Source organism: Cyprinus carpio, chromosome A7 (assembly GCF_018340385.1).
Source record: "Cyprinus carpio isolate SPL01 chromosome A7, ASM1834038v1, whole genome shotgun sequence".
NCBI lineage: Eukaryota > Metazoa > Chordata > Actinopteri > Cypriniformes > Cyprinidae > Cyprinus > Cyprinus carpio.
Genome location: NC_056578.1, coordinates 10,883,356 through 10,955,444, shown reverse-complemented (window position 1 = coordinate 10,955,444; position 72,089 = coordinate 10,883,356). Strand labels below are relative to the sequence as shown.

Genomic DNA, 72,089 nt, shown 5'->3' with positions numbered 1-72,089 from the left:
CTGGTCAGAGCGCCCGGCACGATCTCTTCTCACGCTCTCCCTCACTTTCCCCAAAATACTGCAGGAAGCAGAAGGGTCACACTTGAGGGGTCGAGGAGGAGGGCGGTGAGGTCAACAGTGTGTATGCTTACAGATGCATGTGTGTGTATTTAGTAGACGTGGAAGAGAGAGAGGGCTTCATTTTCTCACTGCATATTATTTTTAGTGCTTCCGCTTCCAGACTACAAATCAAAAACAACAACACACTTCTACGTTCCCGCTGACAGATCAAACGTTCAAATGAATATAACCAGATTAATACATCACAAACACATTTAAAACATCAAAATACTAAATAAATGCAGAACTATAGTGCCAGTATATCAATCCACCCAGATACGATAATAGACCATGCAATGTTTACGTATATGTCAAATTAGCATTATTGATAGTGCAATACATTACACAAGAGGATGCAAGTCTCACAGAATATGCACAGCAGTCATATAAGGAAGACATTTGAAATAAAACTGATGTTAGTAACTCCATTAAAGCTTGAATTATAGTTTCCTGTACCATCAAAGGCCCCAGTATCTACTGAGAAGAACAATATTGTGGCCCTTGTGCAAAATGTTCATATAGGTTTTTTAGGCTTGGTTAGTCCTCCTTAAAGGGACAGTTCACCCAAAAATGAAAAATTCTGTACTGTTTGGTCACCAACATTCTTCAAATTATATTCTTTTATGTTCCACGATAAAGAAAAAAGTCATACAGGCTTGGAACAACAAAACAGAGTAAATGACAGAATTTTCTTTTTTTGGGTGGACTATCCCTTTAAGAATCTTTCATGAACATGCCATACAAGATTGAAGAGACATTTGTGGTCCTTGTGGGGGGAAAAAAAAAGTCTATATATATATGTGTGTGTTTATTTAGCTCATTAGTCAGTGATTTTTTTTTTAGCATCAAAAGCCTGAGAAAGAAACGGCCTGCCTCTATATTTGGACATGTTGTTCCTGACATAATCACGCTGAGTCTGAAATATATCTACTGATATATAGACATAAAACACTTTGGGAAACCAAGCTAAAGGATCACAGAATCAAGCATGGGCTGTAAGTTCAGGCAAGAGGTTATAGCCAGAGCTACAGCCCCCCTCAGAAAAAAAAAAAATCCACATGGCATCGCATGTTGTAGGGACATTGCAATGCTCTGACACTAGCAAGAATTCAAGGAATTGTTTGTTTATGGTGGAGCTGGGGAGAAATAAATAAGAAGATATGGCATTAATACCCTGGAGGAAACCTGTATGTGTGTGTGTATGTGTGGACAGGGGGGAAGGGAGGGAGCACTGCTCTGACTTTATCACGCTGGTTCTGCGTGCTTTTCACACCAGCTCCGACTGAATGGAATAAAGTGATCTCCACACCACAAGGATACCATACCATAGATACAGAGAGTTTAGACTTTTTTTCTTTGAAAACAATATTAATAAAGGCTGAATCGAAATTCTCATGCTTTAACATATATACTGAATTAGATTTTCCTTAAGTATGTTCTATTCATATGCAGGTTTGTACAATAAATACATGATGACTTTGACAGCATGGTTGTGTGCCATGCAGAACTTAATTGAAAGGCCTTTTTATTTTGCAACTCATTTAGAATTTGAATATAAGGAAGTGAAATTGATTGAAATACAAAGAAAGTAAATTAATAATTAATTTTCAACTAAAAAGCCAAGTTTGTCAGGACAAATTTCCCAGAATGTATTATCTGTGATGATTTTTTTTTTTTTTTTTTGTAATTCCTTTCAACATCCTGTCCGGTGAGACCAATTTCAAATTCAAATTTTCACAAATAATAACCACAAAAAATAATTTGCTGTTGCTAAACAAGTAAACTACCATTCAAAAGGGTACTGATCCCTTTTGAATGGTAGTAACAATATTTTAAAATAATAATAATAATACTTTTATTCAGCAAGGACACATTCAACTGATCAAAAGTTAAGACTTTTACACTGATAGCAATAAAAAAAAAATGCTCCTGCAAAGAATTCTGAAAAAAAGTGTAAGCAGCACAACCATATTCAACACTGATAATAAGAAGCAATGGAGTAATGGCTACTAAAAAAAGCAAAAAAAAAAAAAAAAAAAAAAAAAAAAAAAACAGCTTTGATATATATTAAATATAAATGTTAATTTAAACGTTAATAATATTTCACATTATTACTGATTTTAATGTATTTTTAATCAAATAAATGCAAAAGGTGTTTTTTTTTTAAACATTTTTAAAAAATCTTACCAGCCCCAAAATTTTGGACAGCAGTGTACAATTTAACCCCCACTTGAAAGCTCTATCAATATTATTTCAAACAATAATAATCAACCTATATAAATAGATCTATAATACATTAAAAGCACTGAAAAACATTGTCAAAACAACATTTTACCTTCACAGTTCTAAAAGTTGTCAGGCCTAATCCAAAGCAACCAATATTTGCTCACTTCTTCTATGGTATTTAAAAGCAGCAGATTTCTTAAACCTCTTAGAAATATCTCAAGATCAATCTTAAACTTGGATGTTTTGCTCCAAATGCAGTTATGATTTGTGGACGAGGAAATATGATTTGACTGAGTCAGAAAAGACTGCTATTTGCTTTGATAGGCCATCACTTGTATGGGTTAATAAAGGTCAAACTAACCTGGCCGTGACCAGAAAACCCCCAACTGACAGTCAGAAGATTTCATTTGTGGAGATTAGATGTGATTAACCTCATGCAACTAAAACCCTGAGATATTTTCATTACCTGTCTGTTCTCTGATGATAAATGTATTGTGGCGGTAGTAGAAGCAACACAATCCTGTTAAAGATCCTCTTTGAGATGGAACAGTAAGTTTTGATCCCTGACTCATAGATTTATGGTCAAACAAATGAAAAAAAAAAAAAAGAAGTGTTGCTTTTCAGACCTGAGATGCTAACATCCTCTATAAAATATATTTATATGCCTTCAAGAAGCTGTGCATATACATTCATCCTCAAGTCACAAAGCTTTAATGAATGTTGTGAACCACTGGCACTAAAACAAGCGAATCATGGCGAATGATCTACTCTGATTACCCACTTGTAATGGCTGAAATACCTTCACTTGAGTAATTACCCTGCTGTGAAAGAGTGCCAGTGAGAGCTTCCTAATAAATGCAGATGTACCCACTGATGTTGGTTAAATGGTCCATGATGCAACACACAGCTGCAAAGGCTACAACTGACCTCCCCCTTATGATGGTGTACAGATAATCACAAGTCACACAAAAAATGAGTTTTCTCATAGATTATGCAGTGAGGTCTGACAGACTAGAGAGAATTGATTATTTATAGGTGCAATACTGAATTATTCATATATACGTGCCAATCTGCTTGAACAGTGAAGATCTCAAGGATGGAATGAAACAGAGTGGGTTCAACATGGACAGTAAACTTATGAATGTAACTTTTATCAAACAGATGGGGCTTAAACTGCATTACCACAGAAAAAACAATTACACTGAAGTGTCACTTGTTCAATAGCATCCTAGAAGTATTCACTTAAGTCATTGCAAAGCTATGTACAGTATGTTTAGACTCTGAACAACCATGGTGTGCATGGCAGAGTTGCAAGAAGAATTTGCCCATCTGCAGTTTGCTAAAGATCATACAAGCCAGAGGGCTATTGGAGAAATGTTTTGAGGACAGATGAGACCAAAATAGAACTGGAAAATGGAAAATACTGCATTCCAGCATAAGAACCTCATCCCATCTGTGAAACATGGTGATGGTTTGGGCCTGTTTTGCTGCATCTGGGCCAAGAACATCATGCCATCATTGACTGAACAATGAATTCTGAATTATACCAGCAAATTCGAAAGGAAAATGTCAGGACATCTGTCAGAGAACTGAGTGTCAATAGAAAGTGGGTCATGCAGCAAGACAAAGACCCCAAGCAATAGTTTTCTTTTTTCTTTTTTACCAAATAATGGTCTTCCAAAATCTTCTAAATAATGGTAATCTTCTATTGTCCTCATTTGTAAGATGCTTTGAATAAAAGCATCTGCGAAATGACTAAATGCATATGGAAATATAAATATATATATATATGAAACTTAATTTTTAAACAACCACATAGTCAGAAGTGCCAGTCTCCAGAAGTTTTAGAAACACATATATTTTAGTATACTGTATAACCTGTTATGCTAATGAGTAATTGGCAGAAGTAAGAAAAAAACATATATATTAACATTAATTTTAATAACATTTCACAATATTACTATTTTGTCTGTGATTCTCATCAAATAAATGCAGCCTTGCATAAGAGATTTTAAAAGTATTTAAAACATTTTTTACTGAGCCCAAACTTTTGAACAGTAGTGTACATCTGTAAAATCACTGCCCTTTTGAACATACTTTTGTGAGACCATAAGCGATTTAAACTTTAGCCATGTGAAAGGTTGTTTTATTTGGATGGAAAGCATTGGGAGATGAGTATCCCAAAGGCCATTAAAACACTTAAAACAAGGAATTATTATACTGTAAGACAAACAAGCAAGCAAAGCAACAGCAATTCAGGAATGTTAATGAACTCCTCTAGAATAGACAAGGACAATAAATTCTGGCCTTGGAGGAGAGAGATGAGGGTGAATGAGGAAACTTATGAAGAGGAGCAACATCAGTCAACACATTCCTGAATCCACAGGTGACCTCTGGTGGACGGGGCAGGTGAGTAATGAGGTTACTTGTCTACATATGCGGGAATCAAATTCAAAAGCTACTTACACAAACAGAGGCCTTAATGAGCTCACTAATGGAGGCAGGGTAGACAGAAGTATCAGCGGGGCTATCGGATCTTACACAAATACACAAACTTTGGGGTTCCAAAGGATAATAAGAGGTGCATGCTGGGAAGCCCAACTGTGTATCTGTCAAACTGAAGGGACAGAGGTCATCATCATCAGGACTGGATGCTTCTAGCACAAAAGAGGAACTGTGCTATTTTGACCCAAATACAAAGGCCAACATAATGAACACTGACTAGAGAGCAACTTCTGAATGACATGGAGTAAAACATTTCCAATAAAATCCACTCTTTCAAGGATCCCTCAACAAGGTCGACATGAGGAAATATTCATTACTAGAGCAAACAAAAGTAAATGTAAAGCAAATGTGTAGTAGTAATAGATCTCTCAGATATTTTCTTTCCACTGATTAGAGATATGCAGTGGCTTTATCTAAAATAATAATCTGAATATTTAGGCACTACTTAATTGTAGTTATATAGATATTTAACATATCCACTCCATAAATATGAAATTGTTATTATTTTAAAAGAAACATAAATACATTGTAGCTTATTAAAATAATCTATTGTGGTGTCTTCTGCAGTCTTATTTTAGTATCACTCATACTGTTATAGTTTTTAAATATATATTTTTTTTAAATATTTTTGACATTTTATTGTTGTTGTTTTTTATTTTATTTCAGTTTTAGTTAGTTTTTTAGTTTTCTGTTTTAGTAATTATCTTAGTACATATATTTAAATGAATGAAAATAAGAATATAATATAGCTTAAATAAAACACATTGCTATATATATTTAATTTATTTCAGTTCAAGTTTATTTCAACAAGCAAAAAGTTTTTATGGTTTTAGTTTTTAAACCCTGGTTTTCTGATCTCAGACCATATTTGTTTGGAAAATGGATGTAATATATGTATACAAAGCGGCATGTCAGATTTATATATTTGTTTGAAAAATAGGAATTCATTTATATGGACATGGTTTATGAAAACCCGTCCCATATTTCAAAAGAGAAAGAAGCCAGAGTCTTACAGAACAATACAATGTTCATTAATAATTCAAATGAAAGAAATCTATGCACTTAATTCAAGCTAAGAAATATATTTTGGTGGAATACTGTTTAAAATAACTGCACCCTGGCTATAGACAGTAAAATAGCACCTCATAGATAAAGCAAGTCTGAAATCATTTAATAGAAGAACAAACACTGCGTTTCAAAGATCTCACTCCAAATAAAACAGTCAGTGTAATACTGAGACCCAATGAAGATGTTAAAGTACATCTGTTTCTTGCTTTAAGTGCATTACAAATAAAAGCAACACAATTAAAAACAGTGGAATGAATATGATCTTCTTGGGAAACCATCTCAATGCCTCATCTCACTTGCAATGTGACTGATTCTCGTCTTTATGTGCTTTGTTTTGGATACTTGAGACCTTGCTTTGCGGTTTAAAGCCCATTTTGATTTCACAAAATGATGTTTGTTTAAAGGATCTATAGGATTTCTAGAATCATGGTGACTAATCTTGTTCTGCACAGTTCTAGTAAACAGACAATGAAGCGTTTTATTTCAGTAAAGACTTTTGTTGATGAGTCACATTGATTCATGTAAATTTTAAAGTCTTTTTAAAGTAGTAGCTATAGGTTAGATGGAAACTAATATTTCACTGCCAGTCAAAAGTCAGGACACATCTACACCTTAATTGTTACTATTATCAAGTAATAGTAAAGCCAAACCTATAAGTTAACAAACTGAATCATGGCTACTGTTCCTTCACTATCCACTCCAACTTGTATAAAAAAAAAAAAAAACATAAAACTAAAAAACTTCAACATTTATTACGCACATACTGTACATATAACAAATAAATACAAATTGAGAAATGTTTCTTGAGCAGCAATTCAGAATCTTAGAATGATTTCTGAAAGGTCATGTGACGCTGAAGACTGGAATAATGACGGTTTTACAATATTACTTTTTGATCATATAAATGCAACCTTGGTGAGAATAAGAGAATTCTTTAAAAAAAAAACATTAAAAAAAACTTTCCAACCCCAAACTTTTTAACGGTAGTGTAAATACACAAACACACACAAACATACAGTTTAGGATATTTTACTTACATATGTTATTATACTTACTAACATTATTATTCAAAAAATAAATATGTCACTTGTAACTAGTGAATTGCTCTTTGACTAGTACAGTATATCCACGATTTCAAGAGTGTCATGTTCTCTAGCTAACCCACTGAGAGTGACTCAAAGTAAAACATGGTGGTTTAAAGCGGTTTAAATCAAATAAATTACAGTGGGCCTTGAGTGCTGGGAGTGCCTGAGATGTCTCTTTGACACTTTTAGCGTCTGCGTGTGAGTCCGCTGTGGTATCGATAGAGAGAGAAAGACTGGCTGACGAATACATGAGGAAGAAAGTGGGAGTGCAAGAGATAAAGCAGGTGTGTAAGAGTGACTGCTGATGAGGGACAGCTTCCCACGTCCCAACAATCCTCTCCAGTGAAGCTCCAATCAGAAGCATTGCTATGATAATCTTCTCCAGATGTTGACCTGTGAAGACCTTGCTGCAGGCATCTCGAGCTGCCGTCATAGACTACCAACACATTTACAATCACCAGGCGTCATTTTTAGCAAGTAGGAAGTCTAGATTTCTGTGATTCAGAATGTCAAGTAGTCAAAGGGGACGGTGAAATGACAGAAAGAGTTTTATTAACTTTCTTGTTATTAAAGTTGCATATCTGTATAGAAGAATGAAGTAGCTCTATATGAAGAAAGGAAGTAGCATATCACAGAACTGACAAATGTTTTCATTTTAAACTGCAGATTAAAGCTACAAACTGTAACTTCTGCACCCCTACTATTAACAAATATTAAAAAAAAAATAATAATAATAATTTGCATATAAGTTTCCCTCCATCTTCCATGGACTGATGATATATTTCCACCATTATTAATATCTTAAAACTAGCAAAGTTTTTATTAAAAAGCAATAACGGCAAACTTTTAGAATGTTTTCTGAAGGATCATGTGACTCTGAAGACTAGAGTATCTGCTGCTGAAAATTAATCTTCGCAATCACAGGAATAAATTACATGCCAAAATATAGTGAAATTGAATATTTATATTATATATTTTTGATGTTGTTGTCCCCGCTTTTCCGAATCTTAAATCAACATGGTTTTTCTGGAAAATTACAAATGGGGCAATATTCTATGAGAATTCACAGGAGTGTTTCATTAATACAAAACATTTTTGAGCAGAAGCACAGGATGTTCCCTCTGTGTTTAAAGAATTAATTTATACCATGTCTTCAAGGCATATGCAGCACAAAAAAAAATATTTTAGATCTGACAATTACTATGATTTATAATTGTTACAATAAACAATTATTGTCCAGTGTTGCCTCACCCACTATTGTGTGTACTCTTGAACAAGATCTAAATCTTAAAGATGTGACGTACATGTTTATAACAATAATGAAAATGTTGTATGAGATATGATTCCTTGTCATATGTTATTTGTGTTGTTATTGAGGACAGATGCTGCATTGATATTTAGGATATTACATTTAATATATCAGACTCAGTCACTATCCTTTCTCAGGGCAATTTAAAATGCCAGCCAACACTTGTTTCCAGATTTCTATACTAGGCACACTAGTCATTATGACTTGAGGGAACACGCCACCCCACCCTCCACCCCTCTGTCTGACAGATAATCTATTTGGGGGGATTGTTTTGGTTGGCCTTGTTGCAAAGAACAAGAAATTGTAGCCAGCTGTGTAAACTGACAAGTTTAAGACCCAGTGAAAGACTGAATATTGTGCACTGAAAGTAAAAAAGTGTTTACTTATGGGTTGCAAAACAAAAGACGCTTTTAAATTCACCAATAAATCATTTTTTGCCATTGTTTGCTTTATTTTACTATATACTGACAAGCTTCTCTGCAAATTACAACAGCTGCAGTTAATGTCTAAACACCATTCAGTTCTTCACTTTTACAATATTTCTATGACAGGAGCATGTCCATTCATCTCAAAGGCATGCTGCTCAGCTGTCATATGTAATGCTGGAAGTACACAACCCAGAGGCTGCCATCTTTGATTCATGGCATGCAGAATTAATCGGTCTATACTAGAATTCCTTACAGCAGACAGGGGAAAAACATATAAAACTGTTCAAACGTTTGGGGTCAGTAAGATTTTATTTTTTTTATTTTTTTTAGTTAGCAAGGTCACATTGAATTGATCAAAAGTGATGGTAAAGACTTTTACATTATTACATGATTACTTTTACATTATAAAGATTTCTATTTTTAAATAAATGCTGCTCATTTGAACTTTTAGAATGATTTCTGAAGGATCATGTGACACTGAAGATTATAGTAATTGCTGCTTAAAATTAATCTCCGCAGTCACAGGAATAAATTACATGCTAAAATATATTGAAATTTAAAATATTTACTATAGATCACAATAATATTTCACAATATATTACTCTTTTCACAAATATATGGCGCCTTGGTGAGCACAGAAATAAACATTTGATGCCCTAGGTAACTAATCATGAATAACATTATACAGAATTTTTTAAATCCATGTTAATGTTAACTTCTACATATACATGTGTACAATGTACATTTATGTTTTTTTCAACCAATGTTAATGTATAGAACAGTTTTGTAAATTGTTACCAAATGTTTTTTTTTTTTTTTTCAGTTCAATATATGGCTACTTCTAAAAGGCTCTGGGGGGTTATTAAAGGTCTTCAGAAGCGAAGTGATGCATTTGTGCAAGAAAAATATCCAAATTAATTTTTTAGTGAAGGTTTTAGTGAAGGTGGTACGTTATTTTCAAACACAATAGAGCGTTAACCACTAAGTGCCACTGAACAGATACTTTATGTGCCACTCACTCTACATTTTAGTGTCACAAAACATGCATGAAGCAACATAATATCATTTTGCAGAAATACTGTATCACCACTGGCAAATTTTTCCAATGAGCCTGGGCTGGGAAGAAAGCTTCAGCATGGGCACAGAAAATTCTATTATGACCATAACAACTGAGAAGGTGAGTTAGATAATGAAAATACCGGAGAGGCATTTCTTCCAGTCTCAATAGATTATTCCAGACGACCTTACGAGAAAGGATGACAAGAGCTATGAGGTACAAAAACTGACATATTTTCATGAGCAAAGATAATGACAGAGACAGAGACAGAGAGAGGAAGACAAGGAAATCTGTGCTTTACTATTCATTACAAATGGCACTGAGACTTTCTTTACCAAAGTGAAATAAATATAAATAGGAATGGGCAAGAAATAAACGACAGGATAGACTGTGGGAAGGGGGTTTGTTTCTGCTGTGTGTACATTTCAAAAGTTGCCTGAATGCTATATTTGGTTCCTGACCCAGTTTCCTCAGACTAATTATTTTAAAGTAGACTGACAAACAAAAGAAGAGCACAATCTATCTATGCATAATTTCAGAACCAGTGACGTGGTAGATTAATAATTCAATTTGCTTACACTTCATATTACAGTTTTCATGTTATACTGGATTACTGTATTAACAGCAACATCTACTTTTATTCAATTTTGGTTAAAATAGCATACAAAAAGCCATCACCATGACACCAGTGGTGTGTGTTCCTGTAGCTTAAGGAGTACAGCTTGCTGCTAGCCACATCATACCAAGGGTTCAATTCCCATTGAATGCATGACCTGATAAAATGCTCACCTTGAATGCAAAAGTGAATGCAAGTAAGTCAGTTAAGATAAAAGCATCTGACAAAAACATAAAATGTACAAAAAAAAAAAAAAAGGAACAGCTGGCTTGGTAAACATCCCCAAAAATTATAATGTGTACTAACATACTGTTCTACAAAATAAATGCATAATATGCTCCTACTGTTATTCAGTATTTCTTACAAGAATAAATATAAAGTGTGACCTTAATTTTATCTTTTTAGTTCAACTCTTTTTTAAGAATGTAAGAGGCCACATTACTGCTACATTGTTTCTGAAAACAATAATATTTAGAAGAACACTGAATTATGAAACAGAAGCCAAAGTGGATTCTAAAAATACATTTTAACAATGAGCATTGTTATGTGGGACACCACTACAGCTTCTGATTAAATCTGTATATCATCTCCACTGAAAAAGCTTGCTTTTTCATAGTAAAAAAAAAGCATTTTTCGTTGTTTCATGGTACAGTGATGGCAAAACACCAAAAGTCCATCATACAACGCAAAATGAGCAAAAGGGAACACTGCAGCACTTATTCTCTGTTTTCCCCAGCCACGTAGCACAGATTTCAAAAAATGGTTTCTACTGCATAGGCAGCAAAGCTTTATTAAAAGCCCATCTTGTCTGTGGTGAATTCCCCCTTTAAAAATACTTACACAGCAAACAGATAATATTGAGGAATTGTTCTTAGATTATCAGATGATTATGCCAATCACACAAGCTCTGTGAAAACAGAGGAGACTTGTTGGTATGGCTGCACAAATGAGCATCATCCCCCATCATGACAAAGCTGTTTTCTGCACATGTGAGTTAACGGATACAAAAAGACAGCACATATGCTAAACTTATTACCTGTCCTTTCACAGGAAGTGCCACATGTTATAGTCATAACTCGTGATCGCTCTCATGAGCAGGGTGATGGTCCCTATTGAGCCATTATGTTCATAAATAACCTTCTGCTCTTTAGGCCAAGATAGTGTAGTCATGAGATCCACCAAGAGCTAAACCTTGACCCTATATGGTTCAAACAAACAGAGCAATGTTTTGAAATTGACAGTATTTTCTAGCTAACTTGTTTCTAAAAAAGCACTAGTGCACAGATAATCATTAATAATAAGTCTCCTTGTGGCTGCATAAGTGTCAGACTGATTCAGAATCATTTGCATCCACTTTTCGCACCTGATTGCTAACTGAACGATGAGAGGCAGCTGTAATGTGCAATTCAGTCTCAGTCTCAGGAGCAATTGATCGCATATGCATTTATGACTATTTCAGCAGTTGGACTTCACTTTTTTATTGTAACATGTTACACGTCAAGTTTCCTCAGTTCTAATCACAGAGGTTTTCGAAACACCCCGCTTGCACATTCACATATAGTCTGTGAAGACTGCAAGACGCACAATTAGGCTGGCCGCAAGTGGGCATAGCAATTATGTTGATAACAATTACTCTGAGTGACTGGGGTTCTTTATGCCCTGAACGTGCACAAGTGGTTGATTTGTGTCGGCATATCAGGGCCCAGACTAACTCAGCGGAGGCCACAGTGTTTGCTGATCAGCTACAATAAGCGCAAACTTGCATTCATGATGGAGCCCTATGACATATTTAAAACAAGATGAATTGCGATTATGGTCGCTGCTCTCTTGAATTACCATGATAACTGAAGGCACGCATCTTAAGTTTAATTCTACAGCTGGCACAACCGAACAAGAGCTTTGACATCCACAAAGTGTGAATTATTTGGGGCATGCAAATAGATCTAGATAACTTGAAAGGAAAGGAGAGGCCATTGCAAAGAAAGCCATGCCACAAGGATACGTTTTCTACGTATATTTACGCTTTGCTTTGAAAGAAAACAGCGCATCAGCGCAGTGTGGCTGACACAGAAGAGCATAAGCCACCTGCGTACAGCTCAGATTTGCCAAAATGCCACTACGGTGATGTGGGGAGAGACAGAGGAGAGGAATTGTTGAATAAAGCCGTTATTTTTGTTTTCCTCATGTACAAAAAGTATTCTCGTCACTTTATAATGTTACGGTTCAATCACTGATGGCAGATGGACTATTCTGATGATGCTTTTCATACTTTTCTGGACCTTGACAGTGTTATTTATTTGGCAGTCTATGGGAAAGTCTCAAGCCTCCCAGTTTTCATCCAAAATATCTTAAATTGTGTTCCGAAGACAAACGAAGCTTTTATGGGTTTGGAACGACATGGGGGTAAGTCAAAAATAACAAAATTTACAAACAAATATGTCCTTTAATAGATTTCATCTAATGAAAGACAATGCACGCAAAACAAGGACAAGAACAATTTAAAAAACTAGAACACACATTATAAAGCTTATTAGCTTGGCTTATGAATATTAATCAGCATTTTCTTTTGATTTTGGGGTGAAATATGACTCTTTGAGCGACATTTCTATGAAACATAAGAAATGCTATTCCACATGATTTGATTAAATGACCATTTGAAATGCACAGCATAATGCGTATGGACTAAAATGCCAATTAATCAGATATTTAACACTGTCACTGATATTCACTGAAGCTTTCTCCGTGCTTTTGGCCTGTTGCACAGTCTTGCTATGAGTTCCCAGTGGGTACTCAGAGGTATTGTGTAACTGTCTTTTTAAAGGAGGATTTTGTCAGTATGACTTCTGCGTTTGTGTTCTCAGCGTCTCTGGAGGACGATGGAATTAGACCTTCCACATTCAGTCTTCCCGATTTACCCTTCACCCCACAGTGTCCCCGGCCTCAGACAGCAATAACAATAGGAAACATGAAAAGTGGTTCCGAGTGACATGAGAACGAACAGGGCCAAAGATCTTTACTGAATTAGAGCAAACATACAGGTTGATTTCAGAATATAGCACTTAAGTCAAAGCTAAGCACGTTGCTTGTGTTATCTGTTCCAGTATGCTCATGCTGTACCCTTTGGAGTGCTAGGTCCATAACCTAGCTCCAGAAGAACATAACTTCGCCACAACTGAACAATACGCAAGGGTGAGGGATTGAGTGTGTTCTTAGTTGATAAAGACAAGAAATACCATGTAGTGCATGATACACAGCATTGTCCAAACGTCAGTCAATATCGAAAAGATGAGATTTCAGGTTTAAATTAGATTCTGAAATAAACTGAATTTTAAAATTTTTTAAGATTTGTTTATTTGAAGGTGTCTTTGTTGCAGGGTAATTACAAAAGTAATGAGTTATATTAATTAACAACATATACTTAATATAGGGTTTAGTTTGGTTTAGGGTTTGATGCTTGTAATTACACATAATTTAAAGAAAATAGAAAATGATGACAGCACCCTTTCAAAAGTTACTAATATTTACCATTTAGGTAATAATGTGCACACTAGGTAGTAATATGCACCCTTTAGATGTAAAGAGGACACAAAGTTATACCTTTTGAAAGGGTACTGCCATACAGCTTTTTGTTTTCTTTTCCTGAGAAATGCTAAGACATTCTGAAACTACAATACTTTACAATAAGGTCTCATTCGCTGACATTAGTTAACTACATTATTTAACATGAACTTTCAAAGAACAGTACTTATACAGCATTTATTAATCTTGATTTTAACATTTGGTAATACATTTTTAAAATTAAAAGTTATATCTGCTAACATTATTTAATACACTGCATTGTTTGGTGAAATGAACATTAAGGGTGCTTTTACATTCGGTTTGATTACTTGTAATTTTTTTTTATTTAACCTTTATTTAACCAGGAAAGTCCCATTGAGGTTAAAAACCTCTTTTTCGGTTTGATTACTTGTAATGTAAAGCTTCAGAAGAACATGGGAGTAAATTTCTGCTGAAAGTGAGTGGAAATCAGTCACGCTTGACAGGAAAGTGAGTGAGGAAACACGGAAATATGACCAATGACCAATTCATATATCAGCAGTTTACTTCTGTGATTTAGTATGATCACGTTCACATCAGAAACTAACCCTATATCGGAGTTTGCATGAACCGTACCCCAGACCACCCTTTTAGGCCGACTCATGTACGGTTTGCAGGTACGCATACAAGTTCAGAAAACAGTGTTCACATCCAAATAAACCGAATTTCTGACATCAATATAGACATAAAAACAGTTTTCACCTATGCCATCTCCAGCTTAAGCAACTAACACAGAAATTACCACCTGTTTTCTGTATTATGTAAATGCATATATTTTTTATTTATACAGCAGTATATACAATAATGCACAAATCTGTACATAAATCTTGTGTTTCAGATGCATACCACATTATTATTATTTATTTTTTTGTTTTTTCCTTAGTCTTGTTTGCACACACTTGGTGAATAATTACTGTAAAAATACACAGTTTATTGCTCATTATAAGTTCATGTTACCCAGAGCATTAACTAATGCTAACACATGTGACTTTATTGAATATTGCATTATATAGTGTTATCAATTCATGTAAATTTTTCAATTCAATCTTTCACTCTCATTGTTATGCTGATCATTTATAATGATAAAAATTATTAACGCAAAATTTTCTCAAGTGGACTCTGCACTACGGACATTTATAGCTGAAGAAATAATTAAATAAGCCAAAATAACATACATAACATAGAAACATACGGGGGTCAGGTGGTGTAGTAGTTTGTGAATAATACATAATCCAGTTCAGCATGTGGGATGGTTTACACCTCAACTGGCAGAAGAGTGACAGTTATGTACGAAATACAGACATGACTTCACGAGAGCTAGACAGCGGTAAAGACATAACAGAGCGACGGTACACACAATGCTGCTGTCATTATTTTTCTCTGTGGGAAAAAAAACACTGCCTAGAGATAATATCTCATATGCTACTGTAACTGCAAAGCATAAAACATCAATGGCTGTAAACTCTTCCATCATTGTGTCTTCAGACAGGCAGCAAATACCGTGAAATGCAGTGCTTCAGTTCCTGGAGATAAACTGTCTTCACAGACTGAATCTATTAAGATCTTTGGAAATGTGCACTCAGCAAGAGCACCTTCATTACTGACAGCGCTGTCTCTTCCACCCCTTTGATATCACGACCATCTGTTTTCATACGAGACTAGACTAGCACAAGAGGTATATTGCTTTTTTTTTTTTGATAAAATAAATTGTGAATCAACAACACACAATAGGAAGCCATATTTTGGGAAAGTTAGAAGACAACTGAAAATAAATGAAAACAAAATATCTGAATGTCATGGCATTAGATACAAAATATCAAAAGCGGCTTCTGCAAACAAATGATAAATGACCTTTTCTCAGAATTAACTTCACTTTTCTGAGCCATATTACAATTACCTTTAAAGTTCACCCCAAAATGAAAATTTGCTTAAAATGTACTCAACCTCAGGTCATTCAAGATGTAGGCGAGTTTGTTTCTTCAGAACAGACTTTGACAAACTTAACATTACATCACTTGCTCACCAATGGATGCTTGGCAGTGAATGGGATTATTGTGTTTTTATCAGCTATTTGGACTCTCATTTTGACAGCACCCATTCACTGCAGAGGGTCCATCGGTGAGAAATTGACATAAAGCTAAATTTCTCCAGATCTGCTCAGTTGAAGAAACAAACTCATCTTCATTTTGGATGAACTGAGGGTGAGTCCATTTTCATTAAATTTTAATTGTTGGGCGCACTATTCCTTTAACCAACTGGTCTTAACGTGAATCTATCTATTTTTATCATTTAAATCATCTCTTTCTTTAACAAAAATCAGCAAAACATAATAAAAATAACATGTTATACAAAAACTAAATACAAACTAAAAAAATATATACAATAAAAAAAAAAAAGAATTTAGTGTCATATCTATTGCCATTACATTATTGTGACTTCAGTGTTCACTGTATGGCAGGGTTCTGTGTGTCAAATAAACTATCCATATATTATTTTCTTCCACTGTAAAATCATCACTTATAAACATACTGGTAAAGACTTTCACATAACTGTCCTTTCATGCACAGGCAAACCTAAGTGTTCTTCTGCAAAAATGCATAAAAAAAACAACTCCTGAAGTTTATATACCAGACACACTTGTGATTTTAGCAATGGTAATGTCCTTCACAGCTGAGCGGATCCTCTCAGACCTTCCTTTACCCTAGAGACACGTTTGCTGGAAGGTCACCGCAGGACAACGCTTCAGACTTCATTGCCTACTTCTTCAACCACTGCATGAGCCGTTCAATCAATAAGGTATAATTAGTAAGTTTCAATGTCAATCTGCATGAAACCTTGCATTTAGCCTCTGCTTCCCTTTGGAATGCATTTATACAGTTCTAATAAACAGAGTACAAATTAGAGACTGAGACAGAGAAAGCAAGAAAATGTCAAATATGAACAGATGGTGTATAGCCTCTTCCTGCTGTGTATAAACCTGGTGAAAGACATTTGGAGCTGCATTCCTTTTTGGAATAGTTTTACTGTTAAAGTGATCAAGAGGTTTCTAAGAGGGCTACAACCCAATTCTGGTTTCCCATCAGATTAATTTTCTAAAAAAAATAAAACAAATAATAATAAAAAAATAAGTCATCCCTCTCTGTATCTTATTAATTTCCCAATATATACCAATGAAAGAACTGAAGAAATGTGACAAGTATTCCTGTCATATACTCAGTTTTTTTTATATAACAAGAGCCAGGTGTGATATTTACATACATGAATTTACATGCATTCTCTTGTGTGATGAATACAAGAGAATATGAATATGCCTGTGCAATTATCAGCAACATATTCATTGCTGCCAAACTGCTGAATAATGCATCTGACAATATGACCACTTACAGTATTTTGCCGCATATTAGTTGTGTTTTAATCTGAAACGTGCTACAATTTCCAAAGGGACTTACATACTGCAACTAACATCAAGCACAAAACACAGGCAAAGAAATGCAGCACATCTCAGATATCTAGAGTCCGCACTTTGGTGACATAATGCTAAATTTAGAAGTCCATTGTGAAGGCCACATCAGCGCAAGCTCAGCACAAGAACATCAAGTACACAATTTGGGATTATTCCATAGACTTATGTAAGGCTCTTTTGACTTGACCCCGTAATCAACCACCTAGCAACATTGTTCAATCACTACTATTTTATGCCCCAAAAATCTACCTGAAAAAAGACAAACAAATGAAAACTTGCAACATAAACCTGTCTAAGCCAGAAAACCCTGATGTTTGTTCATCTATCCAAATGAATCATTACCGGTTCCTTCCCTGCAGTGCACCTGCAGAGCTACCCAACAGGTCGATTTTAATAACAAACATTGCGTTCTTCAGTTCATTTGCTTGCATTGATACTTCGTGTCAACAATGTGCTCTCACTGGGTTAAATCAAGCATGGAAAAAGCAAAAACAGCTTTACTTATTAAGATAAGCACTCATATTCATTTGGATTTAATAAAGGTTTTACTGAGAGAAGCTTTTATGAGAATTCATGCAATAGAAAGTGTTTTACTTTTAGTTGTGCAGTTTTCACAGCTTTCCATTCAAAAGCTGTGGCCAAGCTTTTGAGAAAGACAGATGCTCTAAAGAGACTGAAAACAGACTGACAAAGAGAAAGCAAAGCACAGAACAGATACATAACTGAAGCAAAAGAAAAGACCTCCTGATATATTTTCAATGTCATTAAAAAAAATTATTACTGCTCAAAAGTTTTGGGTCAGTAGTACTTTTTTTTTTTTTTAATTAATACTTTCATTAAACTGATCAAAAGTGACAGTAAAGACATTAATGATGTTACAAAAGATTTCTATTTCAAATAAATGTGGTTCTTCTAAATTTTCTATTCACCAAAATAAAATAAAAATATTTATATTTATAAAAAATCCAGACAAAATGCATCAGGATTTCTTTCAACTATTAAGCAGCACAACTGTTTCCAACACTTCTTTAAAAAGAAATGCATATTAAGCAGCAAATCATCATATTAGAATGATTTCTGAAGGATTGTGTGACACTGAAGACTGTAAATGGCTTCTGAAAATTCAGCTTTGCATCACAGGAGTAAATTACAAATTAAAATATATTACAGTAGAAACTTTTTATTTTAATAATAATTTTTTTTCTGAATTTTTCAACACAAATGTAGTCTTGGTGAGCATAAGAGACATCTTTAAAAAAAAAAAAAAACCTCTTACCAACCCCATTTTCAGATGCTAAGTAGACCTGTGTGAAGCAAATGAATCATCACAGATGAGGCGATGTGATTTGGTGTTAACAGTTATCTATACACCCACTTGTGAAGAATGCATAGACGATTCTATGAATCCAACTTCCAAAACATCACACATTCACATTCAAACAAATCTAAAAGAGGGGGAGAACAGATACACGTCTTGACATCCATCCTGTGGCTGAACAAGAGACCACAATGGCACTGTCACTCTCCAAGTATTCTTGGCCCAGTTTTGTCAATGCTCAAAAAATGTCATAAGATGAGCTGTCACTTGTACTGAAATGAATAAATATTAGGGTGGAACAGAAAAGAATTTTATAAAAGACTAAATGTAAAATCATTATTATAACACATCTCCCTAGTGGCCAAACACATAACAGAATTTAGAACAAAAGGGGGAAAAAAAATCAATTGAGCTTAAATTACATTTTGAAGAAACAAATTCAATTTCTACATATCAAGCCTGTTTCCACATTAAAGTATATATATATATATATATATATATATATATATATATATATATATATATATATATATATATATATGAGCCTCCATAATAATAATATCACTCAGAGCTGACAATGTCAAAAAAAACATTCTGGCATCCTAGTTAACATGCAAAGATAAATATAAAACATTCAGGGTTGATTTTCCATGAAAAGGGTGAACATACTGGTGCTTTTAAAACACTGCATCTCGACCAACCTGTGGCTCGACCAACCAGTGGAAGATTAAGGCAGGATTACCTGGAAAACCATTCTCCTTGGTAGTGCAGAAATTACACACTTCACCTTTTGAGAGATACAGAAATAAAGATATAAAAAGAGAACATAACTCCAAGTGAGGTGTTTAAAAAAATCTTTAATTTATTTACAAATGGCAGAGTTTTGCAGAGTGGATTGAAAGACCCCCAGAAAGATTGTCACAAAACATTTGTCCATCAGTGAATTACAGAAAATTGCATTGCGTGTTAGTCAAAAACAACTAGCATGCACATTATTCTCTGAGTCACCAAAATAGATTTGATTATAAAATATAGCTCTCAGTATAAACATCAGGCTTGTTTGTAATCACCAACCAGTCTATTCAATTCATCTGTGTAGAGATTCTCAAAGACTTGACATTTCTTTAGGTGATGTTTCAATGAGCTAAAACATCGCTCAGCTACTTTTCACATTTGCAAAAATAGATTTAAACGTCTATTTCTCCTCCTTACTGTTAATATGACGTTCAAAGCATCTGAAACGCAAGTCTGCCCCTGCGGCAAATGTTTTGCTTGCAACCAACCAGATTAAAGAAAGAATACTGTGAACTCAAACAGGGGATGAAAGACACTTCTAATGGAGAAAAAAAAATAGAAACTCTCTTGTAAAATAAATGAATGCAGTAACTTTACAAATTAAGGACTAAAAAAACAGTCTCCTTCTAAAAGTTACACCAGTCAATCATCAATCACAGCGCTGACAGGAAGCCTGTCCTCGCCAGAGCACCTGTGCATTCAGCTTTCCCTAAACAATCACAATTCAACACACCATTCAATCTGAAAACCCATAGTGCAGTTTAACCACTAAAATGCGTCTCTCCTCAATTATCAAACAATGAGTGAATTTCCACAGATGTGAAAAAGTTTACCTTCTTCAACTTTGCGTATCAGGGCATAATCACAGGATTAAATATGCAAAGCAATACAGATCAATTACTTAATAAACACATAGGAAGGTGACTGCTTTTAATTCATGAAAACAACAACAAAATGAGAAACACACAACATTGGTCCTCTGGCGCCCTCTGTTGACCGCAACCACAAAGCAGCTAAACTAAAGCAGCATTCCGTGAAGCCAGTCACAGTTAAACAGTGCTTACATACAGCATCCTCCTTGTGTAAACATGTCAATACAGTCATATACACTGTGGCACACTTCAAACACACTTATTTCAGCGCTAGAGACTAGTAAACCAGATCACTGCAGTGGTAATTCCTACCATAACTTTGGCTGTTCAAGTGATGTTATAGATATCACTGTTTTCTTTGTAGCGAGCCAAATAAGAAAGTATTTTGGGAATGAATAAAAGAAAAACCCAAAACGAACTTCTTACGTGGCACTAGATGGAAATCCCTGATTTGATTCTGTTTGTGAGACTATTGCTTAAAAGGTTTACTTTGCATGGTCTCTCACAGCACAGAAAAGCCTACAAATGACCCTATGATACACACTTAATGAATGTGATGGCAAACCATGCCAATATATTAATCAACAAATTACAAGCAATAAAGTAGATGACAGTTCTATATACTATCTCTATATACTCTGCTTTCACAATTAATGACAACTGAAACCACATACAACTACATAACATTACATTTTCTGCACCAAGCAGCCTCTATTCTGGGTAGTAAGCCCCATTTGCTAACTTAAAGGTATAGTTCACACAAAAATGAAAAATAGTTTACTCACACTAATTTTTTTTCTTTGTCCTTCTTTCTTAGTAATACAAAAAGACGTTATGCAAATGTCCCGATTAGCTAAATTGAAATATCTGCGTATTCAAATCACACAAATGAGGGAAATATAGCATATACGTCATATGGACTATTTTAAGTTTTCGAATTTAGCCTATGTTCACCATTCACTTATTTTATGGAAAAGAGCAGCATGAACATTCTGCTTAATATCTCCTTTTGTTGTTTTCGGAAAAAAATTACATGAGGATAAGTACAGAAGTCAGATATTTAATTTTTGGGTGAACTATTTCTATAAGCAGTTATGCAAGTTGTGTTTAGTGTGTTTCTATATCAATCATCATTAGAACATCCATATGTCACCAGTGTAGCAGCATGCAGATAAGTGGTACGAGTTTTCACTAACACTCCATGGTGAAGGATCCCGCATAAAACTTGACTACGCCATTTTTATATATAAAAGGTTTATAAAAAGCTTAACTTTTAGATTTACAATGTAAAACATATCAGTTTATCTAAGTGTAATTCTCTGATATAGGTAGTTTCAATGTTGTTGCAGGAGGTTTATGACTACAAGACAGTAGTCATAAAAAGAAAGTGTTGGAATTTCCACCATTACTAAAGCAGAAGCGTAGAATTTACCTCAGTATCCTCCATTGCTACCATTCTAACTTAACAAGAAAAGAAATTCCTATGCCGATGTAAAAAAAGAATGTCTTCAGCTCTGCTTTAACTTTGAATGAAATACCATAGGTCAAACTCTATCACGGATATCCACTATAAAATATAGACTGTAATTGGTATTTTCTCTTTTTTTTTTTAATTAACAAATGGCCAAGGCAGGGTTGATCAATGCTTTAAAAAGACCTCATAATTGAAATGTTGTGCATGACCTACACAAAAAGCTGTGTGCTCAGGGCAATTCAACTTCTTACACATACTCACTACATTTTGTTACTCTAATAGGTCTAGGTCTTTTGCTCCAAAAGCGTACCTAAAGACATTTATTTAAATTTTTAAACAATAAGATCAAGAGTAAAACAAAATATGTATGTAATATCTGTAAAAACGAATGTTGTCTTCAAGTAAGGGCACCAGATCGAACAAGGTACGTTGTATATGAGCAAGATTATAATATCACAAAAAAAAAAATAGGGAATCTAGCATTTTAGCACATTCCAGCATACAAATCTTTTTAGGAAACCCGTAATAGTGTCTGATCTTTATCCCCAGCACCAATCTAAAGATAAACACACTGAAATATCGTCAGATAAACATGCAAATGCATATAATCAACTTATCTTCATCAAACGTAGGCCTGGCTCTTAGATGAAGTCACTTGATAACACAACAAACTGCTGAATGGTGAAAAGAATGGCCAGTGCAACCTGAGGATGTTTTGCATCGAGTTCTTCCACGCACCACCTCACAGAGGCTGTGAATTTTCATACCTGTTCTCCAGCAGTCCCTCGCTCTCCTGGTGAAACCCACAGCAAAACAGCCACTCCTTTTCAAATGGCTGGAGAGAAGGAATGGATGAAATGCGAGATGGAGGTATGGATGGATCAGGAGCAGATGGATCCAGACGTGGAGGTCAGGGTGCAGACGGGTGTGGGAAAACCGTAGAAGAATGGATCAGTCATGGGGAAGATGAGGAGGAAGAAGAGAACGACCCCCAGCACGTAGAAGGAGAGAATCGTGAGGCGGTGCGGGTGGTCCAGGGCTGTGCTGAGAGCTGGAAAACCCATGTAGTTGCAGAAGGAATGGCACAGCACAGGACCCACCAAATGACCTAGAGACACGTACATAGAAAAAGTTGCAGTTATTTCTTCCTATGCATTGCAATTTGTTTGTACAATTCTAGTTGAATCAGAATTACAATAAACAAATTGAATTGTGATATTATTTTCATGACAGTTAAGGTTAATTCCCTCCCTAATTATCATTACTGTCTGCAATAAAGTAAAAAACTAAAACAAACTAAAAGTATCGCACAGGCTTCAAAATTAAAATCTTCAAACCTCAAGCTTTTCAAACTACTTTAAACTTTCTCGCTAAGCTTTCTTAAGCAAACTTTATCTAGATTGCATTATGAAGCAATCAAGTCTGGACACATGATATTTTTAATAAAAGCAGCATGCAGGCAAGACCACTAAATACTTCTTACCCAGCATAATTCGTTCTCAAATTATCATCACTGTCAGCAATACAAACTAAAAGTTTGTAATTCTCATTCATTTGTAGTAAGAATCATCATCATGTCTGGACACAATGATATTTTATTAAAAGTAGCAGAAAGGCAATAGCACAAATACTGTACATTACAAATATATTTTTTGTGCATTGCAGTCATAAATTTTTAGTCAGATTTTTTTGCATTATGAAAATAAGAATTGGGATGTCAGTGTGCTTAATTGTCATGAAAATAGTCACAATACAAAAGTTATCTTAGTAGTTACTATTAATATTTTAAATGCAAAACAAAAAAATGTTTTAGTCCTTTTGTAAAGTAGTAAATGCATCAGTAGTGTTAAAGAAAAAAACAGAAGCACCTGTCCTGATGAATATAAAGGCTGTATAAGCTCCAAATACCGCAGTGTAGGAGAACTGGAACACTGAAAAGTATATAAACAAACACAGACATGATTAATTATGTCTCACATGCAGCACACCTCGCACTAAAGATGACAGTCAACTAACAACTCTGTTACCTGCAGAGAGAAAAATCCCTGAGACAGTGCCCTGTCTGAACCGCAGGAGCTCAATTACATGGTGAAAATGAGCTGCAGTCACACGCAAACAAAGAGAGAGAGACACAGAGAAAGAAAAAAAGGTTACCATTACAATTATGGTCTACAAAGCAAAGCAAATGAAATTATAAACAATCTTGTTTTCCTGAGTAAGTCGGTGGTCAGTCATACAAACACATTAACAGAGGGGTGATTCTTTCTGTCAAACAAGACTTGAGTGGGTTGATTTCCACCATTTTCAGAGCATTGTATGGAATGCTCAGGTTACCAGATATCCAGGTAGTGCCATTAGTTGCCATGAAATGAAAATTCACCCATCTATCTTGCAAATGCATGTTATAGAACTTATTGCGCATGACTGTATGCTTTTGACCATGTAATCTTTAATCAAAATGTTGTAACTTAATCTTTCAGTGAAGATGCATATGGAAGAAAATATCTATCGCAAGTTTATATTCGATTGGAAGACTGCAGAAAGGCTGCATTACCTACAAAAAGGAGTCTATGTCTACATGCAGTAGCTATCTGGCAATAATATTCTCCGCATCTGCACAATCTTGGTGACATCAGCCAAAAAAGCCAAGTTATTTCATAGCCAAAACAAGTTATAACATTTGAAATAAACACCAACAAGACTCTTCTTTGGAATAACATGCAGTGATGAGAGGATAGCATTATGCCGCATGTCCACCAGACACGCCATTTAGCCAGCTGAAAACATCATGCGCTCTGCTGAAAATGCCCAGCTGTGAGAGCTTACGAGTGCAGCATTTTTTTGTTTTTTCCAATTGAGGTGTTGTGATAACTATGATATGGAATATCCACTGAAGAAATATTGCAGACACATCACATGTGGCTTTAAGATGTGTATCAAGACAGTAAACATTCCATTTTGATTTCCTGTTGACTTCAAGACTTAAATGTAAGGGTGGAGTAAAAACAAATTACTGATGTATTTACCCCAGCCTGTATCTAAGCAAAGGGCACATCACCACTCACCAACTCCAAAGAAGAGCGGGCATGTGAAGATTGCGGTGGAGGGGCCGGCGCAGGGTACTAGCATGGGAAGCATGCATGCCCGAAAAACCAGCTCCTCGGTCAATGGCGCCACAACCTGGTTCCTCAGCCAGCGCATGTCACCCAGACACAACGTCCAGAAGCAAGGGTCTGCAAAGACATAACAGACCAATCACATTTACAACAAAACTGACTATGAAGCCAGTCTCATTCTTTTACAGCAACAAAGCTCAATCTGGTTGAGTTGTCTTGCACAGCATGAAGACTGCCTATTGCACTTCATCAAAATAGAAATGAGAATTTATTTACGGATACAGATTCACCTCCCAAAGTCTTTGGCTGAAACTCACTGTTGTCTATAATAATTCAGCATTGTGACAGCTAATTAACAGATTCTTTAAATCTCAAAATAGCTTTATAATTATAGAGGTTCACTGGAGAAATCACAAGATGTGGAAATGGCTGTTTACCGACTACAACTTTCATTCCATTGATGAAACCCCAGGGGCAATCCATGGCTAGCTGGATCAGAGGGCCCAGAAACAGCACCTAACAATTAGCAAATACAACATAAAAAATGTGCCAGATCACATATCCAACGGAAAGACTCTTCTACAATCTGAAGGTCTCTCAAAGTCTTCGATTCCAACAACAATAGATTTAAGGAAAACAACTGATTTACATTGTCAAAAAAAACAGCAAGTACAGACTTACCATGGTCAATAGCAGCGGAAGAATGATAGCAGGGATAAGACCCTCCAACCGGATCCCCATAAGGGCCAGTAATGAAGGACCAGGCTATAGGAGAAATCAAACACTTCTGAGTAAGTCTAGTGTTTCTCCATCAACTGAGGTTCAACACAAACTGGCAAAAACAAATGGCAAAGTGCTTAATAACAAGACTGTATGATGCAGTGAGATCTAGAACTACTTTTCAAATAAAAAGACTGTTTAATCTCAGAAATTGTGAGGTGATGTTTTTTAATTTATCTGATTAATTTGATCCGTTTTTCAAACCTTTAAAACAATGCACTCCCTATACCCCCAAATCCCTCTGAACCAAAAGCCTTTTGACATGTTGCCATATGTTTAAGAGTGCATGGTAAAAACATAAAACAAACAACAGTAAGAACTAAACATTTGTGTTGCAGTAAACTAACCTGGATGCCTGTGAACTCTTTCCATGCCCACACAAACACTGGAGACAGAGCGGATACAATCAGTACACTGGTGAAGCGCCTCTTTATCACTGCAGGATGATCTCTGTTAGTGCAAACAACCACACAAACAAGCAATCAGTGTTATTATAACACATTACTTACCATCAGTTTATGTTACATAAGACGACAAACATAAACAGGGGGGGGGGGGGGATCAGACAGGCTTTATAGTAAGGCTGCTACTACAAAATATGATTAAAATCAATAAATAAATTATAATGAAATATTAATGAAAAATGAAATCTATAAAGTTTTATCTTTAAATAAAATGATTTATTTTAATGTAACATTTTTAAGATTTAATTGTTAGTTTTTCATCAACTTACTAATGGAATGTTTCATGCACTTCATGTTGTTGATGTCAAAGAATGGAAACATTGTGTGCTGAAAAATAGTTCCAAACGTTCCATTTGATCAATATTTTTTACGTTCGATTTGAAAAGAATTTTAAAACATTTGATTCGAATATAATTTTTTGAAAAGACTTGACTCAAGCAATACTTAACGTTCGTTTCAAGCTTGAAATAATGTTTTCGAACATTAGATTTAAACAATATAACGTTACTGTAAACGTCGAATCTGATGTTACAATGCCCAAAAATGCTGTCTAGGTAGGGTGCTCACAAGGTTTTGTGACACAGCCAGAGGCTCTGAACTATACCTTGGTAAATCGCTTTTCCAAACGTATAAACTTCCAACATAGGAGCACGCAAGCAATAAACAGGAGAGAACTGACACCCAGCAAAGTCCATCAGGAACAGACGCCACATTAGCATGGAGTTGATCAGAATGAAAACTTGACATCAAATCATCGTCGTCGTTCATGGCGAGACCGACAGGGACTAGAAACCACTAGACGCGCTAAATAACAGCAGATGTGGGTGACACATTAAACACCACACACGTGATTTTGTTTTCGACCTAGATAAGTGTGTAGGTCCACAATGGAGGTACTCTGAAGAAGCTGACTGAGAGGAGACTGTTTTGGCGCCACAGAATGACGCAATCAACGCGAGACGGTCCTGCCATCCATTCATTACTCGCGACAGTTGCTGATGGTACACATAGACATAAACTATGATGATGATACACTCTTGAATGGGGAGAAGAAACATGACGGACAAATTATGAAACAAATAACGGCCCCTTGGAACTCTGTAACAATTACAGCATATTTGCAGCTTTTGGCTGCAATACAGTAGGGTATATTTATTTTACATATCCTACCCCATTTCCGACTGACAGTTCCTTGCAAAATTGTTTCTTTATAAAGATCATTTTGTATTTTACATGCATATTTTACGTACTTATTTGTCTAATCTGTAATATAGATAGATAGATAGATGGATAGACAGACAGACAGACAGATAGATAGATAGATAGATAGATAGATAGATAGATAGATAGATAGATAGATAGATAGATAGATAGATAGATAGATAGATAGATAGATAGATAGATAAATAGATAGATTAATAGGCTAATATACTTGATCTATCGGAACCATCCATTGCCTTACTGGCTTATTCATTTAGAGAATTTTGAAGCACAAAATAATTAATGAAACTGCAAAACTGTAAAATGTAACATATCTTTGTGGAGTTTTTTTATATTAACTGATAATGAAATTAATTGTAGAATTGGAGGATATGGTCCACAGTAATTTAAGAACATTTTGAACTAGGTGTTTGAATCCAACAAGCCAGAGAAAATATTTGTGTATATAGACTTTTGATTCATATAACCCTTGTGACAGATGCTTTTTTTTCTCTCCTTAAAAACAGAACTCTGGGTTAACAAGTTGGATGTATTAGCTGTTTTATTTTGTTGTGAAAATATTATTAATTTCATACAGCTTTATAAAACTGGCTGATTAGGTGAACTAGCATGCGCATCGTCGCGCAGATGGTCGTCTTAATCAAGAGGTGTCGATGAAAGTGACACAGCACAGTCACTGCATATGTAACAGGTGTGGTGCAGTTCCACAGGTGTAGCTATTCCTAAATGTGGAGAATGCGGAGGATTCCTCGCTCGAGCGTCACTCACCGCGCGCGACGCGTATGCAACAGCAGTGATGTGGTGCCAACAACCCCACGAACGCCACCCTGAGGCGGAATTACGAAGCCTACGATTAGCTCATGAATATTAATTAGGCGGAGAAATCCTCTAATGGCGAAGCCTGCTTTCTGAATTGCTTTTTCGGTTCAATGGCGGAGTCTTGGCTCATGAATATTAATGAACCCACTACCATATTAGGATTTGTAAACTCACATCCGGGGGTGGGGCTTACAAGTGTAGCGGCTGTCTGACCAACCGCAGAGGCGCATGATGCGGGCGAGGGCAAAACCCGTCCTCGGATTTCTTTAACGGCAGAGAACTGCGAGCGAGAGATGGGCGTGACAACGGAGTGTCTAGTGGACTAGACTTAAAACACTCTTCTCCTGGATTAAGATCAGCGCTGTCTTCCGTGTAACTGATGACAACGGAGTGTGGCAATGCAAACCACACGACGTGATGCGCGTGCCATCCAGTTTAACAACGCGAGTGATGAATTAACAACACGACGCCCTATTTTAAGGCCACACGGGGATTGACAAGCCAAGGATATTCAAGGCAGGGGTCTGTAACATCATCAGGTGCGTATTTGGATAGTTTTTGGCTTGGCGTGCTTGTTCACTGAAATATGCTTCTCTTTTTATCACCACTTAGTCTTCTCCTTGTGGCAGTGCGGAGTGCGCGTGTAGATGCGTGCGTTCTTCTGTAGTTGCTTATTTATTAATTTAGATTTAGTGTTTTATTTAAATATACTATGTGTAATAAATTAAATAATCAATTAATTAATTTTCTGTGAAATCCCTTGTGTCCTACTTCCCAGGCCTCATTGGCAGCCGTGGAATTGCTTGGTATAAATAAGAGCATGATAAATATATCGTTCAGAGGGATACAATCGCAGTGATGATTATGGTGAATACCAAATAGGTCAGGTTTTGGTATGATAACGTTATGTAATATGCATTTTGAACAGTCTTTACAGACGGGTTAAAAGAAATGGGAATAACAGGCTACAAGTGTGACACTTAGCTACATCATATTAACGCCTTATAAATTAACTGTTAAAAAAAAGTGTTGCCTAACTTAAAATAATTCATCTATAGTAAACGTCTCGCGTGCGTTTGTGTATTTTCTGGTGAATCAGTATTGTGTGATTACGTGATAAAAATCGAATTAGACATCTATAATTCGGATCTTATTCGAATCTTTGAATTCAGATGTTCTGCTGATAGTGAGACGCAATCCGCTGCAATCTGTCGTCTGAGAGCACGGGCTGGTCCACGGGTCATGCTGTCTCGAGAAAATGAGCAGAAGACGAGCAAGGCCATTACATAATCTTGCTTATTAGTTTCTGATGTGTACAATAATCTCGACCGTTTATAGAACCGATAATGAAAATATGACTTTCACAGGGCCTGTTGTTAATCTTAATTTCACAACAGTGTGATGAAGTTACATCACAAAATGTTGAGTGAACATTAAAAATGAAAGAAATGTAATTTAGTTTATTATTTCTATAATTAATTATTTGGAAGGTTTGTTCATTTCAGTTTTTTTCTAATTGCTGAGCTAGTCTTGCTAGTGTGTTTACAACTTGTCTGAATAACTAACAAAATTTAAAAAGCATTAGTAAGCACAGCCTTTTTTTAAAATAATGAACAATCATGAATGGTGACAGTATGTTTGTCTCATTAACATTTAGTATTTGTTCATGGAGTTTTTCTGTTGAATAATCTTTCCCATTTACTTGTCTGACAACAAATTTAACATTAATTAATATATGTATTATGAAAAGAGGCTTTGGTTTAGATGTCTCCTACATTATTTGACTGCATGTGATGATGTGCATGGACAGGGAGTATCCATGCAACAGCAAAAATAGAAGCCTTCATTATTTTGATTTCCATTAAATATATTTAAAACAATATAATGCAAATATAATGGCATACTATCTTTTGCTTATCAAGGAAATCCATCTTGTTTTAAGTAAAACACGACAGTGATTAAGATTTTTTATTTTTTTTTTTTTGGCATTGTGGATCAAGTCTGAGAGGAGAAATTTCTCAGTTGTCATTATATCGAGAGGGATGATTGTTCTTGCTTAACATAATTTAAAAATTAAAAAAAAAGTTGTTTCTTATTACCTCCGAATGTCTTAAGGCAGAGAAAAATATTTAAGTGAAAAACCAGTGCTTGATATAAATTTGCTTGTGTTTTGAGATAATTATTACTTGTCAGTTAAAGTTTTTAATAATATTATTTTCAGCAGTATTTTCAGTTTGAAGTTATTTGTAAATATTCCTGTTCATTCTATTGTTTGTTTATTCATTGCCATGGTTGTCTTTATGTGCTGCATAGTATTTCCCCTTTGCAGTGTTAATCCAGGGTTCGTTCTTTATCAGCATACTGAAATAAACCTTCATAATTTTTCATTCAAATTATAAACAAAATGTCTTTGCAATGTCACACAGGTGACCCATATACGAGTTGCTGACACGCATCTGTGAATGCTGATCTGCCGTTAGAACAGGAAGAGTGTAAATGATAGAGCTCCTGCGGAGGTCCCTGCCTCTGAAGGTCACTATCAAGTTTCACAATAGCGATACCTGTAACGGAGAGATGATGTCAACGTGTTCTTGCACTTTCTCTCATTCCCTGCCTTTGGTGGCTGCAGCTCTTTCCACTGCTCACCCAGACAGGAGCAGCGGGGTCAGACAGAATTGCAGGACACTCACTCCATCATGAGTCTCACATACACACACACACACCTGCTGCAGACCACAGCTTCACAGCACACTGCAACAGACAACAGCCATGCTGGCCATTCAACAAACTGCAGCTGACTACAGACTTACACTGACAGAGATAATGACATTATACGGTACAGTGAGCAACACTGTTATAGATGGTGTTTTTGCATTAATTATGCAATATGCACCATTGTTGCGCTGGTGCAGACCGCAGTCTATGGCAGACTTCAGCTACTCAGCTCACCAGAACAGATAGATGGTGATATTCGGTTTAATGAGAATGCAACAGACAGCATGATGCTAACATAGAGCATAGTGTACTACTGCATTTACAAGAGATTTGCATCATGTTGTGGTGGACAAATATTGCATTAATTTTTGACTAATGACTTACAAGGTAATAATCAACAAATTGCAAAGAAAAGTACTAAAACATAGAAAACACATTGTTTTTTTTTTGGTTTGTTTGTTTGTTTTAGTTTTTTAAATACTAGCAAGAATGCATTACAAATAAATGTTTTTGAACTTTCTGTTCATCAAAGAATCGTGAAGAAAGTATCACGGTCACAACTGTTTTCAACATTGATGATAATAAAAAATGAGGAGCAAATCAGTGTATTAGAATGATTTCTGAAGGATCATGTGACACTGAAGACTGGAGTAATTATGCTAAAAAAATTCAGCTTTGCATCACAGGAATAAACTACATTTTAAAATATGTTCAAACAGAAAACAGTTATGTTAACTGTAATTATATTTTGCAATGTTACTGTTTTTACTGTATTTTTAATAAAATAAATGCAGCCTTGGTTGGCATATTGCAGAGTTATTGCATACTATAATACATAATTAAGGGTTAAAATACAGCGAGTCGATCATTATTGCAAAATAAAACCTTGATGTGATCAGAATGTACAATCTGTAAGGAATTTTTTGGAATAATAGCATACTGACTGTACACTGAGAAAATGTTAACCTAAAACGTGTTTTATGCGGTAATATCTAAATGAATGATTTAATTCGAGTCAAAATTGTAATTTAACATAACTGAATAAACTCAAATACATAAAGTTACACCAACAAAACTAAAGGGTAAGATCAGGTAAAAACAATTCCTTAAACTGAAAAAAACACTTTTTACTACTTGCCAAATATACATAAAATATTAATTTATGTTAAAACAATTTTATTACATGAGAAGAGAGACTACTGAGTAACATAATACTAGCTGTGATGGAAATTGCTTGTTATACAGATATGTTTATTTCCAATCAATATGTTTATTTTTAATATTGATCAATCAGAAGCAAGTTCATTCATTGTAGACACTATGAATGCATAATAGTATATTATTGCATTCATGAGATGCCATAATTTTGAGCTGACTCCAGCAGACAATACAAGTACAAACTACATTCTGCTACCTGAACAAATTCACTTTGATACAGGATGCCAAACACCAATACCATTGTTTGCAGACAGAACAATGCAGACAGAAATTTTGCAGCCATACGAGCATTCAAGATGTGTATTGCACAAAAATGCAGCTCCGACAAATCTGCGAAATAGCTAATGATCTGCTGAAAAGCAGATACAGATTTTGAAGGATTAAGTTTGGCAAGCCTAGACTCGAGTAAAGCCTCATAAGTTATTTGTGAGATCATTTCCTCGTGCGTTTATATTTAGAACCCACTTCATCTGGCTTCTGATAGAGATGGATGAGGCAGACTCGCTCTCTGTCTACCCCGCTCATACTCATACACTCAGTCTCACGCGCCACACTCGCTCACCCCGCTGCAGAGGCAGCAGAGAGGATTGTGGGAATGAGCAGAGAAGGTGGCGGAAGATGATACAGTAATCAGGGAGGACATAAAATCAGACCAGAATGAGGATGTGGTGATCTGAGAAGTGGAGATGAAGGGAATGAAGAAGAAGATATTAGAGGTACCTTCACTATGGGACTCAAGACTTTCAATAAAGGCACCAGAAGCCAATGAATTATTCATATGCTGCCCAATAATGTGTGACGAGCAGTTCGAGCTCACAGACTGAGCTTGTCATTTAATTATACGCTAAGCCACTGTACACTAAGGTTGTTGTGTCTGGAAAGATCTCATTGCATGATGTGCATCGTGTCCTCACCACCCCTTCATATCCCTGCATTCCTGTTGATCTCCCTTCCCATATCTCTCTCGTTCCCTCGTTCCTCCCCCAGGTTGTGGGCTGATTAGAAAATGCGTGGCACAGAACAGGCAATCTATCACCCTGCCAAACCTCAGCGCACACACACACACACACAGTCTCTTCATAACAGTGCTTGTTCATCCCTAGTAATCTTCTGTTATCTACAATCTGCTGTTTTGTAAGCACTCTATATGTAATACACCTCTACATACCCTTCTCCATCCCGCTGGCCCTACCTGCTCCTCTCCCCTTCATCACCTACACCACCATGCTATTTCTATTTTTGTCCTCTCTTAGTTTCCCTCCCTCTCCTTACTCACCCTCACAGCCTCCAGTCCACCTCTCACCATTGCACACCCACAGTCATGCAGTGCCTTAATAGTGCAGCGATTGGCTCATCTGCACTGTCTGTCATCTCTAAACCAGTCAGCTTCCTGTGAAGGCGAGGGTTTGCACTCGGTTCAGATTAATTTGTTGCATAAGGGAGCCTGGAAGAAGCAAACTGACAAATAACCAATTGCTATTAATGTTTTTGCACTAGAAAAGGTTTGACATTTTTAATGTTGTGTTAATTTAGTTGAACATTATGCATAGAGTTCTGCTCAAAATTGCAGAATCTGCAAGATGCGTATAATTCAAAAAAAGTGATTTAGTGTGTTAAGTGCACTTTTCCAGCTGAATTAAAATAAAATTAAAATATTTTATGAGAAGTAAGTTTGAGTAATACAATGACTAAAACTAAAACTGAAATAAAGCTAAAGCTAAATAGAACCTACTACTTTTACTAAATCTAAAATTAAAATATAAACTAAGCAAATTACTAATAAAAAATACTAATAAATACTATAATAGTATATAAATAATACTAAAAGAACATTGATTACAGTGAAATAACACAGGATGGATGAACAGATAGATTCACAAACAGATAGATAGATAGATATTCGATAGATAGATAGATAGATAGATAGATAGATAGATAGATAGATAGATAGATAGATAGATAGATAGGTATTCGCCTAAATAGCACGCATTAAGTACTCAGAGTAATGACAACACCAATTTATCTGACAGTCAGTATCGAACCTTTGAAATGCCACTGCTGTGACTGTGTTCCATTACATCTGTATGAAAAATAACAATGAAGTCTTTGCAATGGAGCACTTGACTGTGTGTTTGCAGAGAGGTAGTTATTCTCCTGGGATTGGTTAAATCTCCTGTTCCTGACAGGTTGTCAGTTGATGGTTGGCTCCTTGTTGACTTCAGAACTCTACAGAGACAGCCACACTACCTCAGGCTGTTCTCACAGGATCAGTTCTTACATAAATACATAACAGCTGATCTGTGATATGGCTGTTATTGTATTTACAGTTGGAGTAACCAATGGGGATGGGGGGGGGGTGACACATAAGAATCACACCGATTTTCCATTTCCACTCCCTGTAGCACTTATTAATAAAATTGCTATTTCACCATGAGAAAACAAGCAAAATGTGCTGCTCAACAATATCGATCTCACATTCTTCCCTTCCCTCTCTCTCTCATAGCTGTGAGTGGTTCTTGTGGATATGGTTTTGGAAGGGAGCTCCGAAGCTCTTTGCCCACCTCCATCCCTGGAGCTGCGCCCATCATGCAACAAGAACCAGCCGTCTCCTCCTCTGGGCTCAGGATCTCAGTCCCATGATGCTCTCTGCCCTGAGGACAAGGAGCCCATCAAGTACGGGGAGCTGATTGTACTCGGGTAAGAAAACATCCACAACAACCCTGAAGGAATAATATTAATATTGAAAGGATGAAATTAAGTTTAAACTCTTTACATTTCTATAGTTCAGATTAGCTCTTTCTTTCATAATAGCACAACAGAACTTAAAGAATAGTTCACAAAAATCTTTACTTATATGAATATACATATACATACACAATACTGTTTAAAGGTTTGGTCAGTATGTTTTTTATTTTTTATTTTTATTTTTTTGAAAGAACTCTCTTATGCTCAACAAGGCTGCAATTATTGAAACACTATTTACATTTTTTTTTCTATTTTACTATATTTTGAAATGTCATTTATTTTTGTGATACAAAGCTGAATTTTCAGCATCATTACGCCAGTCTTCAGTGTCACATGATCCTTCAGAATTCATTCTAATATGCTGATTTGGTGCTCAAGAAACATTTCTTATTATTATCAATGTTGAAAATAGTTGTGCTGCTATTTTTGTTCAAAAATTTGAAGCATCTTCACAAACAAAAAGTCATACGAAAGTAAAGAGGACAGTCTAATAAATGTTAAAATGCTCATTGTAAGTACAGCCACAATGTATTCATTAATAATAATTAATAACTAATTAAAAAATTACATCATGATCTGTAAAGCCGATAAACTTTTTAACTTAGATGATATGCACAAGAATAAGGGAATACACACACACAAATGGTTTAGACAATTTATAATATCATTTTGTTCATTTATGTGCTTTACCAAAAATACAAGCTTCCCATTTGTGCTGTAAAACTCTGTAATGTCTTGGTCTAGACTTCCACTGTAAGTGCGTTAAAATCTTACTTAAAGGTGCCATGTGTAAAAATTGAGGTAAAAATATCCAAAAAATGACCTACACGCATCAAAAGAATGAGAAGAAATAAGGGCGATGATGTCATTAAAAAAATGTCAAGTTATAGTGCTGCAGAGATATCAACCTTAATTAGCATTAGCATTACTAGCCACGGCCCTACAGGTGTCGTAATACCAGTTTCAGCCATGGGAGGCGGTATGCGGGCAACATAACCACCAGCCAACCTGCAATACACGAATAACTCGCACGGCTTGTGGGCGTACTTGAAGCTGATGTCAAGCAACCGCGCTCGGAAATCACAAATCAAATCCGATAAGAAAAGGAGCCGAACCAGAGTAAACATCGGCACTGCTTTCCATCGCTGGAGACAACTGATGGACTTGAAAGAAATGAGCTTCGACTCCGAACTTGCAACATTTCTTTTGGATTGGTAAGTAAGATGCTGTTAGTATTTCGCTAGAAGTTTGTTTTATATGTTTGCGTATTTTTTTCGGGGAAGTTATAACATAGAAATGTATCGAAGGCTGTTCGATAAACGTGCTAATGTTAGCGATGGCTAACCGTAGCTGCGTTTGATAGTAAGCTAGCTATAACTTACCCACAGATCCGATCCGGTTTTCACCTGTTATCTACCAAAGCCCGTCTCAACCAAGCTGATGCTAAAATGTAACATTACCGAAGAAGCTTGAAATGTCTTCGATGATAATGAACCCGAGAGAGAGAGAGCGCCCCGGCCGCGCGCGCACCTCACTCACTATATTCAGAGCGGTCAAGTTTTTGAAAGCGTGTGAAAAGAGTCAATTGCGTGTGTCTCACGGTGAATGCTTGAGAGTTGGCAGCTCTGGTTACGTTGGTTGGCGCTAGCTTGGTCAACATCAGCTGTCTGATGTTGACCAATGATGTTGACAGAATGCTGTCTGTCAAATTAATTTAATTCAAATAATGTGTATATACAATTCAAAATGTAATATGAACAAAACGAATATGAACATATTCACTGGTAAAGGTGAAGGGGAGTAGCTTGAAGATGTCATGTTTCAAAATCACTTGACATCACCCAACGTTCCTCTGGAGGCAAAACGTCCTTTAGGCTTCGGCTATGGCTCTAGGGTTGTTGTGAAGGTAGGGGCGGAGCATAGAGACTATGCCGTTTCTCGTTTGTTACTCTAGAGTAGACCAATTCACTTTATTGAGGCATACTGCCCCCATCTGGTATGGAATGTGGAGTATGACTTGATTTTTTTGCCAGACATTACACATGGCTCCTTTAATCAAAATGATTAATATTATGCCAAAGATTTTGTTGATAAAGCTTTTATTAAGTCTAGAACATTCATTGTTGCAAAGAAAGGAAATCATAAAATGATTCCAAAACAGTATGTAATGGATTGAGTCTGAACATATTTAGTTATGAATATTCTAAACCTTTGATGTCAGCTGCATTGGGTTTATCATCATTCAGGTTTAACTGTATTCACACACATTAGAACTGTACAATACGGTCTCAGATTTGTGGAAACCCATTTATCTAAATTACAGCTCCTCCACTCAGTCAGCATTTTGAATCCAGGAGTTCAGTGGGAGTTCAAGGGTAAAATTACCCTTAAATAAATATGACTTCAATTAACATCTTTTCTCGCAGATGAATGAACGCCACGTCATCTGGGCCAATTGGCTCCCCTGGTGTACCTGCGGCTGGTTTTCCTGACTTATCTTTAGATTTCAGCTGCGGATGCAAAACACTTCATTTGACTGCCAACAAAGATGTCATTCAAATCACACAGTCATGGAGCAGAGCAGAGCAGAGCAGAGCAATGAATGTTTCCAGTGCCAAGAGGAAGAGAGGGAAGAGGGTATAACCCTTGAGCTACAGTACAAGAGGTGGAAAAGAGTGTTCATTTCTCTTCCATTTTGCAATTCTATTAAAGAAAAAAAAATCTAATGTCAAAATTATATCTTTCATAAAATTTGACAAAAATGTTTGACAAAGTTTTTTTTTTTTGAGGTCAACAGATTAAATTGATCAAAAGTGACAGCATAGACTTTTACATTGTTTAAAAAAAAATCTCAAATAAATGCTGTTTTTTAATCAATGTATTTATTATATTTTTATAACAACAATAAATACAGATTTTTTTACTTTCTATTTACTAAAGAAGTTTTCTGCTGTGAAAATAAGACCAGATGTTTCTTGAGCTGCAAATTATCATATTAGAATGATTTCTGAAGGAACATGTGACACTAAAGACTAGAATAATAATGCCAAAAATTCTAATTTAATTAAATTTAATTTATTATTCAGATTTGATATTGAAACTTTGACAATATTACAATTTATACTGTATTTTTGATCAAATGAATACAGTATTGGTAAGCATAAGAAAATAAATAAAAAAATCCCAAATTAATGTGCACAGACACAGCCAGAAAATTTCCACAATGACCAATGCAATCAGGCTGTAAGAGCAGCACAAAATAGCACAGAGTCGCAAATAAACAGAGCCGATAATAATTAGGTGCGGGTAATGTACTAACAACACAGGCTCAAAATGGGTTATGACTTGCTTTCTTGGGTGTTAAATAATGGTGCAAATACCAGTAAACTGACTACTGCAAACCTTAGTAAATCACCTCCTATGATTCATTTAAATACTCTCCTCCCATAAATTTTGCTTTTGAAAGGGAAACTCCTGCAAATGCATTTGCAATAAGTTTAGCTGCAAAAATAGATGTCCAGATCTTTTCATCACTAATTTTTCATTGCGTGTCTGTAATAAATCCTGACAGTAGATTTTTAACGCCAAAAAAGAAAGAAAAAAAAAAATTAAACACTGCCTCCCAGTGAGATGAAAGGAGATAGAGAGAGCTCATTTAAGTGTCTTGATTATTGATCGTTGTCTAGATGAATTATAAGATTGCTTTGCCTCCTCATTGACAGGCTCTGAGAGGCCTGCATTAGCCATTTTGTGGACGACTCATGACTCCTGTCATAGTATCGACGGAGAGATAGAATAATGCCATTTAATTATTTTTAAGTACACACCAATGCTCTTAAGTGAAAGTCATCCATGCCTAGTTTTTGTTATCCCCAAGACAACAGTCTGTCCTCAATCTGTCAGCTCTATCAAAATCAGTCAGCGGGTGAGGTGCTGCTTCTAAATTAAGCACCAAATGTGTTTTTGATTAATTCATTTTTTTAATTGTTCAAAGCATTCGCTAAGCTCAGACTGGACTACTGTGGTTTTGTTACATGCAGGCATAATGGTTCGCTAGCTAGCGGGGACAAGGGCCGCAGAAGAAGTCGGCTGGCCCTTTACAAACGGCCCAAAGCCAATGGCGTCAAACCTGATGTCATCCACAACGTCTCCACACCCCTGGTGTCGAAGGTGACAGCGTTTGCTTAAATCCTTTACAATTTCCATGCCTAGTTCCAAAATATAAATGGTAATGTCTTAATGCTAACAATTGATAAGACCAGATACTTTATCTAAAACAGCTTTTTTTCATGGCTTCCAAAAGATTTGAAATCTATTCCAAAATAAGTGTCCTCCTGACCCACCCACAAAATTCTGTAAGAGTCATTGCATAACACTGCAACCAACCCAATGATTTGCCAATCTATTGCATAATGTCAGGGAACCTGAAACTGCCTTATGTTCCTCTGACTTGTTAAGGGAGGAATGATGCAACAAAGGTCATTAGTCAAAGAGTTGTGTGTGTGTGTGTGCGTGTGTGTGTGTATTTGCAGGCCCTAAGCAACAAAAGCCAGCACAGCATATCCTACACACTGTCCCGGAGTCATTCTGTTATAGTGGAATATACACATGACCCCAACACCGACATGTTTCAGGTGAGCATCATACCAGAAGAAGAGAGGATTCTTTCACTTAACTGCCTGTTTAAATCTCGATATTGAGTTCATTAAACATGCAAATGAATGTAAATTGATTTATTATACTGTTGTTGTGGTGAATGTCTTGACCTTCCTGTTGTGACAGTTATGTTTGGTTAGCTTGCTTTCTTGGACTTTCAGTTTGTTTTCATTAGTCACGTGTTTGTTTGTCTTAGTTTCTCGCTAGTCATCAGTTGTCATGGACACTCATCGAGTCATCACACCTGTTGATTATCATCTTGTTATCACTGTGTATTTAAGTTGTTCCTTCTCAGTCATTCAGGGTCCAGTTACCGTTTACGTTAATGTATGTTACTTCAGCCTGTTTGGACTACTCTTGTGTGAATTATATTTAAACTTTGTGTTGGAACGCTATTCATCGTCTTTGTGCTTTCTTCTGAGACGACTTCAAAGTGAGATTCACTGCCGTGCCTCAGTAGAGCCACGATTTGTTGACTTTTTCAGATAATTTTTCATCTTGCAATCACCAGCCCTTTCGACGACAAGACCCTGAAATCTTTATTCTGGATTGGGGCCAATTACCACCATCCCGTGGACCTCCCAGACACCTCCTGACTGGATGGAAGCCATTATCTGGTGTCTGGGGAGTGTCTATCCCCAATCCAGGACACAGCCAGACCCCAGTCCCACTGGCTCCCCCTTGGTCAGTCGTCACTCGACTTCCACCACAGACTTGTGGACCGTTTGCTGTGCTCTGTCCCTCCCCCCCTTATGGCTGCAGTGGGCTCTTCCTTCCCTTTGGCTTCGCCTCTGTCCAGTCACACCGGCTCTGCCTCAGACCTTGGGCACTCTGGCTTTGCCTCTGATGTTTGTTGCCGTGGCATCACTGAGGCCTTCAGTGCCAGCGACGTCGCTTGGTTCCATCAGCTCTCTGTCTAGTCTCCGTTGGTCATCCCCTAGATCAGAGGTCTTCAACCCTGCCCCTGGGGACCCACTGTCCTGCAAAGTTTATTTTCACCCTGCTTTAGCACACCTGCCTGTGTATTTTCAAGCAATTTTGAGAAGCTTGATTAGCTGCTTCAGGTGTGTTTGATTAGGGTTGTAGCTAAAGTCTGTAGGACAGTGGGTCCCCAGGAACAGGGTTGAAGACCTCTGCCCTAGATGTTGACAGCCCCATCTACATTTTGGCTCCTCCCTCCCTCAACTCAGCCAAGGGCTGTCTTCACGGCTGAGCTCTGGGTCTGTGCCATTGGCTGTTCCCATCATCGCTGCCAAGATATCGTCATCGTCCACCTGCCACCATCCCTTTGTCATCGCCATCGCCACATCCGGTTACCATCCATGCACCACATCCTTGTCCACCTCCCAAACCCCCACCATCCCTCCCTCTTCTCATCCTTCGTCACAGGGTGTAATGTCACAGGGTGTAATGTCACAGTTATTTTGCTTTATTGCACTTTCAGTTTGTTTTCATTAGTCTCATCTGTTTCTTTGTCTTAGTTTCTCGCTAGTCATCAGTTGTCATGGACACTCATCGAGTCATCACACCTGTTGATTATCACCTCGTTATCACTGTGTACTTAAGTTGTTTCTTCTCAGTCAATCAGGGTCCAGTCACCATTTACATTAATGTGTGTTACTTCAGCCTGTTTGGATTATAATTAAACTTTGTGTTGGGAGGCTATTCATTATGTCTTTGTGCCGCCTTCTGGGACAAACCATGAAACCCATATTTCTGGCCTCAATGATGTAAAATGTCAACATTTTGTCATTTATTCACCCTCATGCCATTCTAAACAAATAACTTTCTTTCTTCCTTGAGACACAAAATACATTTTTTAATAATGTACTAGAAATCTGGCTGATGACAATAAGCTGGTAATTTTATGGCTGATACAATAAGTGGTCGATATTAAAATGATACAGTATTTTTGTCTTTAGAAATACCCCCCAAAAACTATCAATATTTATTTAGGCATCAAAACATTATAGAGCATGAGAGATGGATATTAATTTTGAGATTTGCTGAATATTATGTTTAACTGTGTTGTTAAATTATTATATATATAATAAAAATTACATTAAGTAAGCATTATGATGGCTAAAGTATCAGCATTCAAAATTATCATGCACAATTAAATACCAAATATTGAATAATACCAAAAAAACAAAACAAAATCAGATTATAGTCAATAAGGTTTATATACACTACCATTCAAAAGTTTAGGGTCAGTATAAGTCTCTTATATTTAACAAGTCTGCATTGATTTGATCAAAAATACAATAAAAACAATATTGTTGAATATTATGCATTTAAATATTTAAAAAATGTAATTTATTTCTGTAATGGCAAAGCTGTTGAAAATCTTGGAAAACAGCTTTTCAGGATTCTTTAGTGAATAGAAAATTCAAAAGAACAGCATTTATTTGAAATAGAAATCTTTTGTAACATTATAAATATCACTTGATCAATTTAATGTATCCTTTCTGAATAGACGTTTTAATTTCTTTAAAAACAAAAAATCCTACTGACCCCAACGGTACTGTATATATTGTGGATCTCGTACATGTTACTCTTTTCCATGAAATTATAATGAATGGGGTCTGAGCAGCCAGTACATTATTCAGCATATTTTGTTTGTCTTCCATTGAAGAATGAAAGTCATAGAGGTTTGGGACAACATGAGTAATTAATAAATAATTCATAAAAATGATCATTTTTGAGTGAAGTAATCCTTGAATATCTCACCTAATCTGGTTGTTAATTTGTCTTTAGATTGGCCGTTCTACAGAGAGCATGATAGACTTTGTGGTGACAGACACAGCGAGCAGTGGTGGTGGAGGACAGGGACAGGGGGGCGCAAATGGAGAAGGAGGACAGTCGGCCCAGAGCACCATCTCCCGCTACGCTTGCCGCATCATGTGTGAGCGTAGTGCTCCCTACACAGCACGAATATATGCAGCGGGCTTTGACTCTTCCAAAAACATCTTCCTTGGGGTGAGTCATAACAGGCTATTAAGTCATAGCCGCGTTTACTAATGCAGAATCTTTGCCAAAGCACAGAAGAAAACAACAGTGCAATAGGATTATTTACAATGACATCGTGCAAGGGGACACATTATTGTCCTACTGTTTTGCCAGTTAAAGTCTGTTTTTGGTGCCTTAACAGTCAATAAGAATCAGTTCACAGGACATTAACATAGAATGGCAGGTGAAATTTCAGCCGAGTGGTTTGTCATAAATTAAATAGAATTAATAATAAAAAGAACCAGTATTAATAATTGAGCACCAATAATAACTGAGCACCAAATCGGTATATTAGAATGATTTCTGAAGAATCAAGTAAAGACTGGAATAATGGCTGCTGAAAATTCAGCTTTGCCATCCCAGAAATAAATTACATTTTAAAATATATGAAATATTTAAAAAAACACTTATTTTAAATTGTAATATTTCACAGTATTACTGTTTTACTGTATTTTGATCAAATAAATGCATACTGTAAGAGACTTCTTTGAAAAACATTTAAAAATATACTTTTGTCCACCAGTGTATAATAAAATCAGTATATTAAAATATTAATTTTAAACTGTTGATTTCTAGACCTAGAAAGTTATGTTAATAAGTAAATAACTTAGTTATTGGAAAATCATGCAATTTTCTATAGTGAATATACATTTTTCTAGTTTTGTTTCAGTTCAGAGTCTTGTGAAAAAAAACAAAACAAAAAAAAACGCAAGTCTGATTGCATAGAAAAGTATAGCACGCCTCTCTTCAACAAGCATGATTTGAATTTCATTGCTGTCCACAGTACAAACAGTGTTTGATGAGTTACTTAGTGTAAATGGTCTGTTTATACAGGTTTGTTGCTTTAGCAAACACCTCTAATTATAATACAGTAGATCTATATTTACAACATTAATATACATTTTACATCACAGACTGATATTAACAAGAGTGTAAACATACTCAGTGTAGCTCACTCTATTTTGAGCTAGCAAAATCTTTTTAGGGAGACAAAGGTTTTGCTTGTTCATTCAGAAACAAAAAAGTAAAAGAAGATAAGACCATCCATCATTTAGTGATACACAAGAACATGCAGATACAAAAAAATGCTAAATTCTGCAGCAGTATATCATTCATAATATACAGCACACACATTATGGTGCTTTACTCTTCCTGCTGTCACCGACTGAGATGCTTCAGATCAATATGACTCATTTCCAATCATTTCACATTTTATGTGATTGATTAAATTATCAACCGTTTCAAATCGTGTATGTGACTTAAAGGCACAGACCACTCACAAATTAAAATTCTATAATTATTTACTTACCTTAATGTTGTTCCAAATCTGTATGATTTTCTTTCTTCTGCAGATCATATATTTAAGAACTTTTTTTTGTCCGGTTTAGTCACAGGGGTCCAGTGTATTTTCAAGTCCACTGACTTTCATTGTATGGATAAAAATGACACGAGGATGAGTAAATGTTCTCTTTCATTCCAGGCCTTTTCAAATAGTGACCTTAATATTTGCTTTGACCTTGATAGTAGCTAACTCAATAGTGAAGATCTACGCTTAGTTTTTACTCTCAAGAATACACAGACACCTGGAAGACAGTAATGGTCCAGTAGCTGGCAGTGATGCATGACATATCAACACATGGCTACGGCCTCATACAAATGTCCCTGACAGGCTCTCTGCCCACTGCTGTTCTGTGGAGGTGGAAAGAGAACAAGAGAGAAAGAATGGATACTGTATTCAAGTCTAGGTATAAATATTTCAGACTCCCACTGTATAATGCAGCTCCAAGAAGTAGGTGTGTTGTGTAATAGCTAGTAGCTATAAACGGAAAGCCTAAAGTGTCTGTCTGTGCATTATAATTCTCTAAGCTCAGTTAGTCAGTGATTTATTATGTAACACACAACATGCATGTACATCAAAAGAGAACCGATATTAATCTGACAGTAAGCCATGACACATTTTGATTTTGCTGTGAGTTGATACTGTAGAGATTAGTAAAATCCTCTTGATATGCTTGATTTCCAGGAGCGAGCTGCTAAATGGAGGACCTCAGATGGTTTGATGGATGGACTAACAACCAACGGGGTGCTGGTGATGCACCCAGCAGGGGAGTTTGTATCTGAACCCGCTCCAGGGGTGTGGAGGGAGATCTCAGTATGTGGGAATGTTTTTGCCCTTCGAGAGACACGGTCCGCCCAGCAGAGAGGAAAACTGGTGAGAATTTGCTTTAATCTCAGTAATGAATCACAAGTCAAAATGTTTCAAAGGTACACTGCAGAATTCTGGCTTCTTTGTGGACATCTGTGGTCGAAACATAACATTGCTCATTTCTTCACTGGCCACATCGCACAGGAAATCATAGAAAAAAATAGAAAAAAAAAATAGAATAACTGAGTTGGAAAAAGAATCACCCCCTTCTAAAAATTACTTGTAAACTCATTCAGGTATAGCTAATCACCACCTCAATGGCACACAAAGCTGTGATCATTTTGATTAGTGCTCATTTTGATTAGCTCAGCATGAAAACAGCTTTCCTGGAGCATTTCAGTCCTTGGTAGTGCAACTGAAGCACACAATCAACTATGGGCTAGTTGATACTGTTTATACTTTAAATATTGCTATATTAACTATAGGCTGTTATATGACACTGAAAAAAAAAGCTTTCATGGGCAGCCTAGAATATCATGCACTTCCATCAAATTAAACTATTTTTTCTTTATTGAATAATAATAATAAAAAAAAAAAAACTATTTATTCTCTTCCTCTGTATCATTGTTTCTACACTGGTGATTTTTCCAACTAACTTTTTATTTATACCAAACAAGGCCATAATCATATCTAGAACATTGTGGGGGGACTATTGTTTTGAGGAAAATATTAAGATATCTAAAATAAAAGATTTTTTGTAAAGTAATCAGTCTGAACTGCAAATAATATTTTTGTTTTAAGATATGCAGCCATTCAATTTTAGTTGGATTCCTAATATGTTGAAAACGCAAGACAGAAAAATGCTATTGTTGTCACAATAATTATGAATTACATGAATCACGTAAATGACAGCCCAACTTTCAATTCAAAATGGCGGAATTTGAAAAAAAAAAAATAGAAAAGAAAGTTGATTAGTTTGTATTACTGGATAATACAGTCTAGCCGACTGTTGCTATAGTAACTAATTCATACATTCAACATTAAAGGCTAGTCGAAACGGGTAAGCTTTCAGCTGTATAACCTACATGCAATTTAGACTATTATATATGCTCGTCATCTAATAAAAGAAAAATGCTGCAATTTTCTGGAGTTATTTTATGATTGTTTGGTCAGTCTCAATCTATAGCTTAAATTTAGAAAAAAAAAAAACAGTCCACTTCAGATTAGTTTTAATCTGCGCACACACAAAAAAAAATAAATAAAAAAGTAAATATTAACATAATCTTTATCTAATTCTGATTGGAAGGGCAAGACAGTCCTGCCCATGCCTGGGGCCATCCCTAAACCAAATACAAAATTCTTTAAGTGGCATTTCAAGTATCTGTCTTTCTGTTCGTAAGGCTTACAGCCTTTCAAATGACAAGCTTTAAAAAAAAACAGCATTTTAAAAAAAATTCAAAACTTTCAACTAAATTAAAAAAAGGACTGATAACATTTGCTTTTCTAGTGAAAATTTAATGTCAAAATATTTTAATTGTACTTTCTTACATAAAAAAATTTAATTGCAGTTTAGCGTCACTGTACGCTACCTCAATTCAAATTCATGAACTGAATTGGAATGTAAAAATTCTTAATTCAATGCTTTAGCAAGTAAGTGACATTAGTTGGATATCATGGCACATTATGTGCCAGTTTCAGGCTTAAAAAGTTCAATTTACCCCAAAATGTAAATTCTGTCATCATTTATTCATCCTAATGTTATTCCAAAACTGTATGACTTTATTTTTTCTACGGAACACAATAGAAGACATATTGCAGAATGTTGTGAGTGATTGCATGTGTGTGTTTTTACCTCACAGGTAGAGAACGAATCAAACATGCTGCAGGATGGTTCTCTCATCGATCTCTGCGGGGCCACTCTGCTTTGGCGAACCCCTAGCGGTCTTCGTCACACCCCGACTCTAAAACAGCTCGAGTCTCTACGCCAGCAACTAAACGCTGCCCGTCCCCAGTGCCCTGTGGGTTTCAACACGCTCGCCTTCCCCAGCCTGGCACAGCGTGCCACCATCGACAAGAAACAGCCCTGGGTCTATATGAACTGCGGCCATGTGCACGGCTACCACAACTGGGGGTATCGTAAGGAGAAAGCGGGATCATCTGCGGTGGCATTAACCGGGGGTGGAGGCACAGCTCCGGCTACCACAGGAGAGCGAGAGTGTCCCATGTGCAGAGGGGTGGGCCCCTATGTGCCCCTCTGGCTCGGATGCGAAGGGGGCCTGTACCTGGATGCAGGGCCACCAACACATGCGTTCTGCCCTTGCGGTCATGTGTGCTCGGAAAAGACGGTGCAAGGCTGGAGTCAGATCCCACTGCCGCACGGAACGCATGCCTTCCACGCTGCTTGTCCTTTCTGTGGAACATGGCTGACTGGGGAACATGGCCACATCAAACTCATCTTTCAAGGACCGGTCGACTGAGAGGAACAGCTGCCGCGCAGAAACCGTGATGTTGAGACTAAATAACAGAAACAGACAGTTTGCACTGTGGAGGATGGACACAAAATTAAGAGCCTGTGAATAAGGCAAGGATGAAATAAAGGGAATATACTTTATGTAATGCAGAATGTGTAAATAAAAGTGATGAAATAAAAGTTTAAAACATGAGCGTAGTGTGTAAGAAGAAGCAAATGGAAATTGCATACGTTTGCATTTGTAAGAGCTTCATGCAAGGCCTTAATTTACAGAATGTGTAATGTTGACAAAGCAACTGCAGTCAGCTTGCATGAGTAAAATGTATATGAGTCACATTTCACCAGTAAATCACATAGAAAAAAAAATTATAGGAGCATTAAGACTTCTTGCATTGTGGCGTCTGGCAAAAAACAAAGACAATGCACATTTTCCCCTTTACTACAATGAGTCCACATTTGAATTAAAGGGTTACTCCAGCCCCAAAAAAAAGAAAAAAGAAAATGCTATTAATTCCTTACCCCCATGTCGTTCCAAACGCGTAAAAGCTTTGTTCGTCTTCGGAACTCAATTTAAGATATTTTGGATGAAAACCGAGAGGCCTGTGACTGTCCCACTGACTGCCAAGTAAATTGCACTGTCAAGGTCCATAAAAGTATGAAAGACAGTCAGATTACTCCATTTGCCATCAGTGATTCAATCTGAATTTTATGAAGCGACGAGAATACTTTTTGTACGTGAAGAAAACAAAAATAACGACTTTATTCAACAATTCTGTTCGGCTATTCTGACGATGTCTTTCATACTTTTCTGGACCTTGACAGTGTATTTTACTTGGCAGTCACAAGCCTCCCGGTTTTCATCCAAAATATCTTAAATTGTGTTCCGAAGACGAACAAAGCTTTTACAGGTTTGGATCGACATGGGGGTAAGTGATTAATGACAATTTTCATTTTGGGGTGGAGTATCCCTTTAATTCATTATTCTCACTGAGGATTTTGATTAAAGGTCCGATCACACCAAGAACGATAGTAGCGTCCAACACCAACGGTCGAGAACATACTGTTTTTAATAAGCAATGCATTCATGTCGTCTGCCACTTTAAATGCCCGAGCTCTTTAAAACAGGATAGATTCTGATTCGCTGTCAATGTTTTTTGTCGTTCAGAATTTTCCACTAGCTGTGGTGTGAATTCTGCTAATGTTTTAAATTTAGAACAATTTTAATACACTATCGTTAACATTATAGTTATTCTTGGTGTGAATGTAATAGTCCTGATTGTATTACAATGGTTTTATTTAAATCAGGGCAAAAAATTAAAGCAGTACAGGAAAAAAGCACAAATACTATTAATTAATAAATTAAATTTAAGTAAGTAATTATTAAATAAAATTTCTCATGGACTCTATATATTTATCTGTGTGTATAAAAATTTATAATGATTTTTTTTTTTTCTTTTTTAATGAGAATGGGTCAGAATCTTCTTGGAAATAATCCTAAAAATGTCTGTATCCCTATTTCTTTCCTTCGACTATGTGTGAATTCTGACCAAGACATGTATTTGACCATGAGATTCACCTAATCAGCGATGCAAACTTTTGTGCTAGAGAGAATAATGACAAGGAAAATGATGGAGACCAGCTTTCAGCCAGAAAAACAAAGAGTTTAAATTTAGCATCCACGTGCGCTTGTGTGATGATGCATGAACTACACACGAATGCTCAGATCTCTTTACATTTTTCTTAGGGTCTCAGTTTAGATATTCTGATGAGCTGGCACAGTGAGAAATTAGAGAAAGAGAGATGCTGCATCCGCTCTCTCTCTCTCAGGGGATTCTGAGCAGAACAGTACATTCCTGCACACTGACTGCAGTTACTCTGACCGGCTATAAATAACTCAAGGTCACTGGCCCAGCCCTACTACACATGCATGCGCCTCCGATAATGTCTATTCAGAAACAGAAACAAGCACACAAGACATAGTAAACCAACAGGTCAAATACTATAATATATATATTATATTATAATATAATGTCATGCATACTTCAGACAGTCTACTACTGGACTCAATCACTGATTTTCATTCAAAATGGAGATCCATGTATTTCCCCACCATTATATCCTTATTGTAAAATATGCCATAAATATCCTTTATCGTTTGTTAGGACGCTAACAGGGCACTAGGATGAGAGAGATAAGCACAAAGAAATGGAGGATTCATCTGACCTTCACTCTGCTATCACATGGTACAGGGTAGTAAAGACCTACTTTATGGTTTGCTCATTTCTATAGTAAATTTCAGAATAAAATGGAGGTCATAGGTCTGTCTGAAAGAGTGCTTTTATTGTTAATGAAAAATATAACAAAATATCCTGAAATAAAATATAAATATTTTATGAAAAACCTACACTTCAAAAATGAAAATCAGAAATTAATTGTCATCAACTAACTGAAATAAATGTTTGTTGCTAAAGTAACTAAAAATTGCTAAAAAATTAAGGCTACATAGAAACACATATAAAAATAAGAATGAAAAAGCACATACATTTTTTTTTTAAATGTATCTAAACGATATTGAAGTAACGGTGGTTTGAAAGGTCAGATTATTTAGCTTAATGGGTAAGTCTCACAAATAGATAAGCATCACATTTCACCCAAAACCATAAAAAAAAAAAAACTATTTTGTTTAAAAAAAAAGTTAATTGAATCTTTTTTTTTTTGTTTTTGCATTATGACATTATTTTCATGACAATCAGGCACATTTCCTCCACCAATTCTCATTACTATAATGGGTCCAGATGTTTCACTGTCGAGTTTGTCTGTAATTCTCATTATTCTAAATACTGATTCTCATTACACTCTACGTTATACTGTAATAAACTTATGAGAATCATTCAGTCCAGACTAAATGATTTTTATTATTAAAAATGACAAATATTTTGTGATTACCACAGACATGTTCCTGGCAGGTTTTATGCCAGGGGTCTCCAAACTCGGTCCTGGAGGGCCGGTGTCCTGCAAAGTTTATCTCCAGTCCTGCCTCAACACCCCTGCCTAGAAGTTTCTACTATGCCTAGTAAGCCCTTGATTAGCTGGTTCAGGAGTGTTTGATTAGGGTTGGAGCTAAACTCTACAGGACTGAGTTTGGAGACCGCTGTTTTATGCGATTCAACTTTCAGTCATTAAAATTTCCAGCTTACACAGGAAGTGATACTTACCTCACCACCCACGCAACATTTCACTCGACACAATCAAGCAGCAAAAGTCATCTTTAAGTCTCATGTTGATCATTTTATTATATATATTTATAATATGTACAGAAACGAGAAAACAAGATCAAACCCAGCTATGAAAAAGCACCGGGGTGAGCAAGCAAAGGGCGTTAGAGAAACAGCGTGTATATTAGAGAAGGAAGAGGTGCTTGCCATTTTACCATCGCCGTGTCTTAATTTAAAAAAATTAGATGTGCAAATGACATGGGTTAAAAGTAAAAAGACGAAAAGCATAAGAACGCTCCATAACATTCATAAGTAACCACCCCCCACCCCATACCCTTCATTGTGGATCTGTGATCCCCACACATTACCAAATACTAAATTCATAGATCAAAAGACAGCAGGCGTTCTGAGAAAACAGTGACCCTTCCGAACGCATCCCAAAAAATCACTTGTTTAGTGTGTGCTTGAGTGCAGGCTTTAAATGAGACTTTTATTTTCACACAGACGTAACGTGTGATCCACAACACGGACCTGTTTTAAAATCAAAGGAATGTTCCCAAACGCAGTTGCCCCTTGCCCATTCCTCCTTCCCAGCCATTGCACACGCACCCATATCCCTGCTACTGCTCCCTCCAACCCCACGTTACCAATTCACTTACAAAATAGTACAAGCAAATCCAACACACAATATTAGAGACAAGAATGTGTGGTTACATTAGCATTGCATGTTAGTGGTGTAAAAACTAGATTACACTGGCTCCATGAGCGAAAGTGATATAACATCACAATGGGGAGACTAGTAAAGACCAAGCAACGCACTAATACTAGTGAAGTTCACAAACTCTATCTACGGTTTCTAGATCCACATTGTACATAATAAAACAGCCAGGTCAAAAACACTGTCATCAGACCAATCATTTGCCGTTTTTGTTTGGAAATGCTGATAAGATTGAGTTGTAACTATGTGGAGAATCCATATAAACCTCTTTGATCACCGAAGGCGACATCTGAATGAGCTCCTAGAGCTTTAAAGATCTGTCTGTAGGTTGATCTGAAAGCTAGAATCTAAGTGTACGAATGTGTTTCATTAAAGAACATGGGAGGTCATATCCGGTCTTCGACACTGGACCAGTCAATCCCAATATTCCTAGATGCAATACACAATATTCCCACACAAAAACCGGATCCATAGAACTACCACACATTCATTGGTGGCGAAATTAAGGCCCTTCACAAATATGCAAATATATTTACCGTATGTAAATAAATACAAAGCACACACAATGCATGATGGACTGTTTTTGGCAGCAAAGACGACTACGGATTGGAAGTCTGGCTCAATAAGATGGGAAAACGACACCAAATTATAGATCTGAGGTTTCAAACCAAAGCCACAAAACTGTTGACTACATTAAGAAACAATCTCAACATGTCAAGACGGTGTTCGTGCATTCATTTTGAACCTGCGATGGCCAAACACTCAAAAGTCGCAGAGGTCACTGAGGTAATAGAGGGAACAGTAGCTTTCATCGACCAGCCTAAAGCCTAGACAACACCCCCACCCCCACCCCCAAATCCAGATTATGAACAAAAAACATCTTTTACCATCCCTTCCCCAACCAGACTACATCAATGACAGCAGTAAGCCTTTGTACAAGCCTTCATTAGAAAAACAAAAACCTACAGAAAAAAAAAATCAGTCTTAAAAATCACCATAACAATAATATACTAATAGGATGAGAACAAGTATAGAATATTGCCGACTTGTATGCAGTTGACTTCTTGTCGATTCAGCCTCAGAAGCCATGCTTTCGCCAACAAAACCTCATTCAAGTGACGACTTGTGAGAGAATTAGAAATACTACAGAGATAGGTTAACGTTCTTAACACAACCTCGCTAGTTGTTTAAAAGGAGGATTTGCGAATCGCCCCTAGATCTGCGCTCATTTGTTTCTATACATGGACATCTGACTGTACCAAAGCTCCATCCTGGACTTTAAGTACAGAGGGGCGGGGATATGGATATGGGCAGGGTTATTAATGTGCACAGGGAGGAAAAAGGGGTGAGGTGTCTTACACAAAAGGAATGGCTAAGGAGAATAAAAACAAGAAGACTATGTTGTCATAAATGAAGCCGTATGGCTGTTAGACGTTGGCTCTTAATGCAGTGGTTCCTCCCATGAGAATGCTTTTTTTTTGGTGTGTGTGAGAAAATTCATTTGAGAGGGAAAGGGATGGTTTGTGTATGTGTGTGTGCGTGTGTGTGCACGCTCAGGCTCTTCAACAGCAGCCACCACCAGACTGCCGCACAGGAGTGCTCTCGATCTTCAGGTTGGGCTTGTCTCCTCCGGTTGTCGCTCCAGGGCCCATGCGCTTCTTGATCTCAGCAGCCATTGTCATGAAGGCCTGCTCCACATTCGTGGCATTCTTAGCGCTCGTCTCAAGGAAGGGGATAGCTAAAGAGTCAGCAAATTCTGAAGGTAAAAAGAATCCAGAGTGAGAATCAATCAAGTGCTTGGCACTTACAGTCAAACCAAAAATTATTCCGTCACCAGATATAATTTTTGACAATTTTTTTTTTTACTAGTGGGTGCAGAACACTTGTTCATTTATGTAAGTGAGGATAGCAAAATAAAGTAAACTGTGGCATATTATACCCAAAAATTCTTCATACAGTTTTTTTTTTACTTCATACCAGTAAAATTGATAAATATTTGGGACCAATAATTATTCAGACACTTTGACCTGACCATGTTTTGCTTAAGTGTTGTCTGACATTATCAAGATGAATTTGTTCTGACACAGTTCTTGTCATTTTTATTACCATTTTCTAATCTATCACTAATTAACTGTGATAATGTGTGAAATATTGAAGCTGTCTGAATACAGTTTGGTTTGACTGTATGTATAACTGTCTTAAAGACTGTAAAAGGTCATCCACGATTAGCCTACATGTTAATATAGATTTTTGTTAGTTTTTTTGTTCTGAAGAAAATGTGAGTGGTTTATGCCTGTGCAAAACTTCCCTCTATAAAGCAACTTTCACACTGGATTCAAGTTTTTCATGCAAATTCACCCTAGTGACCAACAGAAAGTAGCAGTATAATTTTATTTAATGCCATGTCAGCATCTGAGGCTATTTTACCAACAGAAAGCTGTCATTTTGAAAGTGACTTCTGTGCGAGTGGTGCTTCATGCATCACTAAACTATCTAACCTTTTTTGCCTATGAAATTTTGACAAAATTTCGCTAATGTGACTACACCTTACTTACTGGCTGCAGTCAAAATGAGCTCAAACACAAGTCTTTATGATATTCCGGTCTCTTGCAATGCAAGTCTAAATCAAAGCACTTAGAACAAGCTGCACAATTTGACATATCATTCATGTCCAGAAAACATTAGGTTGAGCTTTATTCAAAACTCTAAACCTTAGCATGAGCAGCAGTAATACTAAAGTTAAGTACATTATTATGCTACCAATGTCACAGAAATGGGAAGTAATTGGCCTTATAAAGCCCACTAGTTTCGATAAAAAACAGAACAGATTTCAAATCAGAAACGAATACAGATTAGATGCGTCTATTTTGACGCATCAATACCTTCGCTGTTGTGTAGTCCACTACTTTCTTGGTGGTGAGGTCACATTTGTTCCCCACAAGCAGCTTGTTGACGTTCTCGCTTGCATAGCGGTCTATTTCCTGTAGCCACTGTTTCACATTGTTATACCATTCCTTTAGAGAGAGAAAGACGCTTTATGCGTTAATGATGCAGTATTATCCAGGGTTGTTACTGTAAACTAAAAAAAAATATTTTCAGCAACTGAAATAAAATCAAATATAAATATTAAATGTAAAAATTAAAATTGGAAATGTTGCCTTGGCAAGTGACTTAAACTTAAGTACTCAAACTACTGAAACTAAAACACCCCCCCCCCTCCAAAAAAAGAAAATTCTATCATTAATTACTCAGCCTCATGTGGTTCCAAACCCATAAGACCTTTGTTCATCGTCGGATCACAAATTAAGATATTTTTGATGAATTCCAAAAGTTCTCTAACCCTCCCATAGACAGAAATGTAATTAATGTAATAAATGTAATTCAAAATATTAATACATTTTTAATAGTATAAACAATACTAAAATGACACTGGTGTTATTCATCAATGTACTCTCAATGTACAACAAATCTGACAAGCAGATCATCAAGCGAGAGGTTTTCTAAGGATGAATTTACACAGCACCAGAACTACAGAAAAATGTGGTAAATGTCCTTGAGCCTTGAAAACTTTCTATAGACAACAATTCATTATCAATTCAGCTCATTAAATTAAGGCCAAACAAAGGAAGATACTGATGACGTCTCACCTGATCTGTGACATCATAGACCACAATGATACCGTGAGCCCCTCGATAGTAACTGGAGGTGATGGTTCGAAATCGCTCTTGCCCCGCAGTGTCCCACTGAAAGAAAGAAAAAAAGAAAGTAAGGTTTGGCCCCATTAATGAGTCAGTAGTTTCATCTATTGACCCAAGAAAGCCATTAATCATGATGTACTGGTCATGCTGTCATGGAGCTTGTGAAAAATGAGTGTTATGAGGAAGAATGTATGGTCTTACAATCTGTAGCTTAATGGTTTTGCCATCAAGTTCAATGGTGCGGATCTTGAAGTCCACGCCTATGGTGCTGATGTAGCTCTCAGTGTACGTGTCATCCTGAAGGACCACAGAAAGGAGAATGAAAACGTATTTACATTTGTGGATATACTACATCTTACAATACATTGTGAAAATACATCAATTCAATCAATTCTGTATGATTTGCAGACTGCATGTTTTCAGTTGATTTTTAATTCATGTTTGGCAGCAAAAGCTGACAAAACAAGCCATCTGTGACTGTACTCACAGCAAATCTCAACAGCAGACACGACTTCCCAACTCCAGAGTCACCGATCAGGAGCAGTTTGAAAAGGTAGTCACTAAAATTGAGAAATACAACAGTAATACATGAAATACAGTACAACAACATGAATACATTTCAGTTTCGAATATCAGTTTAACCTTTATATCTTATGATATTTAGAAGTCAAACGGGATTTTATACCATTATTAATACCTCAAGTTTTATTTTATGACTCCAAACAGTGTTGTTTTAGTATTATTTATATATTATTAATATGTTGTATTAGTTTTTATTTGTTACATTTTCAGTTTTCACTTTAATTTTGTCATGCTTTTTAATTTATTTTTGTCACTAAAATGGAGAAACAACAGCAATACATGAAAAAAAATATTAACATGATCATATTTCAGTTTTGAATAAAAATGTAACCCTTATATCTGAGGAAATTACAAGTCAAATGGGTTATTAAAATGGCATAATACCTCAAAGTTAAATAACTCAAGTTTTATTTTCAGTATCATTCCATACAGTGTTGTTTTAGTATTACTTATATAGCCTACTATTACAGTATTTATAAATATTTTGCATTAGCATTTTTAGTTTCAATTTAATTTGTTTTCTAAATTTCTATTTAGCTTAAAAAATTTGTATTAGTTATTTAGTACTTCAACTTATTTTATTTCAGTTCATTGTTTCATGTCTAGTTTTTGTTTACGTTTCTTAATTTCAAGTTTTTCACCTAATATTTCTATTTTATTTTTGCGTCATTTCAATTAACAAAAACTTTGTTAGTTTGGCTAATGTGAACACTAAAAATTCTTCCTTCATTCACAGTAAGACCAACAACAAAGATGTTTGGATTGTAAAGAGATCTGTGCGCATATTGACCTTTTCTGCTATGTTAATATATCAATGACACTTCATTACATAGTATTAAACTAATCATATAGCACACAAAACTAAAAAAAAAAAAAAAAAAAAAAAAGAGGCATTAGTATTGCTAAAATGTTAACTGGTTTGGAAACAAGTTCTGGAGTCAACTGCCACTTCCAACCTACAGCCAGGAATCTGCTTCACGGTGATGGTGAAGTAGGCTAAAAACAAAATCAGCATAAACAAAGTCTCCCCTGCCTAGGCTGCCACCAGCTCAAAATACAGCTGAGCCTTATTCCAGCGCAATGAAGGACCTACTCTGGTTTCTGAATTCAAGTGCTAACATTAGACAAGCTGAGAAATGTTGCATCACACAACAGTTGTGAAGCAATCGTGACTCTGAGCTTGCTGATGATACACAGAGTTCTTGCATATGTCAAGAGAAAATCAAGAGTGTGTTATACCCACAAACAATAAGAGAAACTTCAGGGGCCGTTTACACGACAACATTTTCAGCCAAAAACGGGAAACTTTTTATGCGTTTTGGGGACTGAAAACGCATATTTTTGAAAACGGGATTCAAAGTGCAAGTTTTTGAAAACACCACCGTTATCGTTTCCGTGTAAACACCCAATACGGGAATCTTTGAAAACGGTGACGTCACGCGCGTGCGTAGTACGTGCTAGGTATGCAGACATGCGCAGTACGTGTCGATTTTAAAGGCAAGTGCGAACAAACATACACAATGGTGGAGTACATGGTACTGTTGTTGCTGCTCAAGAGTTTGCTAACGCTTTTTCAGCAAAGTGTGGATTTGTGTATGAGACGCGTCATATACAACATATAATCACTTCCCTACAGGTAAGTTACTGTTCACTAACAAGGTGACAGCACTAACTATTGGCCTGGCATACGTAATACAGCGCTGTTGGCCGTTTTCACGGTTATGTGTAAACACAAATTGTTTTGAAAACGTTGTCATGTATATGTGAAATTTTTTAAAAATGCAAGGGAAAAACTTTTCAGTTTTTGACTACATCATTGCCGTGTAAACGTAGCCTCAATATCAAAGCGTTTCAGCATTCAGTACCCTGTTTTAACAAGTGAATCTTAGTCAAACACTTTGCGATAAAAAAACACCATAAACTGGATATTAGTGAGTTTGTTAATTGGCAATACTGATACATCAACATTTTAGTTAAACAAAGAATGCACATTTATAAACTGGCATTTTAAAGTGTAAATCTTCGCCATTTACAACACACAAAGGAAGTGAACTCTGTTTGGGCATCCTGACAGGGTCCGACTTATAAACACTAGCTCAACCAATGGCACAAGTATAGGGCGGGACTACCTGATTAACTGACCAATGGCAAACACGGGAGAGTCTGAAACATGCTTGTGTTCTTTGTTGCCAGTGAAACAGATGCATTTAAAGCACTGCTGATGGTTATGACAAGTAATCAATTTCTGTTACTGGATATTCATGCAATATTCAAAAGTATTCAACTAAAGACGTCTGCATGCATACAGACTTGTAGGCTGCCCACATGCAACTAAGAAGCCTCTTCCCGTGACCTCTTCCAGCTGTAACAATGGCTTTCACTTCCCAGGCCTAATAAAAACCACATAACGCTTGAATACCTCGCAATGGTTCAAAACGCGTGTGCGTGCAAGCACAGCACATATTCGCTCATCCGCGAGATCACTTTGACAGCTGGATTCAACTAATGACGTCACTCCGCTGCAACGCAACACACCAAAAATGACGTCACGCAGTACGGCAAATGCTAACATTGTGTGCTATAAACACTAAATAACGACAGTTATACGCTTTAGATGTTGAATGATGAATAATGCTGCCAGTTACAGTAAGAAGCCGTCTGATAGAGGCTGAGTAAGCAAATATCCTTTGAATTCGCAGTTAGTTCCGGACGTTGTTAGCCGTTCAAGCTAACGTTAGACAAAGCTACTCACACTGACGCCTCGTGACTATACAAACACTGACATCCGCAACACAAGTCTGGGCGACAGATACTCACTATTCTGGATTCATGGTGTGTTTGTGTCGTTGTCGTTGGGTTCAGCAGGCGATCGGGTTCTTTTCTCTGCGAGCAGAGGCGAAAACGATGAAGAGGATGACTTTCTCTGATTTTCGCTGCGTTCTCTGATTTACCCCCTCCGATCACACCTCAGCACTGTCTTCTCGCTGGATTCAGTCACTTGACGGACATTACTGACCATAAAACGCAAAACACTGTTATTTTGCACTGCTTTTCTTCCTTCCGATCTGCCCCTCGCGCGAAGTACAAGATGGCTGCGCAGGTGCGGCAGTGACATCAGATGACGTGGCATTACGGACTGATCTCACAGATACAACCCAGACATTCAAGATATTCAACTAATCAAATAAGCTTATGACCTATACATTATATATTTCTATATCTATATCTCTATCTTCCCCACGTCATTGTAGTGTCTGTAGCATGAGAATCATATTAGAAAAAAAAGAAAAGAAAAGAAATTTCAAAAAAAAAAAAAAGAAAAGAATATATATTTATATATATGTATATATAATTAACAATTTTAAACTTATGGAATTATTAAAATATTATTTTTCCCCACATTACAGTTTTTGTAGCATGAGAATCATAATATAAAATCAAAGCAAGACAATACATTAAAAAAGTATATATATATATATATATATATATATATATATATATATATATATATATATATATATATATATAGTTAGTAAGTTAGTTAGTTAGTTACTAATAATAAAAGTATTAACTTGCAAAATTCCAAAGAAATACCTACATTTTCTAATTCTAATTTCAAAATAATTTAAACATTGGTTATTGTCTTTGTCTTTTTTTTCTGCTTTTATACCCTATTCACTCGTAGTGTCTGTTGTCCCTTCCAGAAGAAAATTAATTTCTTGTACAATAACAATCATGCTGTGCTTTGAGGTCAATGAAAATTTCCTGAGCTGTTTAATAACAAGTAACAATTTCAAAAGCAATTCATTCATATTTTTAAATTGTGATGTCTGGCATTTTCCAAACCTCCCAACATTTGACTTCTTTGATATACAATTTTACAAAATATACAGTGTAGAAAAAAAGAAGAAAAATAAAAATATGAATCACAAAGAATTAAAAGTTCTCTCTTATGTACTTCTAGCATTGAAAACACTGTATATGCAACATTTTCTATAGTGTACTTTTATGTCATTTGTTTGAACCAAAAACTCATCATAAAACTGGTAAAAACCTACTATTAAAAGCCTAGTGCAGACTACATTCTCACATACAGTTTTAATGCACAGCACAGCCCTCCCTCCTAATCCGCCAGCAGGTTTAGGCAGGTCTATGTGGTTTACTCTTCTCCACCTCAGACTCCAGGGTCTCTGCGCTGTCCCGGTGATCACTGGCCGACTCCAGACCCAGGTTGATGTAGTGGGCCTCGTTGCTGGCCTCCAGGGGTGGAAGCTCATACAGAAGTGCTTTGAGGCTCTGGCCCAGCTCTCCAAAACCTGGCCTGAAGAGGGATCTCTGTGCCAGCAGCTCAATATAAGCTCATATCTGACAGAGGAAGAGTCAAAGGAAAATGGAGAAGGAGAGCAGCAAAAAGAAAACACAAAATTGAATCATCTTCCAGATCTGCAATTAAAAAAAAAAAAAAGCACTTGCCATTTATGCTTCTTTATCATGCACAAAACATGATTATATTCTACAATGTAATAATCAGCTGCATATGCACATTACTGCTATGACTCATTTGGATTCTTAGAATAAACCCAAACTATTCTTGCTACTAAGCCTGATTTCATTAGACTTGCAACAGACAGTTTTTTGGGAAAGGCTTACCCACAGATTCCAGATAAACAGAAATGTCTCGTAATATGATTTCAATTTTGAAATATTATAAAATTTTACAAATGCATTTTGTGATAATTTGATGAAAAATATGTGCTTACAATGCGGTCATTGTCCCCTTGTTTGAGACGGTGTCCAGAAGCTTATGACCAGAGATACCTGGATAAGGTATCTTCCCTCTGGATGTGATCTCCCACATGGTTTATTCCAAAAGACCACTATAAGACATAGGGAATAAATTAAATTGATTTAAGTCTGTTGGTGGGTAAATATCATAAAAACATATCCAGGTCATATTTTTCCCACAGACAAAAACAAAAAAATATATTTCATACATAAATAAAAATAAAAAAAGAAATTTCAGGACCATTTCCAACCAGTTTGTTTTACTGAATGTTTGAGTTTTTATTATTATTATTATTATTATTATTATTATTATTATTCTCATTGATGATTCTAATTAGATTCTTATTAATGTTCACAAAAAAATGCTAAAAAATTACACCCTCATGTCATTCAAAATGTAGATGAGTTTGTTTCTCTATCAGATCAGATTTAAAGAAATGTATCATTGCATCACTTGCTCACCAGTGGATCCTCTGCAGTGAATAGGTGCCATCAGAATGAGCATCCAAACCGTTGATAAATACATATAGATAATAAGATAAATACATATAGATAAATACAATAGCCCACAAGTAATCTATACAACTCCAGTCCATAAATTAAAGTCTTGTGAAGTGAAAAACTGCATTTTTATAAGAAACATTTCTCTCCTGATTTAGACGAGACAACTTTTTACTGGAGAAAGCAACATTATGGATAGAGAACTTGTATTTTAGCCGGAATCAATGGTTTGAAGTTAAAAATATCTCAATGATGTCTCTTTTCACCTCACGAATTAATGTTGATGGATTGGAGTTGCGTTGATTACTTGTGGATTACTGTGATGTTTTTATCAGCTGGTTGGACTCTTATTCTGACGGCACCCATTCACTGTTGAAGATCCATTGGTGAGCAAGAAAAAGTTCAGCAAATATTTATTTTTGATTTATTTTGTTTTTATTATTATTTACTTTTCAGTAAGGTTATGAGAATTGGGGCCAGAAATGTTCTCAATGTTCTATACACAAAAACAGTTTTTCTTCTGATTTGACAGGTGTTACGAGTTTCAAATACAATGTATCAGACTGTATCAGAAGCATAAATAGGACTGACCACATCACTCTTGGTGGTATATAAGAAGTCAGACACTCTCTATGGCCATCCACCTTACAGGCATGTTAACATCCATATTCTTCTGCCTATAGGAATAGATCTTCTTATACAAGCCAAAGTCAGCTACACAGTCACGCAGATCATCCCCTAACCTGTGAAAGCCAAACTGTGTGTGTGAGTTCAGCACTGGGTAAGTATGGGGAAAAAAACATTTTGCTCATCATTAGGTGTGGCTTCTTCTCAAGACAATGCAAGTATTAACAGGACATAGTTGTGTAATGTGTTCTTTGTTGCCCTCCTGTGGACTGACATGCAATTGCGGGCAGCCAGGTCCCTATGTAAGAAACCCTGAAAGCTGAGATACTCCATTCCTGCAGCAATGTCAATCATGAAACGCAGAATACTCTGATAAAGCACAAACTGCAGAGAAGAGACCAGTTTAAATCAGATATGTGGTTATTTTTTCTTTAACCCATAAAACTTTATATAAAAAACAAGAGTAAAAAGAAGGAATAGTCAGGAAGGTGTTGCAAATTAGTAAGACCAACCATGGGGACATCACCGAAGCGGATCGCTTTAAGGAAGCTGTGTAGACCTCCATGTTACATGTATGGAAGAATAACAAGCGGTACATGGATGGAGGACTCTGGATCCCACTCTAGAGCGACCCCTAAAGGAAAACTCTGTCCTGGAGGGCCGTCGTCCTGCAAAGTTAACTCCAAATTGCCTCAACACACCTGCCTGGAAGTTTCAAGTATACCCAGTCAGACCTAAATTAGCTGGTTCAGGTGTATTTGATTAGGGTTGGAGCTAAACTTTGCAGGACACCAGCCCTGCATGACCTGTTTGGTGACCCCTGCCTTATATCGTCTGTCAGCAGTATTCATCTCTAGAGAAAATTCATGATAGTCAATTAAATTATAATACTGTCTTATCCACCGGAAGGTAAATGATTCATTAGGTAAATGACTAAAAGAATAACGGTGAAGTAAATGGAAAAACTATTTGTGTTACAAATCTGATGACTGCTGAACATCATAATATTGGGAAGATGCCAATTACATTATTACACATTACAGTTGCTACGGTACAGCCCCCCACCCCACACCCCTCCATAATTCTGCAAGTCAAAAACAAGCAGGAGGTAAAAGTCAAGCAAATCCCACTGTTAATATGCAGCTACAGGCATCACCAATGGAAATTGTGGAAGTTCACACTTTGTACTTGGACAGGCCTATACAGGCCACCAGTTGCCATGGAAACATCTGTGCCCTTTGAAATCAGGTTATTCAAAATATTCCACTCCAACTTGATATGAATTATACATTTTACCCTAGATTTCAAACATGAAATAATAATTTTATTCAGGAGAGACATACCACGCAATTTAACTACATTCACATGATCGAAATGCTTCTTTATTGTGGACTGCACCTACAATTCAACAGGAAATGTAATGACATTACAGCAAGAAAGAGGTTGATTTAATTAACTGTGTAAATTGCATTGTCTCAAGCTAGTACATAATTCTTAATTAAGATCATAATTTTGAACGTATTAGAATCTCATTTTTTATTGTCACTTGCTCCCTGCATTATTATATACACTATATATCTTTAAATGTTTTTACTGCCACTCTGATGTCTTATCCTCTTTGAGGGGAAAATACACCCTTGTAGACCCCAAATTCCCCTGCAGATGGAGAAATTCCAGTATAAGAATCCATTTGCAGAATGCAAAATCAAAGTCAAAATATTGTTTTCAATTAAATTATTCATTATTAAATTTTTCTTTTTAAAATAACTGAATATAATTTAATTTAAAAACAGTTATTAAATGATCACTTCATATATGGGTAGCATATGCATAACATTGCCAAATACCAATTTAGGTTAGGTTAAAATGAAATACTTAATATAATATAAAGTTAAATATATAAATGCATGTTTATATATATATATATATATATATATATATATATATATATATATATATATATATATATATATATATATATATATATATATATATAAGAAAGCATGATTAAGAGAAAACAACATTAAAGACATGTATAATGTTATATGACATGTTATATAAAACATATTAATGTTATAATTATATTATGTTATAATGTTATACATAGATGCTGATAAAATTTCGGTTTCCACAAAAATATTAAGCAGCACAACTGTTTTCAACATTGATAATAATAAGAAATGTTTCTTGACCACCAAATCAGCATATTAGAATGAATTCTCAAGGATCATGTGACAATAATAAAAGTGACGTGACATGTGGCCAAGTATGGTGAACCATACTCGGAATTCGTGCTCTGAATTTATCCCATCCAAATTGCACACACACAGCAGTGAACACACACACACCCGGAGCAGTGGGCAGCCACTTTTTGCTGCGGCACCCGGGGAGCAGTTGGGGGTTCGGTGCCTTGCTCAAGGGCACCTCAGTCGTGTACATTTACTCCCCCCACCTGCAATCTCTGCCGGTACGAGACTGGAACCCGCAACCTTTGGGTTACGAGTCCGACTCTCTAACCATTAGGCCACGACTGATGTGAATCCTCAGTCTTACCTCTGATTGGTGTTAGCTGTACGGACATATCAGTGGAGACAATCCATGAAATGAAAAAGAAAAAAAAAAACATTGAAAAAAGTTTACTTTATACTGATAACGGTTTGTATTTTTTTCACGATTAGGCTACTTCTGAATAGAGTTCGAACTTCATAGTGCTTAGCGATAGTTTCGAGGTAGCTGATTAAGCAATGCTTCTATTGTAGGCTGTGAAGTTTCTTTATAAACACTTATACGAACATTTCTTTAAATAAAACAAATAAACATGCATCATGCTTAAACACTCTTCCGTATACTCCCTACAACTCCCTTGTTGGAAGACCTAGAGAGAGCTGATTATGTTTGAATATGTGTGTGTGCATCTGAATTTATGCTTGCTTTAACATAAGATGCATTCCATTGTATTTTGGTTGGAGATCTGGCCATTGAGCTTCTGCCTAGAGCTCTGCTAAATCTGCACTTTCTATTACTGGAGTCCAGTGACGTTGGGACCCTTTGCACATACTGATGACCACATATTTCCTCTGCAAAATAATTGTAAACACACACTATTGTACATTTCTCTTCAATAACCACCAATGCAATTTAGAATTTTTAAACAATTTTATTTCCCAAAAGACGTGTCAGCTGTAGTGTGTTAGCTGACAACAGGACTTTCCAAAAACGATTCACTGTCAAATAATGAGATTTCAAACAGTGTAAACAGGGCCAAAGATGATATCAAATCAAAGAGTCTCTAAACAACCAGTCACTCAAAAGTTATCACACACACAAATTCTTCTGAACTTCTGAGAGTACGTTTTCGTCTGCATTCTGTCCCATACATGGATAAAAGATGATGTTATATAAATATAATAAAAAAAAATCATTCAGATATTTTAAAACTAAATGCTAAAATTCAAAAGTTCATGTGCATACTCTCTTTGACAGAGTCTATGCATTTACCATGTTCTGTGATTTTGGCTACGTTTACACAGACAGTTTTTTTGGGATTGACAACCGCATTTACTTACAGGTGTGAGTCTCGAAATGTCACGTTCACACAGCAACCTACAGTAGCGTCTCACATACTGTCTGTATGAACGTGCAACGGGAGTCAAGTCCGTATTCCTTACCAGTGACCATAGCCACAGTGACCAAAGTAATATCAAAGATGGTGACGTCCATAAAACTAAAACTCCTATCACTTTCTGACATGACTAGAGTCCAAACGAGTCATGAATTCATCTGTCAAACCTTCATTAACCGACAGCAGATTTTAGATTTGGGTGGAGAGTGGAGTATTCAAGTTGCACACTGAACACTGTAAATAACCGTACTGTGTGTGAACATAACCGTATTAAGGACTAAGATACAGGACTGATAACTGTATTCTGCTGCTGTGTGAACGTGGCCATTAAAGCAGGGCTCTTCAAATAGAACAGGCAACCACTGTAACAGTACTTGGAGAAGCATCATTGGGATCATATTGTGCAAATTATATCAATAACTAAAAGAGTGCCTTAATAGAGTAATTGTGTGCAAAATGTTTATTTTCTCCCATGCTTTTGTGCTGTTTTGTCTGCTTGTTAGGTTAGTTAAATGTATGACTTGCATAACAGAACATAATCTCCTTGTAACACAGCAGTGTCATTTAAAACTGAATGCTTCTTTCGTACTCTGAAAACTTATACTGTACTATTTTACATATCTTTGAGATACCTTAAAATCACTGCAGCAGCCAACTTATACAAACAAGTTAAGGTAATAACACTGCAAAAGCCACATGTATATTATTTTTTACTGAAAATGTCAAACAAGAACTGCTGTCAGAAGACTATGGGCCATTACAACTGTCTATTTCACTTCTGAAACTAAAAATGTCTCTAACAGAAGACATTTTAATCCACCCTGAAATGAGCATTCATGCTGCTCAAACTTTTTAACATCATCTAGTCACAATCTCCTTGTCATTTGTTGTGATATGGTCCACACACACACACACCCCTCAGTCACTAGTCCATCAGCACAGTGTTTAATGGGGGACGGTCCTGTATAAAAGCAGGTGCATAGGATCGCTCACTGTAGCACACACTTCTCTTTCCGACTTCCATATTTCCTGCGCCTCATTTCTAGCCCTCTCTCCAATCTCTCGTCCTCTTCAAGAGCCTTGAGAATGAGATGACAGAGAAAGAGTAAGAAAAAGAGAGAAAGTCAATGGTGGTTGACCATAGAAATTAATGTTTCTGTAAGACTCTTATGCTCACCAAGGCTGCATTTATTTGATCAAAAATAAAGGAAAACTGCTAATATTGTGAAATATTATTATAATGTCAAATATCAGCTTTCTATTTTGATATATTTCAAAATGTAATTTATTCCTGTGATGCAAAGCTGAATTTTCAGTACCATTACTCCAGTCTTCAGTGCCACATGGTCTTTCAGAAATCATTATAATATGCTGATTTGCTGCTCAAGAAACATTTAAATTCTGGTCTAAAAAAAAGTATAGAGTATATTTTGTAATGTGAATGAATCTCACCCTCTCTCTTTGGCGTCCATGTCATGCACAAGCTCGTCTCTCTGGTTGACTAAAGACACCAGCTCCTGCAACAATAGCTGCTCTCTGGTTTTATGGGCCTGGGTTTTCTTCCATTCCAGTTTTACAAAACAAGCAAGACCAAAATTTGAGGATAATGAGAGATTGCCACATGCCCTAACTGATTAAACTACTTGATGAGTGCCAAAACAGCTTTAATATGTAAAAACACATGCATATGCTCCTAATTACATGTGTATATTTTCTGGAATTCCTAGTGATATAGTTCTCCATTTCACATATATTTATGTAAGAAGAGTTGTACCTTCCACAGCCATTAAATCTTGAAGCTCTTTCTTTAGCAGCTCAAACCTTCTCTCCAAATTTTGCTCTTCTTGCCTGTCAAGCAGAAAGAATGATAATTAGCAATGTATCTTAAATCAGCCACTGTTCAAATGAAGCCCTAGAATCAGTACAGTGAGAAGTGAGAATAAGTGTGAAAAGACATACAGTAACTGCAGATGGTCTTGTCTCCTGATCAAAGCATTCTTCTTGTTGACCAGGGTAAACCACTCCTGAATCAGTGTCTCTTCTTCTACACGATCACTACCTGTAAGTGTACGATAAGAGCACAGCTTCATCAAGACACACATAATGAACTACACTGTCATTTGCTTAGCAAAATGCATCATAATCTATGATCTATGTATATGTGTGTGTATTTAGTGCTGGGCGATATAGCAGTTCAAATGGTAAACTGGTTAGAATTACGCACACTGTGTGAATTTTTAAAAAACCGGCATACCAGTACAAGTGGCTAAGCAACATAGACAGTGCCACCTGCTGTCAGAGAGTGAATTTGCATTCTCACGCTGACCGTCTGCTGTTTCTATTATGTTCGGTTTCTGATTTGTTTTATTTAGCATAATTTCACATAGCTAAGGTCAGACCATTCTGTTTTTGCTTTAAATTTAGAAATTATACAATCTACTTTATATCAAAAACTGCTCATACTATAATGTAGCATGTTTGTTTGGATCATGATTAAAATGCAGTGCTTCTGCAACCGTTTCATGCAATCTGATTCATATAAAGGCACAGTCAGAGACAAACCGTGAAATCTCCAGAATCCTAAAAAAAATGATAGAATTTTGGTCATACTGCCCAGCACTAATATAAATATATATATATATACACATACACACACAAATACATGTATGTGGTCTTTATTTATTTAAAGGTGATGTAAGTAAGTTTTTGTCTCTACTAAAGCATACAAATACCATAATATGTTTGCAGATATTTAAGAAACACGCTAAGTTAACATACTTGTTTATCTGAAAAACAATGCTACAGTCAGTTATTCTCCTTTGAAATGTGCGTTCCGGGCCGGAATGTCGGTCTCTGCTTTGGTTTGTTAAACCCGCCCACTTCCAGTTTACCTAATTGTATTTCAGCACCCCGGGTTGCCAGTTGGCGGAAAACACCACGTATTTTATATCATTTATCGCCAAGTGTGCTCATTCCTGTTGGTGTCATCAATCTGGTAACCTGCCTGTGATCAAATCTGAGGAGGAGGGGCCCGGTGAAAAAAACCCTCTCCAATATTTTGAATTTGGACTGCAATACCTAGTTCAACCACTCGGTGTCAATCCTACGTACAGCACCTTTAATAGGTTAAGATATTACAGGAGGCAGGATGCAAGAGTTCAAACACAAGCTTTCATTTATTGTTTGATAAAAATAGGTTCTTAAACTACTTTAATCAGTGATTTACCAGATTCCATAAGTCTTTTTAGTTTCTTCTCCACAATGTCTGCTCTGTGATCTATCTGCTTCTGTTCAGCCTCCAGCGCCTGTATCTCACTAAGTACATATTGGCTGCCATCCTGCAAATACACATCATAAACACCAATGCAAACACTCACACCCATATACAGTATATGCATTTTACAACCCTATCAAATATATTTTTTGGAGTTTCTTTAATATTACATATAAGCCAAACTATGTGAGACTTTTAATATTATTTCAGCTGACTTGAGTCAGCAAGCCACAAATAGAAAATCGTTGAATGACCTGATTCCCTCCTGCAGTAGCCTCTTCAACATTCTCTACATTTTCTACACAAACAAGACAGAAAAAAATACATCTGAATCAGATCATTTAAATGCATGCAATACTTTACAACATTTTACTATAACATACAGTACAACCCAAAAATCAGACAAATAATTTTCATAATTTCTTACATTCTGCAGAAAATATGTTCAGCATAAGTTATGGATTTAACATGTCAGTGTCTTTGAACATAAAGTCTTTGAAAGGTGTGTATTGAGTTAATTCTTACGTGACTCTGAACCTCCTTTGGCTGCTTCACTTTCTGCTTGGACTGATGCAACCTGGGTAAAAAACATGACAATACACAGCTCAGTAATATATTACTGTTTTAAAGTTACCTCAGTTATAAGAACATTTAAAAATAATCACCCTCACAATAATACAGTGTTCTGCATAAAACAACCCAGTTCCACAAACAATATCTCTCTTGTGACACCTGAATCACACATTCAAAAACATCCATTCTGAACTATAAACAAAGGCCATCACAACATGCCTATACAGTCACACATGCGTTTCCTGAGTTAACATAATGATCCTGAATACTGTACATGTTTGGTTGAAATGAGTTCCATGAAAAATGCATGAAACTGAATAGTACACAGGCCATTTACAAGTCACATTTCACTCATGATATCCTGTTTAGGGTTGGAAAGCTGTGTGATAATATTAAAGGTACATTACAGACAATATTTAAAATGTTTAGCTTTTATGCATTATAGTTATTATTAACAATTATGTGTATGTATTTCAAACTAGTCTTCAAGCACTGACCATACTGTTAAATTTAAGACTAATAACATATCAATATAACATTACTGCTCAAAAGTTTGGAATAATTCAAATTGTTAATGTTTTTGAAAGAAGTCTCTTTTGCTCATTTAATAATTCAACAACACAAAAAACATTAATATCATGAAATATTAATATAAAATAAGTGTTTTCTATTTGAATATATTTTAAAATGTAATTTATGATTTCTGAAGGATCGTGTAACACTGAAGACTGGAATAATGGCTGCTGAAAATTCAGCTTTGCCATCACAGTGATAAATTATATATTCAAATATATTCAAATGTTCAAATAAATTCAGCCTTGGTGAGTATAAGAAACTTTTTTCAAAAACATAAAAAAAAATACATTAGCCTATTCCAACCTGACTACTACAGTTGGTTGAAATGTTTTACCTCTGTACCACTCTGCTGTTCGTGTGGTTCAGGCTCATCCAGTGACTCTCCCCGCAGCTTCGATCTGCGCTTTTTAACAAGATCTGCATCCTTCAGATGAGAAAAAGCCTTTCTGGGTGGTGCCACTGGAGGCTGAGTGGCTCCTGATCCTCCAGCCTGGCTTGGGCCCTGCGCTCGCTTCGTTCTTGAAGGTGGCACCAAAACACCAGCACCTCCCTTGACTTCCTTTTCAGGGAAGCTTCCATTGGTCTCTAGAGTGATGCCGCTGCTCTGGAGCCTTTCGGCACAGTAGCGAACAGCGGCTTCAGTGTCGGCTTCCTCCCTCTTCTCACCAACAGCGTAACTGGACTCGCTGCTGTTCTTCTCGATCTGTATAACACTGAGCTCCTGGCCTGTGAAATAGGTGCGGATCTGGTTGAGATATGTCATCACGATGAGCCTTTCAGGCACTGCCAGCAGCACCATGTCAGAGGGCTCTATCAACCTAGAGATGCCCAGTTCAGCAAAGCCATCAAACGCCTATGAATACACAAGGAAATATACATTTTTGCCATTTCCTGATCACAGAGTTATAATCATTAAGGCAAGTGCACAGCAAAAACGGTCTTGTCATTTTTGTTGCACAGTAAAACTTAAACATACTGTTTAGACTTAAAATATAACAACATTAAATAGGTTCAGTCAATTAGATCACAGCCAAAGGAAATTAAAAAAGAAAAAAAAAAGTCTAATTTGAAAATGGGTGGATCACCTTCTTGTTGTTGCGCTTAATGTCATATGGATCCAGCATTTCATAATTCCTAAAGACAGAATAAGAAATAAACAAAATACTAAGACTAGGCTGTTAAAAAAATTACATAACCCATGTAACATTTATGAAATGAGCTTAATGTCTTCTTCCACATAAAAAACACCCACACTTTATCTGGATGGAAGTGATGCAGGATGGCACAGAAAGCGAGGCCGTTTCTCCATGAGGTGCTGAAGTTTGATATCCGGACGCCTTTGTAACCTTGTGTGACCTTTTGGCACCATTCCAACAGAGATTGACTTGAATTCACCAAGGTCGCAATCTAGAATTGAAGGCAAAGACAAATTAACTACCTGCTCGTTAATGTCACTATGGTAATATAATGAACATAATTAAAAAGCAGCAGATTTAACAACCTCTGTTTCACTGGTTGGGGATGTGTGAGCTGTGGAACTTCCCTGAAGGTGTATGGCATCTGCTGCAGCTCTTCGTTTATTACAAACAGGCACTGTGGGCTCATTACTTGCCTTTTCTGAAACCTCATTTTGACTGGCTGATGAGGAACTGGGAATGGAGACGTCTTCTGGGAAAGAGGCACTTAAACATTTCTTCACGCGAGGCATTGGCACAGGACGACTGGAGGAATCTTCAGCTGATGCATGTCTAGATGAAAGAAAGAAAAAAAATATTAAAACTGATTTCTACATTCAATTAAACCAGTATAGCGAAAGCTATTCAACTCTTATAGATTTATCTCTCAAGCCTAAAAAGAAATTCATATTTAGTTTCAAGATGCATAATAAAATTAAACAAGGAAATTTATCATATATAATAATTTATTTTTATTTACATTTTGCACATTTTTCATAAAGACAAACAGTTTAACCTAAAAGCTAAACCTTTAATGAGTAAATTAACCATAAACATCCATTGTTTTTGAAAACCCAAAATAAAAAAAAACAATATTATTGGTCAAAAGACTGTTTGAGCACCTCTAGTGACCAATTACTGCACTCATAAAAATACAAATTGGCATGTGTAATGTCTACAGTACAAATGTGACAACAGTTTATCTACAAAAACTTACAAACCCGATTCCACAAAAGTTGGGACAAATTGTGAATAAAAACAGAATGCAATGATTTGGAAGTTCCAAATTTCAATATTTTATTCAGAATACAACATAGATGACATATCAAATGTTTAAACTGAGAAAATGTATCATTTTAAGGGAAAAATAAGTTGATTTTAAATTTCATGGCATCAACACATATCAAAAAAGTTGGAACAAGCCCATGTTTACCACTGTGTGGAATCCCCTCTTCTTTTTATAACAGTCTGCAAACGTCTGGGTACTGAGGAGACAAGTTGCTCAAGTTTAGGAATAGGAATATTGTCCCATTCTTGTCTAATCTTAATCTCAACTGTCTTAGGTCTTCTTTGTCGCATCTTCCTCTTTATGATGCGCCAATGTTTTCTATTGGTGAAAGATCTGGACTGCAGGCTGGCCATTTCAGTACCCGGATCCTTCTTCTACGCAGCCATGATGTTGTAATTGATGC

At 36.2% G+C, this 72,089-nt stretch overlaps 4 protein-coding genes and 1 long non-coding RNA gene across 8 annotated transcripts in view; 1 reads left to right on the top strand and 4 right to left on the bottom strand.

Moving 5' to 3' along the window:
• Positions 1–19,608: 19,608 nt before the first annotated feature.
• LOC109093995 (CAAX prenyl protease 2-like) lies at positions 19,609–27,263 on the bottom strand. The gene is made up of 8 exons (XM_042759610.1): positions 26,877–27,263; positions 26,156–26,258; positions 25,710–25,793; positions 25,466–25,544; positions 24,978–25,145; positions 23,940–24,011; positions 23,781–23,843; positions 19,609–23,020 (listed from the first exon to the last, which is right to left on the bottom strand). The coding sequence occupies exons 1-8, from the start codon at positions 27,038–27,040 to the stop codon at positions 22,794–22,796; spliced, it is 960 nt and encodes a 319-aa protein (XP_042615544.1). The 5' UTR covers positions 27,041–27,263; the 3' UTR covers positions 19,609–22,793.
• A 1,263-nt stretch (positions 27,264–28,526) lies between these two features.
• LOC109093994 (E3 ubiquitin-protein ligase pellino homolog 1-like) lies at positions 28,527–47,464 on the top strand. 2 transcript variants are annotated; one of them, XM_042759608.1, is made up of 7 exons: positions 28,527–28,851; positions 34,749–34,942; positions 39,031–39,160; positions 39,523–39,624; positions 42,404–42,625; positions 44,679–44,867; positions 46,661–47,464. In XM_042759608.1, exons 2-7 carry the CDS (start codon positions 34,770–34,772, stop codon positions 47,276–47,278), a joined length of 1,434 nt encoding a protein of 477 aa, XP_042615542.1. In that variant the 5' UTR covers positions 28,527–28,851; positions 34,749–34,769; the 3' UTR covers positions 47,279–47,464. The 2 variants fall into 2 exon arrangements, with proteins under 2 accessions (XP_042615542.1, XP_042615543.1); XM_042759609.1 differs by lacking the exon at positions 28,527–28,851 and adding an exon at positions 37,417–37,655 and having other exon boundaries at positions 34,805–34,942.
• A 3,074-nt stretch (positions 47,465–50,538) lies between these two features.
• On the bottom strand, positions 50,539–58,619 carry LOC109093993 (ras-related protein Rab-1B-like). Its single transcript, XM_019107668.2, has 6 exons — positions 58,302–58,619; positions 55,390–55,462; positions 55,104–55,199; positions 54,852–54,947; positions 54,087–54,218; positions 50,539–52,961 (listed from the first exon to the last, which is right to left on the bottom strand). The coding sequence occupies exons 1-6, from the start codon at positions 58,313–58,315 to the stop codon at positions 52,767–52,769; spliced, it is 606 nt and encodes a 201-aa protein (XP_018963213.1). The 5' UTR covers positions 58,316–58,619; the 3' UTR covers positions 50,539–52,766.
• A 515-nt stretch (positions 58,620–59,134) lies between these two features.
• Positions 59,135–61,593, bottom strand: LOC122145450. The gene is made up of 3 exons (XR_006160334.1): positions 61,362–61,593; positions 60,245–60,361; positions 59,135–59,849 (listed from the first exon to the last, which is right to left on the bottom strand). It is a non-coding gene; the product is annotated as an uncharacterized LOC122145450 (long non-coding RNA).
• A 2,941-nt stretch (positions 61,594–64,534) lies between these two features.
• LOC109093992 (EH domain-binding protein 1-like protein 1) overlaps positions 64,535–72,089 on the bottom strand; it is a 32,542-nt gene continuing 24,987 nt past the window's right edge. For 2 of the 3 annotated variants that reach the window (XM_042759605.1, XM_042759607.1), the window contains 11 exons: positions 70,944–71,190; positions 70,695–70,849; positions 70,528–70,576; positions 69,777–70,295; positions 68,819–68,870; positions 68,548–68,591; positions 68,246–68,357; positions 66,979–67,078; positions 66,794–66,867; positions 66,472–66,586; positions 64,535–66,099 (listed from right to left, as the gene is read on the bottom strand). In XM_042759605.1, coding sequence (XP_042615539.1) covers positions 66,009–66,099; positions 66,472–66,586; positions 66,794–66,867; positions 66,979–67,078; positions 68,246–68,357; positions 68,548–68,591; positions 68,819–68,870; positions 69,777–70,295; positions 70,528–70,576; positions 70,695–70,849; positions 70,944–71,190 — 1,558 coding nt within the window. In that variant the 3' untranslated portion in view covers positions 64,535–66,008. The remainder of the gene's footprint in view (positions 66,100–66,471; positions 66,587–66,793; positions 66,868–66,978; positions 67,079–68,245; positions 68,358–68,547; positions 68,592–68,818; positions 68,871–69,776; positions 70,296–70,527; positions 70,577–70,694; positions 70,850–70,943; positions 71,191–72,089) is intronic. The other variant, XM_042759606.1, reaches the window with a different exon arrangement.

Bases quoted from the DNA above. Each gene is read 5' to 3' on its own strand.
- LOC109093993 (XM_019107668.2), bottom strand. The intron at 54,219-54,851 runs GTGAGACGTCAT...CTCTCTCTAAAG, and splicing joins TCTATGATGTCACAGATCAG to GAATGGTATAACAATGTGAA. The intron at 52,962-54,086 runs GTATTGATGCGT...TTTTTACCTTCA, and splicing joins TGGACTACACAACAGCGAAG to GAATTTGCTGACTCTTTAGC.
- LOC109093994 (XM_042759608.1), top strand. From the start codon at position 34,770: ATGGTTTTGGAAGGGAGCTCCGAAGCTCTTTGCCCACCTCCATCCCTG. The intron at 39,161-39,522 runs GTGACAGCGTTT...GTGTATTTGCAG, and splicing joins CCACACCCCTGGTGTCGAAG to GCCCTAAGCAACAAAAGCCA. The intron at 42,626-44,678 runs GTGAGTCATAAC...CTTGATTTCCAG, and splicing joins CCAAAAACATCTTCCTTGGG to GAGCGAGCTGCTAAATGGAG.
- LOC109093995 (XM_042759610.1), bottom strand. From the start codon at position 27,040: ATGAACGACGACGATGATTTGATGTCAAGTTTTCATTCTGATCAACTC. The intron at 25,545-25,709 runs GTAAGTCTGTAC...GCTAATTGTTAG, and splicing joins TTCCGCTGCTATTGACCATG to GTGCTGTTTCTGGGCCCTCT. The intron at 23,844-23,939 runs GTAACAGAGTTG...TATACTTTTCAG, and splicing joins AGGGATTTTTCTCTCTGCAG to TGTTCCAGTTCTCCTACACT.